Genomic DNA, 60,948 nt, shown 5'->3' with positions numbered 1-60,948 from the left:
AGTGACGCGATAGCTGCATCTGGCCGAGTGTCTCAGTCGAATTGCAAAGTCAGTCTTTCGCCGCTCCGTTCCGCTGGGCGTTCCGTCTTCATCGTCGTCCCACTTGAAACTGCACATGCGCACAGCTGTTACGCACCACGCCGCCGGCAGAAGGAGCTGCTCCGCACCAAGTGACCAACCACGTGACAAGTGGCCGCACCACGTGATCAACCCACGTGACCAACCACGTGCCCAACGGCCCAGGTGCTCAACTGGTGCCACGCTGAAGGGTCGAAGAGGGGGCGTAGTGTAGGTATAGCTACAAAAGTAAGCTTCCAGGGTAGAAATACAAACCCAATGTCATAAAAGGGACAGACGATTGAATACTGTTAAGGGGTACATTCGGAGCTCCGAAGCTTATATTGCTTCTCTGGAACTCTTGCGGCCTACATCCCTTCGATCACGTGCGAAGAGCTTCTAGGCAACCACCGCACTTCTTCGTCCAAACGCTGCCAACTTGCGCTTGCGTTGCGTCCCCGGCGCTTGTCGCCTGCGCGTCCTGCTGTGCCAGGAGAGCGGATTGCGGCATCTGCATCGCGCTTCGCTTTCGGGTTTTCCGTCGCAGGCCAAGGTTTAGTCGTGGCGCTGGAAAACAATGCAGAGCATGGACGCGCCGACCGAAATGTTAGGCTAAGGGCCCGAGTTCCTTTTCAAGACCGTCGGCATGCGTCGTTTGTACGTTGTCCATAAATTAACACTCCTTGTTTTTTTCTCAAACATCGTTTAATAAATTTTTATGCAATTAACAGAGAATACCACCACATATCTGCCGGATCTATATTGCATTTCAGCGTAATCTCTGTCAACGTTAACGGTCTTGCTCGTGCGATGAACGAGGGCATGCATGTCTGCTTTGTGCCAGCTGTTTTCCTTCTGGTGCAGCCGTGCCTTCACGACGCGAGAAAAGAGATGGCGAGTGAAGGCTCTAGTCATATCCTGAAGTCTGGGCAGCGCATCTTTTAGCCGCCCGAAAACAAGAAAATCAGGAGATGCTACCTCAGGACTGTATGGCGGATGAGGCAGCGCAGTCGACCCAAATTTGGCAATCACTTCTTTTGTTTTCAGGCTGGTGTGAGGGCGGGTGCTATCGTGATGGAGAAAAATCTCCCTCGCACCTTTTTTATTTCGGACACGGTGGTAACGCTGCTTTAGCTTCTGCAGGGTTTTTCGTGAATGCCGGTATTTACTGTCTCCCTCTTAGGCAGCGCATCTAGAAGGAATACTGGATCAATGTCCCTCAAAACAGTGACCACGTCTTTACCGAGCCGCCTCAGTAGCCTTGAATATTCCGTATTCTTGGCGAACTTATATGGCACCATTCCATCGATTGCCTTGCAGCGCCACCACAAGGACTGGGGCTTCAAATGAAGGGGAGGTGCCGGACACGCTCACAGTGGTACATTTAAGGCACACGGGCAGAGCGGACGTGTTGTTGGCTGGTCGCCGTCTCTCATCGCGCCTCAAGTCATCTCAATAAATGTGGGGCCACGTCTAGCGCACACAGTGTTTTCGTTTCTGGCTCAAAGTGATTATTAGTGGTTGTTTCGAAACCCACCGCCTAACATCCACCGGTGCAAATGTGTGCAAGCGTCCTCCGGGCCGGTGCCTGGACTCCTCACGGATGTGCGCTTGGAGGAGGCTGCACCCCCGGTGCGCCTTTTTGGGGGAAAACCCAGTTTCGAACACGTCGATCTGCAAAGGTGGTTCGTGTTACCGTGATAGCATGGGGATGCCTCACCAGACGTACACGTTCTCAACAGCGTGTATCAACAGACGTACACGTTCGACTGTCACAACTGCAAGCAATCCTTCGACATTTTGAAGAGAAAACTTCACAATTTCACTCCTGTCTTGGACGAAGCGGGTTCGGCTCCCCACTGGTGACCGGCTACCCACCGGTTCCTTCAAATGGATGCAAGGCTATCCCAGTGCCTGGTGCTCGGTTTTTCAGGGTGGATGGGTTATAGCAAAGGAGCCTGCGCCTTCAAATCTCGTCACTCTGCCGTAGGTTTGAGCCCCTAGAGTGATTTGAGCACCCCCTATGCGGTAGGTGCGGGGTTCGATTCCCTGTGCCGCCGTCTACCCACCGGTGATACAATAGGTAAAACATTTCCTCTCGCCTTGTGCTCGGCTTATTTCGGGCGAAATGTTTGGGAAAGGGGTTTTCGAGCCCACCTTGTGTAAAAAAGGGCCACGGTAGGCTTTACCGCACAAGGATAATTTCGGTCCCTATAGCCTATAGATTTTCCATCGCGAGAGGGCGAAGTGACCAAAGGCCCTTCTCGAAGCATTTCACCCCAGAAGAGTTGATCACTAGGCTGAGGAAAATCTTGTACCCATTATAAAACTGATGGCCACCCGGCAGCTGTGGGGACCTAGCCCAGAATCACCCGAATGCGAGGTGGATGCTCTACCACAAGCACATCGCCTGGGTTTAAGGATTGCCGCCTCTTCCAACAGGGCAATTTGCCAGAACGACTTGGGTCACATTTCCGACCGTTGCGGCCCCATGATGGCCGAGCACCAAGCAGGAAGCGTTCTCATGCCTATTTTCACGGTAGGTACCCGGCGACACCCAAGCTCCCACGAGTGAGAAGGCCTAAGCCGGCCGGCTCATTCGTGAACGCAGTCGGCCCGTGATGCAGCGTGATGCACCCGATGGCATGCAGCTGGAGATTCTACATTTGCGTGGCTCTACGTATCCGCCGCCGCACCCCTTCTGATCAGTGCGCTAGCTTCGTGAAGGCAGTCGCCACCCCAGCGCGACCCGCGCTCCGCCTTAAAGGTATGACGTTATGTCAAATAATTTAATGCCCATATACGCAGAATTGCTGTTTATTTACTTCACATTCAGAGATCCCTGGGAGTCTCGTACCAGTCCTGGTACAGTGGTACAGCAGTTAAGCGGTGCGCCACTGTCCTTGGATGGCAGCTGGTTTTGCCCCCGTTGAATTCGTGCGATCCAAGCTGCTTTTCCCGCGCAACCTCGTGCGACCAATCAGTGATTTAACCGCCACCTGCCAGCGGGTCTATTCTCGATATTCTCGTTCGCCTGTCGGCGCCATGTTGCCTCTCTGATTGGCTGTCAGAAGTGTCAGTCAGCGATAGGGCTGGACAAGGTGGGTGTCAATCATCGTCTATTGTAGAAGCACTTTTCGTGCTGACGTCAAATTGACGTGGCATTGAAAAAACATTTTCAGCAGCGCTATTCTTGGTGCCCGGCTGGTAAATATAAGTGATTGTGAAGGGCAAAAGAAGATACAGGTGATACGTATGAGAGCTCATGCGCTGGACTTACCAATTTGGAGAAAATAGATGCATACCGAAAATGGCCGCTTCCTGAAATCTGATTGGCTGGAACAACGCCAACACGTGATACGCACGTATTATGAAGTGATGTCAAAATGACGTTTCGTCATTTTTACAATGTGCCGCCATTGCTAAAAATGATGGAAATTCGCCGCCATAATTTCGCCCGGCGAAAGGTTCCCGGATTATGCAAATGAGTGAATGCAACGCTGATTTTTACGACGTTAGGTCACCGCAGTTTGACATGTATTTATTTGAAGCCAAAACTAAGCTTATAAAAGTTTTGTTTTGTTTTCACAATGCAATGAAACGGCTTCATAAGGGCACATGTGAAATAAGCAAGGGATTAGAGCGTTATTAGCCAGAGCTTAAATGTGCAGCCGCATAGTGGAGCTAACTGCTCTCCCATTGCAAACCCTTCGCTCGCAGTAAGAAATCATCGGTCCGTGCGCTTAATGTAGCGTGGTGATGGCGGCGCTGGCGGTGCGTTTCGACGTTTTTAATGAGTTTTTCTGATCGTTGCATTTATTCGTCGTTTGTTAAACCCTAGAACTGTGAGAGGTGAGCGACTTTCGATAGCACCACGACGCTTTCGAGTTGTCTCTGACTAGACAGCTCTTCTGTGCAATCATCTGACGAGGCGTGTGATGTGGTGGCTGTGCAAGGAGGCACTGGTGTGAGAGGCAGTGTCGAACTGTCGAGCTCTGAGGTGCGATCGCCAGCAGTGAGCGTCGCTGAACGGGTGGGCTTTGCGCGCGTGATGAGTGGATGACATGATAGGTGTTCGCGCGGCCGAGGAGGAAACTCCAGGAATGTGTCGGGCTTCTCGACGAGACATCCGAGTGCACTGGCGCACTATCTTGATCACAGCTGTGTCAGCAAGACAGCGTAAACGTCTGTCGGGAAAGGTACAACGTGACGCCTCCACCATCATTGAGGTAAGGAAAACTAAAGCTGTAGCGGTGACAGTTTGTCGAGCATCATTCTCATTCCTTTTGCATGCAGGCTGAAAAGGACTTCAAAGCAGGCAGATGAGTATTTGCAGCACACAGTCATTCCCTTAAGCGTGGAAAAAAAATGCGTGAAAGCTTAAAAAAATACTATAACCGGCCTTAAGCATTACTAATGAAGCACATAAAGGTGGTTTCTCTACTCAAGCTTAAATTTTTATGGCAGTGCTACAGCATCAGTTACACAGCAGTCACGTAGGAATGACCGCAGGAGGACGAAAAATTTTCTTTCCCTAACTATTTCTGTAAGGGCTCGCGGAAAACAAAAATATATGAGTCTTGCACATTTTTTTACAGGTGTGCTGTTCCTGACGGGGAAGGTGCCAGCACACAAGAAGCCTGTGTGGGATCCATCCATGACCCATTTGTGTGGAATATCTCTTCATTATCCTGTGCTGCCCGCATGGAAATCGTCAAACTGGTGAGCACGTGCTTAGTGCGTTGTGGCAGGCATGAAGGAATAACATGTTCACCTGTAGTAAGATTGCACACAGCTAGTGATATCTGATTCCATTTATACATAGTTTATTGAGCAAGGAAGGACAGTGTAAATAAAACTGCATATCAAAGTAATGCACATGAATCATGGCTATAGTTTTCAGATGACAGCAGAGATAGGTGTGGGTTATACACACAGTTGTTCTGTGACATTGGATTTCTCTTACTGACCACAACATCACGGCAGCCTCATTTTGATGGGTACAAAATGGAGAAGCTTGCATGTACTAAAAAACTCAAGGTAGTCACACATAACTTAACTTGTGCCTTTCCTTGCAATGTATTTTGTAGTAGTTTCTTTTACTAAGTATAAAAATACTCTAATATGAAATTATTTGTGGCTATCAGTTTGGAAAATCTGCAATCAAGTACCTGTAGCTATTATGGAAACAGTTCAATTTGGTACTAATGATTGGTTTTGCACTGAAACATATTTTACAACGATACGTGAAACAGACTGCAGTTGGACTTGCAGCTTCAACAATTTAAAATATTTGGAAACCCAATGTCTACCTTGTTCGAAGATTTCAGTGTATAACATTAACTTGCAGGTTATGGTGTGCGTCAAATGCAGATGTGGCGGACCGCTATCACCATGGGATCTCAGCTCGAAGGCCCTGATGCCAGATCAATCTTCGCTCACATCTCGGCTTGACTGTTTACCTAGCTGGGTGGCCGTACCAGGCTCCTGAATGATTACATGAGGTGTCTGCAAAGACGTCAACTGCTGCATGGCATGGTCAAGAGTTCTCTTCGAAGATCAGCACAGCTTGCATTGTGTAACAGAAGGCATTCATCCACACTCAGCTGCAGGATCATGACACCACCGGTGAGTGGTGACAATAACAGGAGCATCAACATCTACAACAAGGAGGAGGACACAGCATCATTTGGGTTCTACCTGACAGGCAGGAATTGTGTGATCAGCTGCGTGTGGGAATCGCACTCACTGCCATGGTTTTCACATGTAGCTATGCCACAAGCAATCAATGCGCATTTTCTTTCTTTCAAGTTTGACAGCATACTGCTAAGAAGCTGGTGAAGTGTTCTTCATTTTGGTGCTGTTCTATAAACACGACCATATTTTGGCCTTCAATTTATTAGTGGTATTCATGACTACAGAGAATAATTTCAAGGCGAAAGCCTTTATAGGCTCATGACTCGCCATCGGTGATGTTTGCATAAAAGTGACACCATAGCTAAAATCAAAAGTGGTTGAGGTGCCCACCGAGATTTCGAGAGATGTGAGAGCTACTTAGAAGTAGTGAAAGCTGGGCAAGTTGATTACTACTATCCATGGTAAAACAGCGCGGGAAAACACGAGGACGGAACAAACACGACGACACGAGCGCTGACTTTCAACTGGTGGTTTATTAAGCACATGTGTACATATACAATTCCCGCGAAACACTAATCAGAACAAAAAATATTTAAGAAGCAATGCGTCATCACTGAACATCTTAAATCTACATTTCTACAAATGCATGCTCCAAAAGATGATTTCGCGGTTAGCCAGTGATAATGAGGGCTTGCTAATGCATGCTGCACTCCCCTTGTCAATGTGATATGCCTCTACTAGTTCTCTTACTATCTGATTCTTATGTTTGAAGATGACGAATGTCTGATGAAGCAATGGGGCGCATGTGTGCTTAGGTTGACTGCAGTGCAGCGCCAAATTCGAACCAGCTGCCCTGTCCAAAGAATTGTGATTCTCCCTCAGGCGTTCGTTGAGACATCGCCCAGTCTGGCCAACATACCATCCACCGCATGAAAGGGGGATCTTGTATACACCTTCAACGCACTCTACCCTCCTCTCTACGTGTGCTTTGGTACACCCAACACCAATCCTCCTTCCTAGTAGGGACTCTCGCTTCCGCTGCACAGCTCAGAAAATGTTGCTTAATTTTCTGCGAGACGAAAATACAACATCAATTTGAAATTTTCGCCTAACTTTTTTAGACGGTGTGATAATGCGTGTTTGTTCCATGCTTGTGTTTTTCTGCTCTATTTTACCGTGGATGAGAGCTACTGTGTCCTTCCCTCAAAAACCTTTCCTCAAAACGCATGCTTTCACATTGCTCCTCGTAAGCAGGCTGGTGTCCTCACAGTTAAATAGTAATTAGTTAATTAGCAATAATAGTGCTTAATACCTGCGCTTCAGCCTACTGCGCATGCGTGAGACGTGATTGAGTGGCGCCACCATCGTTAGAGAGGAGCGTTTCCCTGGCAGTCTTGCCAGACGCCTCCTGAATGGCGATCTGGAAGGATGCCGCCTAAACCCTCTCCTGTGTCTCGAGCAACCAAGCGTGCGCGTGCTAATGAGAAGGTGTTGTGAAGCGAATAATTGTGTAGTCTTTAATCAACATCAGCGACACAAGCAGCAACACTGCGCTAAAGGATTTCCCCTCACCGCAGTTTAGGTCAACAAAGTGCCCCCCTGAATTTTTCCCGGGGGGGGGGGGGTGTATTGTTACAAAGTCAGGAAGTTTCCCAAGTGCTTTCCGCCTACCATCGGCCAACTTGCTGAGTGTGTGCTTCAACACATGCGCTGGTGATTTTGAAGATATGCCATTCCTTGTATTGCCTCCTTACGTGTTCTGTTTGTACACAACGCACATTTTATTTGGTGCTTCAGTGATACAGGAAGGCACCAAAATGTTTCCCTTCTAGCATCATAGTGTTGACTGGACATGCTTTCATCAGTGCTTTGCTGTTTATTTTGGCGTTTGTGGAGAGCCAGCAGTTCACAACTTGCTCAACATACAGCATGGTTGCTGCGTCTGCAGTCATTTACAGCATCTCTCCAGGGTGCAACACATCTTGTGTGGCACTGTTTGTATGGTAAGATTGCAACATGCTTTGCTTCATGGCATTTGGTTGCCTCTGTGTGCTTGCTTTCGACTGGCTCTTTCCCATGCTGCATGTGATTATACCGCAATTAACTGTTTTTCTTGACGGAAAAGTCAACCGATTGTTTCATGGTCATTATCTTCGAGATGAAAATGGAAGGCTTGGGCAGAGTTTTGTCAGGCTAGCCATTGCCATCTTCGAACTGAAATTTGTACCCCTGACGAAAAGCTTCAAATTCTACATTAATTCAGTTGAAGGTAACTGTAAGTGTAAATTATGCAGCTCGACGTAATTTCAACAATAAAGCTCCAAATGGCATTTTTCAGCTGGAAGGGCATGATCCAGTTCAGTAATCCAGCTGGAAATTGACAGTAATAGTAGTAGTAGTAAACTTTGTTATTCATCTTTCTGGGTTACTCAGGTGGTCTTCCCAGGTCCAGGATCTTTTTCTTTTTCCGGGATAATTTTGTGCTCTGGGCTATCAACCTCCCAGTCAAACTGTGTTCGATCCCATTTTCATTGACTCAGCCGTTTGCACTTTCGTTCATGTAAATTGGGGATGTTCGGTGGCTTTAAGAAAAATCCCAGACAATCTGTTTACCCTCTACACCCTTATTGTGACTGGACCGTCAGTGTACGTGCTTCCACTTTTTTGTTTAGCAAAGGTGACTTCTGGGTACTCCTCTTTGCAAATTAGGCAACAATAATGTGCGTGTCCACGGTTGAATGTTTATGAAAGGAGGGTCTGTGCAAAAAATCTTTTCTTTTTAACACGAGGCGTATTGTTCAATATGTAATGTTGCGCGAGGTAATGTGTCTGAATTAGGCTGCATAAAGAATTCTAGGATTCATTAAGGACAGTGATGAAAATAAATTATTTTGGCAATACAGGCTTCCACTCACTGTACATGCAAAACACACCTTACTCGGACAAGTTGCAACACCTAAAAGACATAGCAACTTGTTAAGTGTCCTCCAGTACAGTTGGAGGACACTTAAGCTCACCATTTGAGGCATTATGCGACAGTTTTAATGGATCCTTGCAGTGGTTTCTCTTCACACACACAGTCGCTGTTCTCCATTCATGCTCGCACATGTATCACAATTATCTTAACACAGGTTCGACATTCTTGTTTATGAACTCTTGCACACTGCAGTTCGCCTACATGATATTACTATAACTGGTTTCTCACTGACTGGCACATCTCTAGTTAACTGCAGTAATTACATTACTAAGCTTCAAATGAAGCCAACAGCACGCACACATCACGCCCCCCCCCCCCCCATTTTGTACCTCAGTACTGTCAATGTGCCTGCGTGATCTAGTCGGTAGTGTGTGCCTGGCTGGTGACCCGAGCGTCTTTGAAGCCAGACTGAAATTTAATCAAATTTTTTGTATGTAAAATCTATTACTTTATTAAGGCGAAGTAGTTTGAGACATGTGCTGAAATTTGATTTAAATTACAAATGCTGCTTTCAGTGACTTTTGTTCCAGACATGCATGCGTGGTGCAGTTTTTTGACACAATGCCGGTTGGATAACGCTGGGTTTTCCGCTGAATGGCATCTTTAATGATGTTCTGTTATAAACCTCTCCTTGACAGTGGTGTGTGCAGGCTTTCCATACCTTTCTTTTCTGGTGGTACATATTGCCCAATAACATCTTAGCAGTAATTACGATGCCATCGCATTCCACGCAGCAGTAAAGATAATACCTGGTAGTAATCACAAAGAAAAAATTTTTCTGACAGTCCAAAACAAGATAGCAGCCTATTTCCACCTGTCTTGGATTGCTTTCATACTTCTCCTTGAACTTGAAGAGAAAATAGCCAGCAAATCTGTACAAGAAGGTAATTTTTCAGGAAGCCTAAATGTTATGCACGAGCAATGGCTCCAATTTCCTCATTTTGCAACCTGTTGTACCATTATATTCGTGATGAATACTTTCTGTTCATGACTTGCTTACCATGTTTCAAACTGACTTAATCGTGCTGAAAAACACACCCATGTTCACACACCACTGTGCATCTTAAGTGTTCCATTTTTTTTTCTTTCACATAGTCAAGGACTGTAATAGCCTTCTTGCCAAATGCAGTTCACCACGGTAATCTTGCGCACTTCGAGTGTTTCTTTGATCAAATAATCTATGAGCTGTACACGAGCTTTGTTCTAATTACAAGCAGGCCCTTTCTTATTGGAATGTGGTAATGTATTGTTACAGAGCAACTTTGGGGTAATGAATTGTTACAGAGCAACTTCGACTTGTCCTCAGTGTCCTTCCAGACTTTTGCCAACTTTTCAACGCCTACTGATGGTATGGTGGCCTTCATTGAACTGTAGACGTCATGTTTTTAGTGTGCATACAGAGTTTCGGTTGTTTATGTTAACGCACAGTAAAGGAAACTACTTTGAAAGTGAATGCAATTCATTGGAGCATTACTCTGCAGTGCACATTAGTGCCATCACAGGGTCTTCATTGCATCAGTGTATGGTGTAAATGTGGCCTAACCGCATTGTGATACACCTCTTGAAAAGAACCAACAATGGCCCTAATATGTATGTGATGAGAAGTGTACACAGGGAAGGTTATACACTTGCACATCAGGCAACAAACGTTGATGAAGCCTGTTGTACATTCCTCAGGGAGTGCACTGGGCTTGCCAAAATCATTACACATCCAGCGTTATCATGCAGCATTAATGAACCTTTTGCCAGAATACCACTGCCTGCGTGTGATGCTGCCTCCCTGAAAGATTGTTCTGAGGGCCACGTTAGTGTGTCCTTTGTGTGTTATCTTGCTGCTGTCATGCTTGTGCTTTTCTTGTCGTGTTACTGTTCTTCCTTCTTAATTGTGATGCCTGCAACTTCACAGTTGTTTTTATTCTCCTTTGGTTCCTTCGCCTCACTCTGAGACATGTTCATGCTTAATGTTCCACATGCACTAGATAATGCCTGTGTAGGTGCACATTAAGATAACTTGCATGAAGCGAATAAACCAAGTGTTTTGCACACTGCATGAAGCTGTTTGTAATGTGGCATCACCCTCCAGCTCTGTATTCGTCCCGTTCCGGAAGATTGAGTAGCATATGTGAAGTCTTTTTTTCCAGGTTTTATGTTCATCTTTCCAGGCGTTAAACCTTTCTCTCTTACTAGAATGTTGCTGCATTAAAAGGAGCTGTTTGTTGCTGCCGCAGCTGCGTAACGGTTGCCTTATAGCAAATGAATCACTGGGCTCTGAGTGGCAAATTTTGTTTAAACATTGTGGTGTTAACTTCCATCAGACGACCAGTCATCATCATCAACATCAGCCTGACTACGCCCATTGCAGGGCAAAGCCTCTCCCATGTGCTCCCCGCAGGGTGGCGTCTGCAGCTTGCAGGCTTTGGTAAATGGCGACACCACGGGTTCCCGAGCATCCACAGGCACATCCCCGCAAGGGGATGATGGTGAACAGTGCATCACCACGGACTCGCGCACCCGCGCCTAGCCGTGCGTGGCATCGCCGTGTCCGAGGAAAAGGGGATCCTGGTAGTTGAGCCGATGCCGAGCGTTTGGACCCTTAAGGCCCCTCGGCGGAGGCAACACACCACTTTGGCCCCAGCTTCCTGTAGACGGCACCTCCGGCCTCACCCGACCGGGGGGAATCGGCAGTCGCCTTTTCCTATCCTCCCCTCTATCTTTCACTTTCCTGTCTCTGTCTCACAACTCTCCTATATCCTACTCACTTCTTGGTTTTTCCTTTTTTCCTGGCAGCGAGGGTTAACCTTGTCTGACCAACTGCCCTGAGTTGTGTCATATTTGGTTATAGTTGAGATGTACAGCTGGCGGGGGCAGGACTTGCTTTCAAGTTCCTGTCCCGTCCCCTTGTTGGACTGCGTGTTGAGTGGCTGGCACCATGACCAAAAAACTAATTTTTTTTATGGCTCCCCCCTTATCTAAACCTGATCGCTCTCTAAAAAGAGGGCGGAACAAAGCAGCTAATTTTTTTTCAAAAAAGAGACAAACATTTTCAAAGTTCCACGTAATCCACGGTGAAAGTGACGGAATACAGGCAAGAATAATATCCCCATTCTTTGTGTCAAAATGCTTAACCGATACCTTGGGCCCTGGCTACAAGGTCTCAAAAATGGCCAGCGGCGACTTACTTCTTGAACTGCGCGACAGCATCTAGTGTTCCAAACTCTCACACATTGTGTCTATAGGGTACATCTCTGTCTCTTTAACCCTCCGCCGATCTCTAAACACAGCCCGAGGTGTAATCTCTGAATCTGACTTACCCATTTCACAGAAGCCGAAATGCTTGAAGGGCTCACCGACCAGAATGTAATCAACGTTCACCGAATCAAGATCCGCAGGGATAACAAATAGATACCAAACACATGGTCCTCACATTTAACACCAGTACCTTGCGCGAAACAATCGAAGTTGAATACTTGAAAGTCAATGTCAGACATTATATACCCAATCCCCGCCGATGTTTAAACTTTCAAAAGTTTGGCCACGGCTCACAAAGTTGCCGCGGCTGCAAAACCTGCGCGAAATGCCCTTCGAAAGATCACCATTCTGAGGAATGTGACGTAGCACTGCTCTGCGCAAACTCCGAAGGAGACCATGCTCCGTACTCCAGGGCGTGTCCGTCCTGGAAAAAAGAAAAAAGAAATAATAACCATAAAGACAAAAGAAAACATTTCATTCAAAGAAGCAAGGAGGCGTTTTGCTTTTACCAACACATTCTCTTTCACAGCAAAACCCAACTTCGCTGATGTGATGCGCGGGGGCGTAGCACCACACAGCACTACGGCACCTGCCGAGGCCGCTTTCACAGAGCCTATGGCATGCAGGGCCACCCACGCCCCAGGCAGGGACAGCGAAGGCTGCTCTGCCACCCTCAAAGCAGGGAGCGCCGGTACATGGGTCGGCATCCCGCAGGACCTCCCCCCGTCGGGAGAGGCCTGAAACTAACACAACCGCGGCCCTTCCGCGGTCCTCCAGCACCTCGGTTGAGGTTATGGATACAACACCCACTCCGCCTCCATTACAGAGGTGGAACAGCCCTCTTGAGCGGAAAAAAGACAGGCCCCTCATAATGGGCCCACCACATAGGTAAATCCCCCTTCATTTCCTCTCAAAAACATAAACATGGTTTTTTTTTAATTCAGTGGAATTGCAGAGGACTTACGCGGAATTAGTGACATAACACATATTTTAGGGTGAACGTTACCCATAGTTTTGTCTTCAGGAGACGAATCTTGGTTCACAACATGTGCATATCCTAAAACATTATAAAACTTTTATACGCGATCGAGAGCAGGAAAATCGACTCTCGGGAGGCGTCACGATTGTTGTTCAGCGCGGCGTCCCTACTCTAGAAATCAAGCTCAAACCAAAACTTGAAGCGGTAGCAGTGAGCATCGTCAGCTACAAAACACTAACAATCTGTTCCGTGTACATTCCTCCACACTTTGCATTAAGAGTCCATGACCTACAAAAACTGATAGATGAACTTCTAGAGCCATATCCGGTAGTTGGGGATTTTAACGCTCACTCCCCTTTTTGGAGAAGCGAGAGCTGCGACTCTAGGGGGCAAACAATCGAAGATTTTATTCTTACAAACAATATATGTATTTTAAGCACGGAAAAGGCCACATACTGCTCTCCAACCTCGGGCAATATGAGCTGGTTAGATTTGTTTTTTAGTTCTCCATCTGGTTTTAACGATTTTAAATAGGACGTTATCGACAACCCATATGGCAGCGATCACCTTCCTGCAGTAATCAGTTTTATATCTGCGCCAGAAATCATCCCAATTACACCGCGACGTTGGAAGATGCATTTAGCAGACTGGGAAATTGTTAGAGCACAAGCCAATTTAGAAGATATAGTTTTAGAAAACCTCAGCATCGACGAGATAAACGAAATGTTCACGAATTGTATAATTAATGCCGCACACCTATCTATTCCTCTGTCTTCAGGAGTGATGCGGCAAAAAAACAAAGTGTGGTGGACAAGGGAATGCAAGGAAGCAAAAATACAACAAAACAGAGCTTGGGGCAAATTTCGCAGGTACCGTAAACATGAGATCCTCGTACGTTTTAAAAAGGCAAGAGCAAAAGCTCGGTACGTCCGTCGCAGTGCCGAGAAAGCTTCATGGCAGTGTTAAATTTCATCTATAAGTTGTCAAATAACATAAAAGAAAAAGTGGGAACAGGTTCGGAAATTATATGGCAACTTGTCACCGTTCACGATTCCTCTTTTGACAAAACCTAGCATACAAACAAGCATAGGGGAACAGGCAGACATTCTGGGCGAACACTTGGCTGCAGTTTCTAGTCCATATCCCTATACGCAGTCCTTCCTCAAATACAAAAGTATTGCCTAAAAACAAAGACTTCCAACAAGTGGAGGTGCAAACCAACAATACAACAATTTAATGACTCTCCAAGAAATCAATGCTGTACTGTCTGCCGACAAAAAAACTGCTCCAGGACCCGATCAGATGCACTATCAAATGCTTGCCCATCTTTCCCAGCCTGCCATAGAGGCACTCTTGAATTTCTTTAACAAAATATTCACAGAAGGAAAAATACCTAAAGAGTGAAAGAAAGCCATTATAGTACCATTCCTGAAACCTGGAAAACCACCAACTTCCCCAAGTAGCTATAGGCCGACAGCCCTCACAAGCTGTCTCGCGAAATCTTTCGAAAGTGTCCTTAATATAAGATTAACATTTGTTCTTGAATCCCACGAACTTCTTGATGTCCATCAATGCGGTTATAAAAAGGGATGCTCAAAAACAGACCATTTAGTTCACCTCGAAAACAGAATAAGAGAAGCTTTTATACACAAACAGCACTGTCTTGCCGTTTTTTTTTTTTCGATATGGAGAAAGCGTATGATACAACCTGGAGGTTTGGGATACTCCGCGACCTGGGCAACCTAGGTATCCGCGGTAGGATGTTAAACTGCCTCACTGACTTCCTTTTGGACCATTCATTTCAAGTACACCTGGGATCAACCCTGTCCAGGAGCTTTGTTCAAGAGAACGGGGTTCCTCAGGGGTATATTTTAAGCACGACATTGTTTATTATAAAAATGAATTCGACAAGTAAAATAATCCCAAAGTCCATCCTGTATTCAGTGTACGTTGACGATCTTCAAATAGCCTGCACATCCTAAAACGTAGCAACATGCAAGAAACAAACACAGTTGACAATGCTTAAACTAGTGACATGCGCAGATCAGAAAGGTTTCCAGTTCTCCACACAGAAAACAGTAGTCATCCTTTTCTCGCTGAAACGAGGCATACAAACCGACCCATTTATACATATGAACGGAACACATATACCCGTCAAAAATGGGCATAAATTTCTAGGGATAACTTTTGACAAAAAACTCAACTTCCTGCCTCATATAAACGCACTGAAAAATAAAGCCTCCGGATCCCGAAATATACTCAAAGTACTGTCACGTAAACGTTGGGGTGCTGACAGGACATGTCTTTTATAAAATTATCGCTGAGTGGTACGCTCCACCTTGAACTATGGATGTATATTACCTTCCTACCTGAAACGACTAGATCCAATACATAATTTAAGTTTGCGTCTTTTCTCTAGTGCTTACAGAACGTCAGCCATAAATAGCCTATATGTAAAAATCAACGAACCGTCGCTTACTGATAGAAGAACCATGCTCACATGCTCATACATTTAAAAATTTCGTTCACTGCCCAAACACCTATGTTCCCCAATAGTCACAAAGTGCCCATCTAGAACATTGTTTAACAACAAACCGCTCGCTATCAGGCCACTGCTCCTGCGTTTTGAAGAGATGTGCCAAAACCTCGGCGTACTGGATGCATTACCTGACATTGCTCGGAGACGAGATCCACTGCCTGCATTGTGCAATTTTCCTGCAATCTGTGATCTCACTCGTACGCAGTTCCATAAAAAACAAACTCCGCAACAACATATAGTACAAGAATTGCTTTCACTCGAAGAAAAATACAGCAATTTTACGCAGTTTTATACAGATGGTTCAAAAACACACGCTTACGTAGGGAGCGCAGTGGTCCGAGGGAAGTCGGAGAAAACAGTACGACTTCCACAGTGCTCATCCATCTTCACTGCAGAATGTTACGCAGTCTGTGCGGCCGTAGAAAAAATACAAAACGAGAACCTTACCAACAGTATTATTTACACAGACTCCCTCAGTATACTTACAGCTTTGAACTCTAGAAATGTAGTCACTCCGATTCTTGGTGACATCATATACAAGATAGTAACAGCCACAACTCGAGGACAAAACATAAAATTCGGCTGGGTTCCCAGTCATGTCGGAATAAGAGGCAACGAGAGGGCAGATTTCTTCACTGCTAAAGCTCGTGGGAAGAAAATAAAAAAGTAAATATACCTTTTAAGGATTGCATAAACTTAGTACAGCGTTAATTAAAAGAAAAATGGCAGTCGGAATGGAACGGCGAAGTGAGTAATAAACTACACTTGGTAAAGCCAGTTTTAGGTGAATTTAAATCATGCGTGCACCAGGAACGTTTTAAGAAAGTGATTTTATGCCGACTCCGGATAGTCCACACGCACCTTACACACAACTTCCTGCTAACAAAACAAGACAAACCTATTTGCGAATGCGGAGATGATATAACGATTAATCACATTTTATTTTCATGTCTGCAACTCGAAACACTAAGGAAAAACTATATTACTTAATTTTATAATGAATGCAATCCTTTTCATCCAGCACTGCTCTTAAGTAAGTGATAATGCCATTGTTAACATACATTCCGTTTTTAGCTTTCTAAAAGAAGCAGGGGTACTTGAAAAACTGTAAACCTTGAACCACTAGTCTGCTTTAGTACAGGATACACATCAGCCACTTTCTCATTCCTGAGAAGAAGGCTGAGGCTTTTTATTTCATTGGTTGGGAACCTCAGGATCCTTGCTCAGCCAAGGATAGCTGCTGAGGCTACCTGACCTTCTTTGCGGCTTTTACCATTAGCTATTTCCAGATTTCTTCTTCGCTGTTATTACAAGGCAGTTCAATATTTTTAGGCCATCTACACCATCGACGATTTTTCATATTCCTAAACATTCTACAGACATCCAGTTGTATACCTTGAGCTTGGCGCATGATGGCTTTAGCTGCCTATGTGCCATAAAACCGAACACAACACAACACTCTCCCATGTGCCTCCAATTAAAATCCTTTGCCAGCCGCACGCGTAGCGCCCGCCTTTCCTTGGCCGATATACTATCATCGGGCGCGCGGGCCAACGCGCGGTGATTCTGCATAAAATTGAGCAGAGCTTCCAGTCGAATTGCGCCGCAGCGCGGTACCGCTATCGCATTAACTGCTTCCCTCTGCACAGTCCATTTTAAATCTGGCGCGATTGCGTGCTTCGCAGAGCTCTTCCAATTATGTTCCTAGCTGTGAATGGACAAAGGTACAAAATTTTCATTCAAGTTGTTTTCTTTATCTCTTTTTTCATGCGGCGAAAATAAGTTATAAAGCGATAAATTTCGACTATATCATTTTGTTTTGCCTTCATTGTATGGGCGCGCGATGAGTTCCCGCTTAACGCCGCATGTGCCAACGAAGCGGCAGTCAGGGACCGCCAAATAATTCTCACTTATAGTGTTTTTCATGCTCTGCCGCCAAGTTTCGTCGCTTCTTGTGGGTATAGCAGCGGGAGAGTCGGGAAGAACATCGCTTCACGCAGTTACCGCTTAACCGCCTTCACTAATCTTGCGACTATTCGCGCCGCGTTAAGAACCAACGCCAGAGCCATATATTCCTTTGCTGGCCAATGCATATGTATGCACTGATACGCTGAGACCACAACGCATTGCACTGTTTCGCTCAGTGGCTGTAATACGGGACGCGTGCGCACCTACGCGCCGCAAATGCTCGGCTTCAGGCACGCATTAGGGCATCGGTGTTTTTTGAACTTAGCGCCTAGTAGCAGACGACAGTATGTATCGTTGTGATGCTTTTTCCTTTCTTTTCCAATTTTGTCATCCCATTCTGCGTCAACGTACCTTGGCAACGCCTCTATGTGCGCGTCAAGGGTACGCCCCGCTCTGGGCGGTTAGGCGAATATCGAGAATACGGCCCGAGGTTTCATTTAGACGCCATCTTTTATGAGTACCATCGAGAACCCGCCCGCCCTCCTCTTTCCCCCACACGCACGCACACACACACACACGCACGCACGCACACACACACACACGCACGCACGCACACACACGCACACACACGCACGCACACACGGACACGCACACGGATTTTAGTTTAACGGGGCAAGTAAGGCTTCCGCATTAAAAATGAGGGTCATTACTTTTTGGACACCCTACCTAAAATGGCCTCTGGTCAGCTAGGCCGACCGCGAATAGTTGCTTCTCGTTTTGTGTTGAATAATTTTGCAAATATTTCAAACGAGGTTGCAGGCGCACTGAAGAAAGCGAAGCACGGAGCCCGACGTGGTACCGTCAGACTTGGGGAGACCCGTTATCGAGCCCCAGCTGCCGCTGAACTACTCGCGATCCCGGCGTCTCCAACGCCTCCCCGTCCGGCTTCAGGAAGGTGCCTCGCTTGCCTGAACACGTGTGGCTACGATTGGTATGCTGCTGGACTGACTCGCGTCTTTGCCGACATGACCTCCTCTCCCTGGCTGGCGATTGCCCACGTTGTGGCGCCCCTGAGGAGATGCGGAGCAAATATTTGTCAGTGCCTCAACTTCGTTCCACGACGAATTGCATGCAGGTTCCGACGCCTGCGCCTCCAACAGATACCGCGACGTACATTATATTCCTTCTACCAAGGCCTTCTTGGATTTTCTGGCCTTCTTGGATGACATAGACTTCAACGGCCACCCCAAGTCGAGCTTTCTTGGACAACACTTTTATTTGTGAGGCAACTGTGGAGTATTATAAGATACTGTTATGAACATATTGGCGGGAATGGTGAAACGTCCTGAGCCGTAGCAAAATCTTGCTTTTAAAGTTTGTCCTGCGCTGGCGCCGAGTAGTGATTGCCATTGAAATCCAATAAGGGACGCCTTTGACAATAAATAGCAGAAAGTAGGAGCGTCCCAAGTAGTGTTCTGTGGGTGTATTGATTGTCATGGAGCAATTTATGCTATGAGAAAACGTCGGGGCATAAGTGTTTATAACCGAGAAGTTAACTTCCTGTTGGAAAATTGCGCTTGTCCAGAATTTTTTGGTATATGAGGCTAAAAGATTACCGGACGGACTGTTGTCTTTGGCACACAGAGTGTCTGTGGCGCACGAGCCACCTTTCGATGCTCTCCTTCTTTCAACTATATCTCCTATCCTTCTTCTATTTTCCCTACTTCGCTGCCGTCGTTTTTGTGAGCGACGAAGTGAATGATGATGATGATGACCCGCCCCGGTGGCTCAGTGGTTAGGGCGCTCGACTACTGAGCCGGAGTTCCCGGGTTCGAACCCGACCGCGGCGGCTGCGTTTTTATGGAGGAAAAACGCTAAGGCGCCCGTGTGCTGTGCGATGTCAGTGCACGTTAAAGATCCCCAGGTGGTCGAAATTATTCCGGAGCCCTCCACTACGAAGCCTTTTTCTTACTTTCTTCTTTCACTCCCTCCCTTATCCCTTCCCATACGGCGCGGTTCAGGTGTCCAACGATATATGAGACAGATACTGCGCCATTTCCTTTCCCCCAAAACCAATTATTATTATTATTAAGTGAATGACAAAATGCATGCCGCGGTACAATAGCGGAGGCGGCTCGAATCGGGCGCCGTACGAAGTGCATCACGTCACCAGAGTACACTGCTTTTGCACCGAGCTTCCAGCACTCATCATGAGCTACGATTACGATTTCGGGCAAAAAATCACCAGATTTCCTCGCGCTAATGGTTTTGGAGAACGACGTTTTCTTCATTTCAAAAACCAATTTCACATCATCTTCACAGCAGTTGCGACCTTGCTGTTGGCCGTAACGACCAGACTGCGCAAATTAAAAAGTTAATTGAGAAGTGTGTCACTGCTAAAGTGGCTGCACATCGCTCTTCAGAAAAACCTCGCCATCCACGTAAATACGTGCCCTATTTGAAGAGAACTGCATCCTCGCCTCCACCGTGATAATCACCATGATAATACGTACGGAATAGGCGGTAAGAAAAAAAAACAAAAACAGTTTAAATTGCTAAGCTCTATTCTTCGTCATAATGGCGCATTTATTGTTCCCATGTCGTGACAGATGTCGTATACATCTACGCCTCGCTAAGATTTTTGTACCTAAAATCGGAACTCTGAGTTTGGACTAGCGAAAATACACTCGCACACCTTTCTTTTCTTTTTTTGAAACTGTACTAGGACCAGTGATCGACTTGCAGAAATGACCCATTAATTCACATCGATTAGAATACTTATTCTAATCCCCTGTTGACTTTAATTTCTACAGTCGATTTTTAATCACTACAGCAGAGTTAATAGGTCATGCAGCAGCGAACAGGGCCAGGTTCCGTCCAGTTAAGTAAGCAGATGCCTGTCGTGAACAGCTGCTTGGTGACAGTGTATATCATAATGCACCTCTTGGCAAAGAGAACGAGAGAAAAGCTAAAAACAGTGCAGACTATTTGTAGACTTTATCTATAATTCCCAGCGCACGCTGGGAGACTTTTTTATTAAAATGAATAAAAAGAAACCCAGTCTTGGCATCGTCTTTTCTGACCTTAAGTGTTCGGAACGGATCTCTGTCAGCGAGTGAACAACAGTTGACGCAGTGCCACAAGTCACAAGTCAGTCACAAGTCAGTACCACAGGTCAGCTGACCTTACAGAATTCCCATGTTCTAACCGAGGTACAGCTTCTCATACTACGAACTCTTACAACTGGCGTCTCCATTTTTCTAAAACCAAATTTATTGTCACAGGGTATCAATTATGGGTGAATGTGTGACTAAATATGAATCCGTAATTAAATGTATGGAAAAAGGCTAGCTGATTTGATGAAGTCCAGTGGAGAACGATGGTACGGTCCCTACGTCCAGGCAGTGTATGAAACAGGGTTGCTTGGTGAAAGACCCGCTACCTTGAGTTGCCGGATCCTTGTAGGCTTGAGAGCTGGGCAGTCCCACAGTAAGTGATGAATATCGGCTTCAATGTTCTCGTGTTTGCATATCGGACACCCGCGTCTCCATTTCTTCCATGCAGTAGTGGGTGATCTCAAGGTTAATATCAAGGCTGCATGGTGCTATATTGACTGGCCAGTCAAGCTGGACCAACGCCAAACCCTGATTGGGTAAAAAATGAGGAATATGCAAGCCTTCGGACGCCTATTTATTCGTTTATTTATTTATTTATTTATTTGTTTATTTATTTATTTATTTATTTATTTATTTATTTATTTATTTATTTATTTATTTATATTGTAATGGGACCGACCGGCAGCAGTTCAAGCAGCGCAGCGAAGATGTAGACGAAGTGCAGCTGGGATTTCGAGTTATGCCTGTGAGTGTGTCCATCGCGTCGCTGTTCGACCAACACACACTAACCGGCGCTTCTAATAAACACCTCTACACTTCGTGGGTGTGTCTCGGTTCCCGTCCCGCTCCTCATCCTGGAACTTCAATGCGGAACGCTTCTCGTCGGGAAGTCCAAGCGAACCATCGAAGCCCATCCCTACCTCCATCCCCTGTTCCGGCTTGCCGCGCCAGTGTGACCTTTCACTCCTTAGTGGCACCAACGACCAGGACGTCAACGATTGGCTGGCCTCCTAGGAGCGTGTCTGCAGTTACAATCGGTGGGACGATTCCGTTAAACTGATCAACGTCCTCTTCTACCCCACGGACGTTGGCAACCTATGGTTTCGCAACCATGAAGCCGACCTTCCCACCTGGTCGTCCTTTAAGACGAGCTTCGTCGACGTTTTCGGCCGCCTCGCCGTCCGGAAACTTCGCGCCGAGCAACGTCTTCGTGCTCGAGCTCAGCTACCGCCAGAGGCATTCACTAGTTACATCAAGGATGTCGTTGACTTGTGCAAGCGTGTCAACCCGTCCATGACCGAAACTGATAAAGTCATTCGCATCCTTAAAGGGATCGCCGATTACGCTTTTCAGATGCTCCTGGCGAAGAACCCCAGCTCCGTCACTAACGTCATCCAAATTTTGCCAATGCTACGACGAACTACGAAAGCAACGCGGTTCTACGCGCCAGTCCGGCGCGCCGGCGGAGGGTCTTGCTGGCTTGGCCCATAATGTATCGTCTTCTGAACAGTCCCTGTTCATGCAGCACGTCGAAGACTTCGTCCGAGAAGTCGCTCGCCGGCTTTCTCTGCTACATCACATTCTCGACCTCCTCTGCCCTACTCTCCACCAGGCGGCATCCCTCACGCCCACTATGCGCCGTGCTATTCAGGAGCATTTCGCTGCAGTTCTGCTGTCCAGCCGCCCACTTCTGCCTGTGGCAGCACCGCTCACCTATGCTGAAGCAGTCACCAGTACACGTCGCTCTCCCACCCTTGCCGCCTACCTTAGCAGCCCACCCTTTTATGCTCCACCGCCACAAGCCCCGTTTCGTCGGCCCCGGAGGCATTGTTTATTTATTTATTTATTTATTTATTTATTTATTTATTTGTTTATGTAAATGTTTCTCCTTTTGGCAAACACAATCGTGCTTCCTTTTCCTATGTGTGGGTACGTGTATTATTCCATGTGTATGGATTTCCTTTCTCTCCCTCAAATACCGATTGCTTTCAGTTCACTCTTGACTCATTTACTGCGCTGTGATTGAGCGCATTGCTTCCATTATGGCATTTTCGCAGTCTGCCCACGAGCAATCTACTCTAAAAAGTCTCGACCACTAAACCAAGTGTGGTTGGTACTGCAGGCAGCAGCAGTTAGTGAATATGCGAGTGCATTCCTCTCATATCAGTGTGCTTGTCTTCTGGTCAACACCTCGGCAATTACAGCCAAAACGTGCCGGTGCCCACAAGAGCGTTCGGAAGAAGAAAATTACAACAAAGCTTAATTCCTGAGCAGTCTAAGCGCGTAGCCACTAATTGAAGAAATGTGCTCCGCACTTTCTTGCGAGACATGCATCGATGAATGGTTGTGCCTGTACGTAGCGAGGTAATCCAAGTCTTGCGCGCTTTTGGCATTCCAGAAACTTTTGTGGGCCCGTACATATTCTCTCTTGTCACTTGCGTAAACTTTTGTCGACTCAAAATGTTCAGACCCTGTTTTGTTGTCGTTTCTGTTTCGCTTTTGTGCGAATGCGAGTCGTGTAACCAGTTTTTGTAAGTAACTCGCCTCTTAGTGGTTGTGGGCTCTACGAATGTTGCACTGCCCTTACGCACAACCTAAGACACTTCTTTTTTACGCACTTTTTGCAGGTGCATATTTCTGCTGTGGACGGCTTTCATCCTCTTCGGAACTGCATACGACATCTATAGGACGGTGGTGGCGGCAGAAGACAGGTTGACGAAATACAACGCCTTCACAGGTAAGAAAGTTTTTCGGTCGCGTGCCTTCGCTCGAACGAATGGCGCAACAAAAACTGGACTTTGGAATAAGAACACAACATGCGCGGGTGTTTTTCTTCCAACGTTAACTGTTCTTGGCGCGCCATTCCTTCCTGCGGAACTATGTATACATAATAAGCCGAAGTAGCAAGTCTAGTCAAGTTCATTTCTTCGCTCTCCGGTCGCGAGCGCAGTATCTACAAACTCCACGCACGCGCGCACCAATGCACACACACGCACACATAGTGGCTATGTGCTGCGGCGCTCCTTCTCGCCCGAAAGGTATTGTGTAATTCCGATAGCCAGCGCTGCGTCGGCTGCAGTCGCCTGTGTACTCATAGGCACATTCGTCAACTTGAATTATTCCTTCAATGTACAAAGCACAGTTGTACGTACAGCACAATTATTCTGGCAAAAAAGTAAATAAAACAGAGTAAGGCGGACAATAGAGGCATCCTAGCGTACAAACGAAACCTTCGGGGCTAGTGTAAAAGGTTGTATCGTATCCGGCCACAAACAACAGCCTGGGACTCTATCAGAGCGTTGAAGCCTCAAGGAAAGTGCTTTCACAATGTTGGGAGACAAGAATAATCGAACAGCTTCCAGCAAACCTCACGACGCGTTCTGTGATTCGGCAACGCGATGATGTCCGATCGCTTTGTCTCTGTCGCAGCTGTGAACATCGCTGGCGCCATTTCGCAGGCTTCGTGCACGAAGCCGTGTAATCTCTCGCCCTTCGGAGGGCCTTCAAGAAGCTGATGGAGATGCCCAACTGGGGAGACTACTCAAACAAGCTCGGATTCATCCACGGCGTGCGGGTTTTCTCGGCCACGTGGGTGGTGCTGGGACACAGCCACATGCTTCGAGACCTTCACGCCAGCTGTGAGTATCAAGGACGCTCCAGGGTGCTGGCGCGAAACCTAAGCTGGAGAAAAAGTGGAGGGGGCGCCAGAATGCTGGAAGGCAACCCGCCGCGGTGGCTCGGTGGATGTGGCGTCTGGCTGACGAATGGAGCCTCGTGGAACCGAAACGCGGTCTCATTTCGACAAAGGCGAAATGCAAAGTACGCTCGAGTGCTGTGCGCTAAACGCGTATGTAAAAGACCCCCAAGCAGTCGAATTTAATTCGGAGTCCTTTATTATAGCGCTTCTCATAACCCGCGTGGAGCTTCGGGACGTCGAAACTCGTGTAGCACATACAACGATATCACAGCATGAACTTAACACGATAGCTACGATTTAGTTTGGTCGGATGTATACCAGAATTAATGCAAAATCGAGCGCGGGTAGTCCAGTCAGCAGACCTCAGCAATGACTCAGGATGACATTAAATATTTGTATATTTACGATTTTTCCTTTCCGTTCAGCTAACACGATTTGCCTCATGCGTCGGGTACAAGAGGACATCTTGCTTACTGTCCATTTGAACACCTTCATGGCTGTGAAGACATTTCTCGCCATAACGTAAGTATCGCAATGTCGTTGCTTTAGCGGATAACGGTTTAACGGATGAGGGGGCTATAGCAGCGCTTGAACTGGGACTGATGGCGACAGTAGACGGATAACACTTCGACCAGCACTGCAGCAACTCTACCCAAATGGTTCCAGGCTCAGCGTTTGACTGATGAGAGAGGAATCGCGCACGACTGCGAGAGAAAAAAGTTTGTTTATATCGTTAATTCCACGCTTGTTGTAAAACAGGCAGTGAAAATGACCGCGCGGAGACATACCCTTCTACTCCTGCCACTCGAATTTCCCGATTGAAAGCTATCACCGGGAAAAGAGAATCATTAGAGAGCACAGGAATCGAAAGTAGAAAATGTGATTCTCTACTCAACCACTGAATTTTGGGGAAAAAATAAACTCCGTATCATTATTCTCCTCTTGCAGTTCCATGACATATCCAGTTTATTGGTTAAATTGACCTAAAACAGCACTAATATAAAAATAAGCTCCTTACTTAAATTATCATACCCAATCTAAATGCTAACCGGACTTCCCACAGTGACCCTCATATGTTTTTCTCTTCTATCCTAAGTCTGTTTTCTTCATGAGCACCGCTTGAATAAACGAGAGAGGATTCATCTGCACCAAAATCAAACTTTTGCAGCGGATTCCTTTCCGCCTTCCTGGGGAGGGACGTTTCCCCAGTATTGCTCTACATCATGCCGCTCGTGAGACGCTATATCAGGTAAGCCGGAATGGGAAGGAATGCCGCCGTGTATTGTGGCGATACATAGTTTAGAACTGAATTATTTACACTGCACGGCTTCAACTACGAGCTTCGATTTGTGACGTGTTTTACTGAACGAAAAGAAAGGGTATAGATAAGTAGAGTTTTTGACAGAAGATCAATGCGAAGAAAAGACTGCGTACTTAACCTCTCTCCATATCCTTCCTGTGTTTTCTCCCATCACAGGGAATATGTTCACTTATTTATGTTCACGAGGCTCATTGTCCAAGTGACGGCGCATTGTCCAAGTGACGGGGCTGCAAGAAAACTACGACGACTTATTGTTTCTTCCGGCTACACACACAGAGCTATTTACCTCCTTTCTGTTGCAGCGAGCCTGATGCGTATCGAAAGCTTGGGTGAGCACTGCTTACAGAGAAAGGAGCGATAAAAAGGCAACAAACGCACGCGATTTCACGCCAGAAATCGTCTTTGTTATTTTTTTTACGAAATCGTGACTGTGAACAGCCGATGGCCGTTGATGTTCCGAACTAATAACGGCACTGCTGTATGTAGTTACACACCCACAGGTAGTTCGTGTTTCAAAGCTGGTTATTGGCGCTGATAACTCTGTCGGTAGACATCGTGGTACTCGTTTCCTGAGAAGTACACTGTTGATCCTGCAAATGCCACTAGCGCAATCAGCACAGAGGACCTATACACAAGCACTCTTCACTTGCGCCGGCTTTATCCATATCGCCCTAGAGTCATTCTGTAGCAGCCACACTCTTTCTTAGTTGGCCTGTTTCTCAGTTTCCGTTTGAGGCGTTCCTGAGTTTCGGGATAACCTCTGGATAGCTTGCACCGACATCACAGCAGCTGCCATGTTGGCGGATCCAGACCACGGTGAAAGGCTGCGCGCTCTTCTAATCCTCTTAGTGCCAACTACGCCAAAGTGTACTGAGGAAGCATGGTCCACTTTCACGGCGCCTATGAGGTCACGCCCAAGCTATCTCCATAGCTGCTCGCACCTGTACGCGCGCTCGGGTAGGCTATAACGCATGCACCCACTGCATCTGCACAGACTGATGGTGCCGATGGCTGCGTTGCTGGGATTCGTGTACCTCATACCGGCCATCGTGGACGGACCCCCGCTGCATGACTACTGGCCGCTTTTGATGAAGCCCTGCGACAAGAACTGGTGGAAGACATTCACCATGAGCCAGAACTACATGGACGACTACAAGGACCTGGTGAGTCTTCGCGTTGAAGCGCGTTCAGCTGCTTGTGCAGAAGTTCGATTTTCCTACTTGAAACGTTAATTGGGAGGCTGGGACGTGTGTGGCCATTTAACGGGCACGCTGACAGACCCCGTACTGCGCTTTGTTGTGTTCGGGATTTAAGTCTCTTTCTATGGCAGTGTGGGCTGTCGCATTATTATTATTTCCATAAACTTTAGATTCAAAGACCCCACACGTGCAGGCACGTATAAGGATGCACCGAGGTAAACTTACATCACTCTGCTGTCTAATGCGCCTGAAGCCGTTACCTATAGAGCAAGAATAAAAGTGTACGTTGTTCGTTCGTTGACGCACGATTACATTTTTTTTCTCCCATTAAACAATGCAAAAACTTACCTTCAGCCCGCCGCGGTAGCTCAGTGGTTATGGTGCTCGCCTGCTGACCTGAAAGCGTCCGGTTCGATCCCGGCCGCGGTGGTCCACTTTCGATGGATGCGAAATTCTTGAGACCTGGTTACTGTGCGATGTCAGCGCACGTTAAGGAACCCCAGGTGGTCGAAATTTCCCGAGTACTTCACTACGAAGTCTCTCAAAGCCTGAGCCACTTTGGGACGTTAAACCCTCATAAACCATAAACCGTAAATCTTAACTGCAACGTGTAACTGAAACATTTGTATTTTGTGTATCTCGCTTGTCAGAAGGTATTTTATGAGCTGCTCATGGTTTATTCTCTGGATTGCAGTGTATGCCACACTACTGGTACATCACCAGGGAATACCAGATTGCAATTCACAGCACTATAGTCATGGTTGCCATCTTCCCCAGGTGAACAATATTTCTCGCGTTGTCACTGCTATGGGAGACTTTACTTGCATGAGATAAACTGCTATTTACATCTAGTGACTCATTTTCCATCTTTGCCAAAGAGACTTAGTGTAAGCATTAGAGCTGACGTGTTGCTATTTTGATCTATTTCAAATAGCAAACCTATCTTCTTTTGAATCAATGTGAGGTGTATTCCGAAGCTTATAATCTGTTTGAAATTGAAGTGTGCTGTCATGTTTAGTCCTAACAGGCAATGAATAATCGTCTACATAAGCGTAAAGCAAACGGATCCGCTGATTCATACGCAAGAATGTCGTTAATGTGTAGTATCAGCGTGAAAGCCTTTTTGTCGCTCAGTTCCTTCAACATGCCCTAAAAATTGGCATTACCGACGGTCTATGCTGCCAGCCGGCGTAAAAGAAAAACCATAAAGCCTGGCGCATCAACTACATTCAGTTAATCTCTTCTCTTTTTGATCCCTTGGCGTCTTCCGCTGAGTTTGTCTGCGCACGTTCAGTTATGAGTGAAAGAGAAATGTGAAGAAACGTTTCTTTCATGTGCATTTTTCAGGTGGCCTAAGGTAGCTTTGTGGCTTACGGGAGCTTCCGTAGCTGCCGCTTGCCTGACGGCGGGCATCCAAGTCTACGTCAAAAACTACACACAATTCAACATTGTCTTTACTGCAGACGTCCAGTAAGTCATTCTGGCAGTACACGTGCAGGCTTGTTTTGAGAACACGACGTAAGTCTTTGAAAAAGTGGGCGTTTATAAGATTCTTAGTAGTTGCGACAAAGGGTGCGGAGCGAGAATGAGCATGATACTGGTGGGGCTATGGTAACGACGACGCAGAGGAGGAGCAATGCAAGCTCCTTGAGTACAGTGTATGCATGGCAAATGATATGCGTACAGCTTCATATGCGTCTGCCCGTAAGCATGAACAGAAAGCTTCGTCGTCAGATTGGGGCTTGTACAAAGGAGCAGGCGTGAAATGCTGTTGAAACCGTCATGGCCCTGAAGGGCGTGCACGGGGTGTAGCATGAAAACGTCAGGTGCACACAAAAGGTATAAACTCTGCATGATCGGCATAGCTAGAACGGAAACGTCTACAACGTGAAACAAATTCTGAACTTGCCCCCGACTGCAATGAGTATACCTGATCGCATTGGTTGCATTCGTGTGTCGATCATGCCCTTAAAAGAAGAAAAGCACGAGATGTGGGTTGAGGGGCTTCTTTTTCTTCCTAATTTCACATTCTGGAGTAGCGGGAGCTTCACAGAGTCTCGCTCCCTTGGTTTCCGTCTTTCAGTGTACCTGCGTACCTATCATTAGCGGCCTTTAACGTTTGCTAGATTGTCTTTATAGAGGATGAGGGCATGCCATTATACCTTCTACCTCTGTGAAGTGCGCAGGAGTATCATCAACATCTACATCAAGGCGTACACGCATGCGGCTTCCCTGGTCGTCGGCATGACCTTCGGTTGCCTTGCCGTGCGGCAAAACCAGCTGTCAAGGCTCATCCAGGGCGCCGCATGGGCTTTGGCCGCCACCGTATCCCTGGCCGCGCTGATGGGAGTGCGCACCTGGTTCGATGGCCGGCTGCCGGAGAGCGTCGAGTCGGCCTTCTACGCGGGCCTCCACCGCGCCTCCTGGAGCTTGGGCGCCTGCTGGGTCATGTACGCGTGTGCGACGGGCCACGGCGGCTTCGTCAACAAGATCCTGGCCTGGCCCGTCATGTACCCCCTGGGAAGGCTCTCCTTCTCCGTCTACCTCGTGCACGTCACCCTGATGGGCTGCAACGCCATCCTCAGCCGAGAGAATATCAGTCAGCAGCCATTCCTGCAGGTACGTGAATGAAACGCGGCTGACTCGCATGCGTCGCTTGAATTCCGAAACAAGCACAGGCATATCGTCCAACGCCACAAAGATCGGCTAACTTTCACAGACCAAACTGCAATGAAAGGATTCTTTACTAACTTGATTACACGTTAGGGATCTTTAACCAGTGCTGCCTTTGTGTTTGATAACTGGCCTCTTGATCCGGCGTTCAAATGTGGGACAGCCCGTTGTTAGTCGCTGGCGCGGCAGCGGAAACGCAGAGAAACTGCAGCTCGGTGTCTAAACACGCTGCTATCCTCAGCCATTTTTGATGTTTGCAGGCTCAAGCGTATCTGTCCCAGGCCATCATGTCCTATGTAGTGGGTTCCATCGTCTACATCTTCATCGAGTGCCCCGTGGCCTGTCTGGACAATGCATTATTAACCAAAATCATACCCAAGAAATCGATCATGAGTGACAACTCCAAAATTAAGGACGAAAATCAGGAACTGAAAGCCATCCAAGTCTCCAGCGGAGACGCCGCCGGAAAAACATGAGACGTGGCGCTGCCCATGCATGAGTGCATGAACGGCTTCCCTGACGTCACGAAAAACGCTATCAACGGACGTAACCTCAACGGCTACGTCAACAGCGCATGTGAAAGTGAATTTAGCGAAAAGGACACAGCACCTGGTGCCACCGTGATCACAGTGAATTTTTGAGGGCATGTTGTCTGTCTAGGTGCTCAAATGTGTAAATAGTTTGTTTTGCCTTCATTTCGGTTGTTGGTGTGTTTATAGAACTTATGCAGAAACCTATTTGACCTGTTCATACACGGCATATCTAAACGGAGGAAAAAAACAAGGTGATGCAAGGGATATGAAAGATACATAGATAAATACAAAGCGTACAAAAGATGTCACGTGTGCATAGACGCGCAACCAGAATAATGAAATTACAAAAAATTGATGTTCAAAACAAGACATGAAATACTAGATTAAAGAATGTACAGTTGAGTGAAATAATGCCGCACTTTTCTGCGTGAAATATTTTTTTTTTTACACCGATTCCTTATAACAGGACGACTGTGCTTTGAAGATTGCAGCCTGATATCGGTGCGAAATCGAGGAATGATCCACTCCATGTTTTTCTTCTCGCGTAATAATATGGCTCTACAGGGCATGGTCTAAGGATTTCAACTGGCTAAAGCTCCTCTATGCCACTTGTGTACCTAAGTGAGAAAAAGAAGCAGTGGTGAATTCCATTCCGAATACAAAATTTGTTCGTTAAGCAGCACCGAAAGTTCTTCATGTTGCACTTTTTCGGAAATTAAAAAAGAAGTACAACAGAAAATGACTGCACACTCACTGTTTCTTTGCCTACACGGATTCGTGGTAGAAGCTGAGGCGACATCCCAAAGAACTCAATTTCGAACTCAATTACGAGTGTTTATACATGAAGTAACGCGGGCAAGGAAAAAGGCCCACAACAGCCGAAATGCTCAGGAATTTCCCATTCAATGGTATATAGGCACTTTCCCATTCAATGGTATATAGACCCCTTATTCACTGACTAAACTTATTCAATTTTTCATACAAGCGGCCATGCTGGGAAAATTAATGCACGCGAAGAAACAGTATTCCAGTAGCTCAAACGTTCTCCACCTGCCCCCCCCCCCCCCCCTTCCCCCCGTCGCTTTCTATGTAGGAACGTATAGACAGCTTCCACTGGCGCATGCCAGATGGCCATCATGTTGGTGGACAAGGATCACGGCAAAAATTCGCGCGCTTGTCTAAGCGGCTTGTCGCGACCTGAACTGTGGAAACTTCGTATCAGCGAGGCGTGTTGTTTCACTGTGGCACCCTTAAGGTCAGATGCAAGCAATATATACACAAGTGACGAGTTTACAAACATAAAAGAGCACCCGGATTCAAACCTGACCGCGGCGGCCGCGTTTCGATGTAGGCGAAACGCAAAGGCGCCCGTGTTCTGTGCGATGACAGGGCACGTTAAAGATCCCCAGGTGGTCTAAATTATTCCGGAGACCTCCACTACCGCACCTCTTTCTTCCTTTCTTCTCTCCGTCCCTCCTATATCCCTTCCCTTACGGCGCCGTTCAGGTGTCCGCCGAGATGTGCGACAGATATTGCGTCATTTCCTTTCCACAGAAAGCAATTTACAAACACCAAGTGCACTTGCGGATGGAGAGGTTCCCAATCATCGTCTGCCACGGTTTGATTAGCCAATCAAATGCCAGTCGTATACACATAAAATGCTTCGAAGAAGTCTACCTTACTCGATATTCAATTTCACATGCGTCAATATTTGATTTTACATAATCGATTACTTGTAATTAACTACATTGTGTGTAGTTTTGTAACCAATCGATTTCTTTTTCAAACGGTAGCGTTTGGGGGCATTCAGTTAACGTTATGTTACCGTTTACCGGTAATAAATTACTTCTTTGCAAAAAAGGCTACCGGGGCGAAGCGTCCGTGACGATACGATTGCGTTAAATAGTTCGGCGGCTCACAAAAGTGAGCATGGCTGCCTGGCGTGTAGCGTTTTCCGCGGTCTTCCTTCCTAGTGTAGCTGGTGCCATCTATGGATTCTTCATGCAATACGTCGTGCCCGGCTGATTCGTTGTAATAAAAAAACTGCTTTTTCCTTGAACTGTTAGAAACAGCGCCGAGATGGCGTGGAAGATGAGAAGGGATATTTACAAGACGGGCGCCGACTACCAACTGATTTATTTAGTTTCAAAGGGGCATAGGTATGACCACCACCCATGCAAAATATCTATCACACGATCCAGCGATAAACCTTATTGCCCCGTACAGTCTTTGCTTATTAACTGGACATACCACAGTTCTCCGCAGTAAAAAACAAGAAATATGACATAAAATCGGCTTATAATCTGGAATAAAGAAAAATATCCTGTTTTTATCAACGCCGAATTGTATATCTTTTAGCCAGGCTTCGTCGAACTAGAAAAAGGAAAAAGGCGAAAACAAGGAACCAGTGTAGACAAAACAATTCATAGCAATGCAGTGTCAAAAATGAAAAAGGCGACCCCTGTCAAAGGGTCATCAAGACATACGAAAATCGCAGAAAAGATGGCAGTGGAATCTCTAATTTACAGCGGTTATCAGTAAGCGCAGTGAAATTAAACCGGATTTTACTCATGATGACCAGGCCAGAGGCAAAAAATTCCTTGCAGGCAATTCGATATCTCTTAACTGCGTTAAGGTGAAAGCTGTTCGCGACTCATTGCACTGATTTGAATTTGCCGCGCTTGAATTCATTTCACGACAGAGGAGAAGAGCTGCTGGCCGAAGCGTGCAGAAAGATCACGGGACATAACGACGCGCTGCGCCGTGATGTCACGAGATCTTAATGTCACGTGGACCTTAGGTAACATGACCTTGTGATGTCACGTGATCTAAAGGTCATGTGGCCTAAAATGTAACGAACGGATGCCAGTATGAGCCATTGAAGGCCATTGAGCCATTGAAACATGCCTTAATAAAGCATGTTTCCGTGTTGTGACTGTAATGGCGATTGTGCGATCACTGTCGAGTGCGGTCCGGTGGTCCCACGGAGACTGCATCTGCGACATTGTTCCACATGCTCACATTATGCCCCCCCCCCCCCCCCCAACTTCCACTGAAGATCAGCGTGCTCTGCCCGTATCTCTCAGCGCCTATACTTTCCTTAATGTGAAATAACTTGTGGTTGCCTTGCCATGACGGCCACCTACAAAATAACTGATTGGACATCCACCTTCACCCAGCCCTTAATTGTAACTAGTGGGTCTCAGCGTGTGCTTTGCAGATTAGGCCATCAACTGAACCATATCAGCGCAACCTTCACGTGCGCACGATGATGAAGCCTGAGTTTTGCCGACGCTCCTAAAATGCCGGGACATGGTCAGAGTCCCGCATTTTCTTCCTTTAAACAGTTCTCAGTAATCAAACAACGCCCCGAACCAAAGAAGCCGCCGCGGTGGCTTAGTGGTTATGGCGCTCAGCTGCTGGCCCGAAAGACGCAGGTTCGATCCCGGCCGCGGCGGTCGAATTTCGATCGAGGTGAAATTCCAGAGGCCCGTGTACTGCGCGATGTAAGTGCAAGCTAAAGAACCCCAGGTGGTCGAAATTTCCGGAGCCCTTCACTACGGCGTCTCTCATAGCCTGAGTCGCTATGGAACGTTAAAACAGCATAAACCATAAACCAACGAACCAAAGGCCAGTACAGTTGTCAGCAGTTCTAAGATCGGTTACGGAGCGCCTACGAGACGATTGGCCGGGTGGGTTAGGAGGAGATGAGAAATGTTTCTTCGCAGCGGAAGTAACGTTAAAGTAGGCAGTGTGAGGTTTTCAAATTTCGTCGATATATGCACAGACCGGCCCGAGAACCACATAGTTCCGCAGTGTTCCGTCTCTCTCATTGGCTACAGCCTGTGTGCCGAAGCGTGCGCCGATGCTTCCTTCTTCTCACCCACGAAGCGCAGGGGCCACGCTGGGCTACAGCTTTGTTACCCAGTAAAAGACGAGCCTTTTACAGGGTTGAGAACTGCGACGTGGGCAGTAGAAGGTGCGGCGCCCGTGTGTATAACGTGCCTCACCTTGCGTCGATGAAATCGGGCGAACACACGCGCGCATTCAAAGCACAGCTTACAAGCTGCTTGCTTAGGCGCTGTATGTGCGTTGAGCGCTGTTTACGTTCTGCCGTTTGCACTCCACAGTTCGGAATAAGCATCCACGGCTGATGACCGCTCAGGCCGTCCTCTTTCCTCGTGGAGCCATCGGTGAAAGGAGTAAGATAGTGTCCCTCGAAGCATTCCTCCTCCGAAATCTTCTTGGCGCATTTTCCAGCTTCTAACACTTGGGTACGGATTCTTCGAACCACTTTCCTTGAACCACTACTTTGTGCAAAAGAAGGTGTTAAAAGGGCGTTTCGCGTCGCTTGGAACCTTTCTTGAGCTCTGAGAATTAAATAGTCTTGCTTTGATTCACAACTTCAGCGTTTCAAAATTTTTACAAACACAATTTACTTCTAAAACCTTTCGCAATCACTAGAAATATTGTCTTGCTTCTTCTTACCTGGTCTTTTTCGAAATGGCCGTGAACGCGGCAGCACCATAACGTAAACGCAGTAGACTACTTGGTGAAAAATGCCACAACGTCGTGATAAGTGGAGTGCGGACTGGCGGAGAAGAAACACATGTTGGGCAGCGGTGACACTTCACGGAGTGCCATGTTTAGCGCCGCTGACTGTACAAATGGCCTATAGCGGGCGTTTGCTGACAGCGCTTGGATGACTTTACGTTCGTCCACGCCGGGGCTGCGTTCAGCGGCTCCGTGCTGCAAGAAACCTGTGACACGTTACGAAATCTCATCCTGGTAGAGCTACAGCGCGGAGTTCTAGCCGCATCTTTAGAAGGACTTATGTTGTCTACGTACCATTCGCTACGCAATTGGTGCGGTCTAGGAGCGGCGCCCGAGTCTCCGACAGACACAGCTAAAACGGTGTAGTGAGCTCGCAGTTTGGCTGACTTTTCAGCCGAATTCGGAGTACTGTTGAAGGCGACATTTCGCCGGAACCAGTTTCAAACCTATCCGCCAAGGCCAAGAAATTGAGGTCCTCCGCTGGTATGCATTCAAATCTCCATGCGTGCGGTACGGCGAGTTGTGTCTAGTGTTGTTCACATGGCCAACCACGCCGATAGTTATTCGCTCGGCTTCAAGTTGAGCACTGCCTACTTGTGATACACCAGCCTTGTGCATAAATGGAGGTGAGCGTTCAATGCACAATTCCGGTGCAAACTGCACTCTACGTTCGGTGGATCTCCGCGGGAATTTCCTGAAGCGCTTTATTCGCTTCGCGTTAGTGCTGGGGGGCTTAAGTATGGACCGTCTCTCACGATATAGCTTCACAGTGGTTGGCGTGAATGGCACGGAGTTTAGGACTCCATTTCGATGACTGCCACCGGAAGGATTGCTCCCGCAGTAGAAGTCATAAGCACATGGCAGGTCGCACATGAACTTTATGAATGGACTTCCAGGCCTTGTCTCAGCGGCTTAGACAATGGGCTTGCGGAACCGAAGTCAGCATTTCGATTCTTGGCAGTGTGGCCTGCATCTTGAGAGATCTCTTGGGCTTTCAGTTCAGTGTTTTTTTCCAGAGATTTCACCAATGCATTCTTCCGGCAGTTTGTTTGCAGGGCCGGCGTTCGTCGGCTGCTCCCTGCTGGTCGTATTCTTATGCCACGTCGTATTCATCCAGCACGGAAATACCTGAGGAAACTTTCTCGCTAGCTTTCGTCGCTGTTGTAAGCTGGCGTTGGTGGTAGACACTGCTTCATCGCCTAAGTTTACGTGCGTCTTGTGAAACGGTATTATGCTGCGCAGCGTCTTCAGCAGCGGGTATATTGAAGGGTACCGTACGGTGCTGCGGTTGCAGTGACTCTCTGGCCCTGGTGGCGGGATGTAGCCCACGAGCTTCGCGGATCCAATAAGAGCCCCCACGAGTGATACGAAGCCGGCTACGTCCTTCACGGTTGCTTCTTCCGCCGTGGAGATACCGTAGATGGACGGTGCGATCTCGGTCCATAGGGAGTTCGTGGAGCCACTGCGACTTTGTGCTACCTTTCCCAGCCCTACTAAAAGGTGCCGCAGGCAAGAGAGTCGATCTTCGGGGAGCCGCAGCAACCCCAGTAGCACTGCGTCTATGCCGGCCTCCTCCCGGTACCTCACGAGGTACCTGGCGATGGGCAAGGGCAACAGGGCGGTCGGAAGTTGCTGGAGCCACTCCTTCAGCAGAGCTGCCACTGTGTTCGTGGTGGCAGACATGAGCTCCAGGTTAGCAGCTTCAAGGGACTTGCAGTGATTTAGAGAAACCTTGAGGAGCCAAATGCTTTGGCGAGGCGCGTCCCACTGAAGCCGTCCTTCTATAGATGCGCGGAGCACTAGCTCGGATACAGACTGGTTCAAAAACCAGGGATTACGGCGTCCTGGGATAGGCAGCGACTTCGACTGAAGCTGCTGGCTCAATTCCAGCCCGAACACAGGCAACACTTCATACGGTAGCATCTATCACGCTGTAGGTGTCGCCTTGATTTGGGGTGGTTTTAGCCCCAGCTTGAGGAGCCGAGAAGCTGCCAGCTGTCTTTCCTTTCCGCAGGTTTGAGGATATCTGAAGGCTGCGCTGCATGTCTTACGCGACATTCAGTCTTCCGAGTTTGAGGGAGGGCCTGGAAAATTATGGGGCTCCTGCCGACCGCTCGACGAACCATTCGTCATCGTCTTCGCTCTCGTGACACCCATCCAAGTGCAGAAGTAGCCAAAAATGTTGTCCTGTATGAATTCATTCATGTCCCTGAATTTAAACCCGTTTTAAATCAGGTGGTCTCACAGAGTTTTTTTTTGTGAACCCAGAGCAAGATCATGTTCTCTGATGCAGTTGGTAATGACAACGACAGATGATCAGCCTCAATAGATGATTATTGGTCTTCATACCTAGTAATATTGAATCCATTGCTTGAAAACCCTTGTAAACAGCATCTCGGATAAAACTGTCTTACGAATGAACAAAAAACTGTTCCTTATGTCATAAGGTGGAGAATACCAAGCTCGTTTATGAGGTCTACCCTAATAATGGTAGCTCCAAGTAACAATACTTTTATACATCACAAGAAAATGTCAATCAAACGCCTCGAGAATTCTACCGAAGTAAAGGCTCTCTTAAGTAACACAATCTCCAGAGAAGGAAGCACTTGCATGGAACAGCGACGAAGAAAAATAGAGGCACACATTTTTTACTTCGGGCAACAGGAAATAAGAGGGAGCCGAAGAAAACCTAGGTCGCTAAAAATTCGATTCTTAAGCACGTTGGCCGCTTCATATATTTTAAAGCTGATGACGCGGTTTTTGGAGACGCCGTGGCGTGTAGAGGAATTAAAGACATAAAAGTATTCAATTATGTTACCCAGAGGAGAAGCACTGACGCCCTTTCGGAGAGAGATAGAGAAAGCAAATTTTATTAAAATTGTTTTTTCGCCTTTGAGGGTGAGACTACAAATTCATAAGCCCAGCACTGGCTGCAATCTCCAGCAGAAGCTGATGGCCTGCCAAGAAGAGGGACAGCCAGTGTTCACACAAGGCTCGTGTGGCGTGGTGGGTGGGCGGTTGGGGTGCCCGCGCATGATGATACCAAGTGGTAGAGGGTCGGAGGGCCAGTGCAAAAGCTACAAGTAGGAGGTGTGTCGGTGGGGTGACTTGCATGTTGGTTTTGGGGCGAGAGAAAGGTGTTGGCCTGCAGCTGCCGATACAGGAATAGCCTCGTATGAACTGGTTGAGTGTGTTCGGGTAGAGACTAGGAATAGGGGGCGTCTCAGCGAACACTTTCGGAAATGCCGTAAAACAAAGGAGCTCGAAAACGAAACAATATCTTTTCAGGAATAAACCGTCAGACGTGGTGGGCATCAGTAATTTTGACAAGAATACTAATTACTTAGGGAATTAAGTCACTTTCAAAAATTAAATTTTTAATCAGCGCAGTCTGGTCATTACGGCAAACGGCGAGGTCGCAACAGCTGTGAAGATGATGTCAAATTGGTTTTTCAAATGAAGAAAACGTCGTTCTCCAAAGCCATGTAGCGCGAGGAAATCTGATGATTTTTGGCCGAAAACGTAATCGTAGCCTAGGACGAGTGCCGGAAGTTCAGTGCAAAGCAGTGTACTCTGGTGACGTGATGCAATTCGTACGGCGCCAGATTCGAGCCGCCTCCGCCATTGTACCGCGGCATGCATTTTGTCTTTCACTTCGTCGCTCACAAAAACGACGGCAGCGAAGTAGGGAAAATAGAAGAAGAAAAGAGAGAGATAGATGAAAGAAGGAGAGCATAGAAAGGTGGCTCGGGCGCCACAGACAGTCTGTTTGCCAAAGACAACAGTCTGTCCGGTAGTAGACCGCAGCGGTTCCCAAGTGGTTGAGCATCCGCCTCGTATGCGGGAGGTGCGGGGCTCGATCCCCAGTGCCACCGGGTACCCACCGGTGATACAATGGGTACAAGCTTTTCCCTGGTCTGGTGCTCGGCTTATTTAGGGTGAAATGCTTGGGAAATGGGTCTTTGACCCCACCTTGAGAAAAAGAAAATACCTTGTGACATGGCGCTCTTTGGCCATAGCTGCCCTTGCGCCATAAAAATTCATAATCATCATCATCAGTCCGTCCGGTAGTCTGTTAGTCTCATATACCAAGAAATTCTAGACAAGTGCAATTTTTCAGCAGAAAGTTAAGTTCTTGGTTCTAAACAATTATGACCGCAACGTTTTCGCATATCATAAATTGCGCCATGACAATCAATACATCCACAGACCACTACTTGGGACGCTCGTACTTTTCGGCTATTTATTGTAAAATGCGCCTCTCATTGGTTTTCAATGACAATCACTACTCGGGGCGAGCGCAGGACTATTTCTAAAGCAAGATTTTGCTACGGATCGGGACGTTTCATCATTCCGTTATAATACTCCAGATTTGCCTCAAAATAAGAGTGTTGTCCAAGAAAGCTTGACTTGGGGTGGCCGTTGAAATCCATGTCCTCCAAGAAGGCCAGAAAATCCGAGAAGGCCTTAGTAGAAAGAATGCAACCTTTGTCTGTAAAGTTCCGAGACTGAGTGCATTAAACAAATGCGTTTAACATTGAAATCATTTCTGCAGCACCCCTTCGAAATATTCTCCCGTGCAGTCTATACACAGCTTCCAACGCTTCTTGAGCTCTTGAAAACAGTTAGAAAACGCTTATTTTGTCAGGGCTGTCAGCTCCTTTGTCGGGGAGTCTTGAATGGCGTCCACGCTCCCCATCCAGCGACCTTTATTTTTTATGGCATTCTCCAAGCGAGGAAACAGGAAAAAATGGCATAGGGAGAGTGGTTTGGCTTATGGGTGTTTAACGTCCCAAAGCGACTCAGGCTATGAGGGACGCCGTAGTGAAGGTCTCCGGAAATTTCGACCACCTGGGGTTCTTCAACATGCATTGACATCGCACAGTACACGGGCCTCTATAATTTCGCCTCCATCGAAATTCGACCGCCGCGGCCGGGATCGAACCCGCGTCTTTCAGGTCAGCAGTCGAGCTACGTAACCGCTGAGCCACCGCGGCGGTGCATGGGAAGAGGTCAGGAGAGTATGGCGGATGGGGAAGTACAGTAATGCTGTGCTTGGCGAGAAATTTTGTCACGTTGAGAGCAGTGTGCAGCCTTGCGCTATGGTGGAGAAAGCTCCAGTGCCCAGATGTCCATAAGTCAGGATGACGGCGTCGCAATACATCATGCTTGTGTTGAATTCCGCAGATATAAATTCACCGTCGGCCTTTGTGGGACGAACTCGTGGTGTATGACACCTTTGGCATCGAAAAAAACTATCAGCATCTTCTTTGTTTTTGTCTTTTGTCGCCGCACCTTTCCCGGCGCCGGAGAGCTTGTGGACCGCCATCCGCTGCTCTGCCTCTTTTTTGAGGATAGCATTGAAACCACCATGTTTCGTCTTCAACAATGATGCTGTCGATGAATGCAGCATCCCTGTATGCCTTGGAGAGCAAAATCAGCGCTCAATGATGGCCGCGTGTCCTTCTGATCCTTTGTGAGGGAGTACAGCGCAAGTCTGGCATTCAGCTTTCGTTTCCCCAAGTTCTCACGCAAATTTTGGTTGCATGTTGTCTTACTAATGTCGAGATCATCTTATAGCATGCGGACTGTAATGGTGTGGTCTTGCTGTACGATTTCCCTGATCCGAGCCACGTTCTTTTCATTCCGTGAGGTTGAAGGGCGCCCCTGCCTTGTGTCGTCTTCCACCAACGTTCTCCCCGAAACAAACATTTTGAGCCACTCGAAAACGTACGCCCGCTAAATGTCTCCCTGCCGTAAATGTCACGAAGGAGCTTATTCAATTCAATTCAATTCAATTCAATTCCTTTATTTTACCACATACATGGCAGGAGCTCTTGGGCAAAAAGCTGCTCGAGGCAGCTTGACTGGGCCCAAGAGACCACAACAAGGAAGGCAGCGTGAAGTTCACTCAATGTACATTGCAAATACAGGAGAGACACTACTTGAAATTTCAGTATGGGGCGCAGAATACGTCTGTGTGGCTACGTCTGTGTGGCTACGTGCAGAATACGTCTTTTACGTCTATGTGGCTGTCTTGCCAAATTTCACAGAGAATTTTATGTTTCCACGCTGTTCGAGGTGGACGCCCATCTCTGTACATTCACTCACAGTAGAATGTGCAAACGGCTAGGAACAACGTGTTTTCTACATGTAGCGCCATCTAGCGGCTGCCACATCAATTAACATAAATAGATCAGGTTAACCCGAAAAAAATGGCGCTATATATACGTACCAACGTTTGTTTTGGGGAATCATTTCTTGAGAATAAAATAAATCAGTCTCGAAACTTTACTGACAAAGGTTTGGAATGTACGTCGGGGTATCTGCTGGAGGCCCAGGCGTCGGAACTGGCAAGCAATTCGTCGTGGAACGAAGTTGAGGCACTGACAAATATTTGCTCCGCATCTCCTCAGGGGCGCCACAACGTGGGCAATCGCCAGCCAGGGAGAGGAGGTCATGTCGGCCAAAACGTTAGCCAGTCCAGCAGCATACCAATCGTAGCCCCACCTATTCAGGCAAGTGAGGCACCCGCCTACAGCTAGGTGGGGAGGCGTTGGAGACTCCGGGATCGCGAGGAGGTATACAGCCGCTGGTGCTTGATAACGGCTCTTCCCAAGTCGGACGGTACCACAGCAGGCTCCTCAGGCTCCTTGCCCCGCTTTCTTCAGTGCGCCTGCAGCTTCGTTTGAAGGCACCCCGACGTGACCCGGAACCCAAAAGACGCAGAGGTTGTCGCCCTAGCGTCAAAGCGCATCAAGCCTGGCTACCAGTTCTCGCGTGCAGAGGGTGGATCGGCTGGGTTGTTGCAATAGCTGCGAGGCATTCCTTGAGTCCTAATAAGCTGCTGTGCGCACATCGGAATCGTCGATAAGGGTGCGGGCGACCGAGTGAAATGCTGCCAGTTCTTCAGTGGTGTTGATGAGAGAAAGGGTAGCCTAGCTTGCCTGCACATCCCATGTGACGGTGCGACACAGGCAGCCGATGTGAACGGGTAGCTGTAGGGACGGAACAAGCTGTCTGTTAGAAGTGTGCGTGGTTGGCCACTGCTCGTGCAGTAACGCCGCCATCTTGTTCCACAATACCGCCTTGGATTTTTCTCATGTCCTCTGGTATAGTGAGATATATCTGGAACAGGTGACCGATATCAAGTAGGAGAGAAAGAGAGGTCCTCGAGACTGTGCACCAGCCAGGTGCTCGAAGTCGAGGGCAGCCTTTCTTAGCATGGAGCGTACCACGGAGGCAATGCGGGAAAAAAAACAGTCGTCTGGCCCTCTATACATGGTGGAAAGTGGCGCGTTACGCCCTAAATTTCATTAGCCGTGTGCCTGATTCAGTCAAATTCGGCCTGGGAGCTTGGAGGGAGGCCGTGGCGGATAGCAGATCGCTGCTTCCGCTCGATGAAAACCTATTGTGCAATCGTGAGCTGTACCAGCGGAAAAATGTACAGCAACTAGGATATCACCATGATGCTCTATAACGTTGCTACAGATGTGCTGTGACCCTGCAGCCACCTGCCAGAAGCTTCCGAGCTGCCCCCAAGCTATAGACAGTGGCCAGCCAGGTGAGGCGGCGGTCGATGCGGAGCACAGAATGACTGACTTGCCGCTTCTTGGTAACTGGTTGACCAGTTATGGTTAGACTGGACAGTGATAGAGGTAACTTCTTGTCTAACTTGTCCGCTCGAGCGCCGCAGATACAAGAAACCGATAATGGACGAACTCAGTCCCCCGATGCGTCGCAGGCCATGGCCCCCTTCGACTCGCAAGGCACAGTATAGCGCCCAAACAGCTCCGTGAATGGACGGTCGGCCGTAGGAAACCACAACGTGGAATTCACGCGTCTTCACCCATTGCCTTCCTCCAAGGTGTTAGTCCGCATTGCCCCGCCCCTGTGCCCGCTGCTCTCCCAACCCAAGCACGTGTAAACTGGTGCCGTCGTGTATATCTGGTGGCAGTCCGCTCACCAGTTTGTTGAAGCGTCTCGTTTGCGTTCTGCCTATTCTCTGCTGTGGAACCTGCACCGCAGCTACGGTCGATCGGAGACCTCACCTCGATTTCGTCGAACTCTCATGTACTCTCAGCTCCTTTTGTGCAAGATCTCGGGGATCTCGCCTAGGATCCATTCTGCTTGCCTGCTGTGAGGCGATTTGACACGCGACGATTCCCGCCCCTTCACACCTGTCACCTTGTAATGACGTCCCTCGAAGGTCCCTCCTTCGGTGCGCTGGACTACCCAAAAGTATTGAGCGCCCCGTTCCTGTAGAGATAGCGCCAGTAAATACATCTTATTTTGTTCTTCTAGGACAACATTACGCTCTGAATCGACGAAAAAGGTGATGCGCTGATCGACTTTACGGAAGTTTTCATTTTGCGTACACATATTTGCAAAATTATTGAACATAAGACGAGAAGCAACTATTCGCGGTCGACCTAGCTGATCCGAGGTCATTTTTAGTAGGTTGTCAAAAAAATAATGACCCTCATTTTTGATGCGCAAGCCTTACTTGCCCCATTTTACTAAAATCCGTGTGTGTGTGTGCGTGCGTGGGTGCGTATGCGTGCATGTGTGTGCGTGCGTGTGTGCGTGTGCGTGCGTGTGTGTGTGTGCGTGTGTGTGTGTGTGCGTGTCTGTGTGCGTGTGTGCGCGTGTGTGTGTGCGTGTTTGTGTGTGCGTGCGTGTGTGTGTGTGTGCATGTGTGCGTGCGTGTGTGTGCATGTGTGTTGCGTGCATGTGTGTGTGCGTGCGTGTGTGCGTGCGTGCGTGTGTGTGTGTGTGTGCGTGTGTACATGCGTGTGTGCGTGTGCGTGCATGTGTGTGCGTGCATGTGTGTGTGTGCGTGCGTGCGTGCGTATGTGCGTGCGTGCGTGTGTGCGTGCGTGCGTGCGTGTGTTTGTGCGTGTGTGTTTGTGTGCGCGCGCGCGCGCGCGTGTGTGTGTGTGTGTGTGTGTGTGTGTGTGTGTGTGTGTGTGTGTGTGTGTGTGTGTGTGTGTGTGTGTGTGTGTGTGTGTGTGTGTGTGTGTGTGTGTGTGTGTGTGTGTGTGTGTGTGTGTGTGTGTGTGTGTGTGTGTGTGTGTGTGTGTGTGTGTGTGTGTGTGTGTGTGTGTGTGTGTGTGTGTGTGTGTGTGTGTGTGTGTGTGTGTGTGTGTGTGTGTGTGTGTGTGTGTGTGTGTGTGTGTGTGTGTGTGTGTGTGTGTGTGTGTGTGTGTGTGTGTGTGTGTGTGTGTGTGTGTGTGTGTGTGTGTGTGTGTGTGTGTGTGTGTGTGTGTGTGTGTGTGTGTGTGTGTGTGTGTGTGTGTGTGTGTGTGTGTGTGTGTGTGTGTGTGTGTGTGTGTGTGTGTGTGTGTGTGTGTGTGTGTGTGTGTGTGTGTGTGTGTGTGTGTGTGTGTGTGTGTGTGTGTGTGTGTGTGTGTGTGTGTGTGTGTGTGTGTGTGTGTGTGTGTGTGTGTGTGTGGTTGCGGGCATGCGGGTGGGCACTCGATGGTACCCATAAAAGATGGCGTCCAAACGAAACCTGGCAGGTGGCGGTTATATCAATGATTGGTCGCATGAGGTTGCGCGGGAAAAGCAGCTTAGATCGCACGAATTCCACCGGGAGCAACTTCAGCTGCCATCCCAGGACAGTAGCGCACCGCTTAACCGCTACACCAGGAGTGGTACAGGACTCCCAGGGATCTTTGAATGTTAAGTAAATAAACAGCAATTCTGCGCATATGGGCATTAAATTATTTGATATCCCGTCATGCCCTTAAAAGAGAGCGCGGGTCGAGCTTGTGTGGCGACTGCCTGCACAAAGTTAGCCCACTAATCACAAGGGGTGCGGCGGCGGATACATAGAGCCACGCAAATGTAGAATCTCCAGCTGCATGCCATCGGGTGCATCACGCTGCACCACGGGCCGACTGCGTTCACGAATGAGCCGGCCGGCTTACGCCTTCTCACTCGTGGGAGCTTCGGTGTCGCCGGGTACCTACCGTTAAAATAGGCACGAGGACGCTTCCCGCTTGGTGGTCGGCCATCATGGGACCGCAACGGTCGGAAATATGATCCAAGTCGTGCTGTCAAATTGAACTGTTGGTAGAGGCCGCCATCTTTTAATCGAAGCGATGTGCCTGTGGTAGAGCATCCAACTGGCATTCGCGTGGTGCTGGACCAGGCGCCCACTGCTGCCGAGTGGCCATCGGTTTTATAATGAGTACAAGATTTCCCTCGGCCTAGTGATCGACTCTTCTGGGGTGAAATGCTTCGAGAAGGGCCTTTGGTCACTTCGCCCTCTCGCGATGGAAAATCTATAGGCTACGGACCGAAATACTTCTTGTGCGGTAAAGCCTACCGTGGCCCTTTTTTACACAAGGTGGGTTCGAAGACCCCTTTTCCAAGCATTTCGCCCGAAATAAGCTGAGCACAAAACGAGAGGAAATGTTTTACCTATTGTATCACCGGTGGGTAGACGGCGGCACAGGGAATCGAACCCCGCGCCTACCGCATGCGGGGTGCTCAAATCACTATAGGGGCTCAAACCTACGGAGAGTGACGAGATTTGAAGGCGCAGGCTCCTTTGCTATAACCCATCCACCCCGAAAAGCCGAGCACCAGGCACTGGCATAGCCTTACATCCATTTGAAGGAACCGGTGGGTAGCCGGTCGCCAGTGGGGAGCCGAACCCGCTTCGTCCAAGACAGGAGTACAGGAGTGAAATTGTGAAATTTTCTCTTTGAAATGTCGAAGGATTGCTTGCACTTGTGACAGTCGAACGTGTACGTCTGTTGAGACACGCTGTTGAGAACGTGTACGTCTGGTGAGGCATCCCCATGCAATCCCGGTAACACGAACCACCTTTGCAGGTCGACGTGTTCGAAATTGGGTTTTCCCCAAAAAAGGCGCACCGGGGGTCCAGCCTCCTTCAAGCGCACATCCGCGAGGAGTCCAGGTACCGGCCCGGAGGACGCTTGCACACATTTGCACCGGTGGGTGTCAGGCGGTGGGTTTCGAAACAACCACTAATAATCACTTTGAGCGAGAAACGAAAACACTGTGCGCTAGACGTGGTCCCACATTTATTCAGATGGCTTGATGCGCGATGAGAGACGGTGACCAGCCAACAACACGTCCGCTCTGCCCGTGTGCCTTAAATGTTCCACTGTGAGCGTGTCCGGCACCTCCCCTTCATTTGAAGCCCCAGTCCATGTGGTGGCGCTGCAAGGCAATCGATGGAATGGTGCCATATAAGTTCGCCAAGAATACGAAATTTCAAGGCTACTGAGTCGGCCCGGTAAAGACGTGGTCACTATTTTGAGGGACATTGATCCAGTATTCCTTGTAGATGCGCTGCCTAAGAGGGAGACAGTAAATACTGGCATTCACGAAAAACCCTGCAGAAGCTAAACCAGAGTTGCCACCGTGTATGAAATAACAGAGGTGTGAGGGAGATTCTTCTCCATCACGATAACACCCGCCCTCACACCAGCCTGAAAACAAAAGTGATTGAAAAATTTGGGTGGACTGCATTGCCTCATCCGCCATACAGTCCTGACGTAGCATCGCCTGATTTTCATTATTTTCGAGCGGCTAAAAGATGAGCTTCTCAGATTCAGACTTCAGGATATGACTAGAGCCTTTACTCGCCATCACTTTTCTCGCGTCGTGTAGACACGGCTGCACCAGAAGGAAAATAGCTGGTACAAAGCAGGCATGCATGCCCTTGTTCACCGCACGAGCAAGGCCATTATCGTTGACGGAGATTAGTGTAAACAAACCGGCTTTCAACTCGGAGTCCGTGCTGGCGGGATGCGTTGCTGTAGCCGTCGGGCGCTCAGCGCGACGCATTTGGCGATGCCTAAGACATGTGGTGCATACGGCTGTAATGCCCAATATGTAAATAAAAGCAAACTCGGATTTTTTCGCTTTCCGAACGCTTCCCGGGACCGCCTTCGACACGAAGCGGGGATAAAAGCAGTTCGCCGGCTCGACGATTATGGCCGCCCTAGGGCACCGTCAAGCACGTCAAGACTGCGGGAATCACTTTGTGACAGGTACGGACAAGGAAATTTCGACCGGAAATTTCGACCACCTGGTTTTTTTTTAACGTGCATTGACATCGCACAGTACAAGGGCCTTCAGAATTTTGCCTCCATCGAAATTCGACAGCCATGGCCCGGATCGAACCTGTGTCTTTCGGGTCAGCAGCCGAGCACCATAACCACTGAGCCACCGCGGCGGCTTTTAGCACTATTTCATTGCCGCGTATTGTTGGCCATGTCGTACACAGCAGCTACAAGCCATTCGCCTTATGCATCCAGCAACAACGACAGTAAGCAGCATAGTCAGCCCATGTCAATGGCAGCTATTATTACAGAGCCTTAACTCTTTGTTTAAAAACTACGCGCTTGCTCTCATTCAAAAGAGCCGTCCATTGCTACCTAGCCTCCCCTGGAATCTGCTCAATGCAAGTAATCATCCAAGGTTTTGCATCTATTTTTTTCCGGGCCATTTCTTGTTGCTGACCTGAGAAAATATGGCTCGTGCACTACGATTTCTTGCTCTGCGCCGGCCCCGCTGGGAGCGATATGAAAAACATAAACGCAGTAAACCGGAAAGCACCCATATTGAAGGGCACTGTGGGGCTCGCAGCAAACAATAACATGCTAATGCTTTGGGGAGGGGGGGGGGGGTAAAGAAAACAAAACGAATGTGTGCTGTCACCATGTTTAAGATACACTGCTGTATCTGGGGAATCAATCACTCTTCAGGCGATAACACGTCACAGACATGGTACGTACCTGTAGCCGCACCGTTCTTGCCTATATCTTTTTGCTCATGCACTGAAGACAGGCAAGGTGCTCACGAATCACGTTTTTGGTACTCTGACTGCCAAGAGCCGGTCGCAGTTCTCTGAAAAACTAGTATAACTGAACTTGCTTTTTCGAGGTTCTGCATTACAGGGTCCCAGGCCGCTGACTTCCACTTTTTTAGTAACTTATCATAAACCACCTTATTAATTCATGCAGGCAAGAACGCCTGCTAGAGACTTCTAACCTGTTCCTTGGAGCTACAAGTCATCGCATAAACACATGATTGTGGCACAGCCGACGAAAGACACAAAAGGACAGGGAAGGACCGGACTGAAGACTCCCGGAGAAAAAAAGTGCACTGCCAAGCACACGTGCTGCTTGAAGAATATTCGGAGCGAGTTGTTAACAGACGGCCGCTATCGTGTGGCAAAGTGTACATAAGCAAAACGGGGCGGGATGCAAACACACGCCTAAGAGAAAACAGAAATTCAATGCGGTCGAACACGAATGTGCACTTGGCTCCCCATAGCAAAACGTTTCTGTCATCGCGAGTTTGGAAAAAATGGTATTCCTTTCAAGCTTGCTGATCAGATTCCAAAAGTGAGACCCTGAAACTGTCCACACAAAAAGGCGTGATGGGAAGTGTGTAAGCATTCCTTCTTTGAACTTGCATGATAATGCGATTGCCTTTATGGTTGCCTCGTGCAAGGTCTCGTTTCTTTGTTGGTTTATGTTTTGTTCGTGTGTCAAGGATGACTTCTCCTTTTACGGTGTTCTTCCTCCAATAAATATCCGTTTGAGAGTTGGCGAGTGACCTGTGTGTTCTTCTCTGCATATAGTACCGATCCAGTCTCTATATTACACCAATACATGCCGCGTCGTCGTTTGTATACGCAGCTTCTGAGTAAACGTTGCCGCCAACGTGTTGCCAGCAGGCAGCGCGTCTATATACAAACACCTGGCATCCCTGCGAGGCAAGGGCACAGGTATACTACTGCAAGTCAGCCTTCAAAGACTCCTTTCACTTTTCGCAGGAACTTTTACCGGGAGAAATCTGGGGCCAAAAAGACATTTAAATCGTTGCGCCTTTGAAGATTCCCTGTTGCGTTACAAGACTACTGAATCGCACGTTTTTAGGCAAATAACGCGTGGATTTTTGATTTAGAGTGAATTCGTGACTCTGAGTCCACGTCTGAGAGATTGCTGTGAAATTTCTGTATCGAAATACATTCCGTTTTTCGCAACAGACAATGAATACTACAAGCTCTCACTGGTTCAATTTGCATATGAAACTTGTTTCGCCAGAAAAAAAGGCTCACATAGCTAGCACAGCAAATACTAAAACAAGTCTAATAGCTTCCAGATTGACAACACAGGTGACCACTTGGAATGCAACGTGCGCTCCGTAGTCAGATACAACTGAAGTTCTCCCACATACCGGACCGACAGCCAGAATTTCTCTGTGATAAAAAACAGACTCATAAGACGAAATCATAGCTCAAGTAATTTAATGCCTAAGGATTGTTTGATACAGTAAAACATTAAAAAGTTGATTTTGTTTCCTTTTGTCATTGGTCAGAGGAATACAGGACGCCGTGGACCGTGGCCCATTGTTGCAAACTGCTGTTTTTTTATAGTATCCTACTATAAAGAAAGCTCAGTCGCCTAATACAAACAATGACCGCCGCAGTCATTAGGGAGGAAACAGTGACACAAAGAGTGGTCTTGGTTTTTTTCCGCAGTATGTGGAAAAGGAGGAGTGAAGCAGACGGGAACAAACTGCTCCGAATAACATAATTCCTATTGCAACGTGGCGCCAGAAAAACATGACTCCTCTCAGTTCAAATGCAATGCGCACATCTGTCTGAGCCAGAACAACTACATTTTGGGCTACTTCTCTCAACAATACAGCCCTCCTGGTTGGTATTACAAAACTCGCGCTTTCGTTTATTTATTCATAAAAACATATATGACACAAAAGTTGAATTGAAGGAGCAATACAGCAAGAGGTCCCGAGACTGTAGAGGGGACCTCTTATGAGAAAGTAATAACTTGAGAAAGTGAGAAAGTAGACTAGTTTGGTTGTCCACTGTCCCGAATTTGCGGAATTTGTAGCAGAGCTGAGTCACTCTGACGTCACCCTGACAGTACCCTAGCATCGTGACCTATTACGTCACTCTCCTGTATCTTTATAAACCCCTTTCCTATCGGCAGTAAAGGATGTTCTTCACTGACTGCAGGCCTGCACACATGGTGGCAGCGGTCCCTAGTCTGCATGCCAACGCCAGCGTCCCTTCCAGCGACCCTTCTTCCGCCACCGAAGCCCTTGGACACATCAGGCAACGCTTGGCTAGGATAGCAAACGTGGAAGAGTGAGTTCACGTGGTTTTCTATTGCTACCCACCTGAACAAGCAGAACAAAGAAGTGCAGGCAGCCACACTGAGAGTGAGGGTTGGTGAAGAAGCAATAAGGCGTACAGCACGTTCAAGTTTGAAGCAGGAGAAGACAAAAACGACGTCGGCGTCCTGCTAAAAAAGTTTGAGGATTTCTATAAGCCCGAAACCAACCTAACCTTTCACGAATTCCGCGTCGGCTCAAGAAACCAAAAGGAAGGCGAAGCTTCGGTGAATGACTCACAGAACTACGAATACTGGCAAAAAAACTGCGAATTCGAAGAGCTAGAAGACCGTATGCTGCGTAGCCGCATTATTTTGAGCATTCGAGACAGAAACTTGCAGCAAAAGTTGGTCGCTGAGAACCCGTCCTATCAGAAGACGGTTGAAATCTACCGAGCCCTAGAATAAGGGAAAGAACAGTTCCGCGAGATAAACGAAGCGGCAGGAACGACCCATGAAACGACAGTTTGTGCAGTAGCTGCTAAAAAAGACGTCTGCAATAGATGTGGTTATCAGACGCACCGCAGCGGAATATGTCCCGCGAATGGTAAGACTTGCAAGAAATGCGGCAGGCGCAACCACTTCGCACAAGTCTGCAAATCGTTGCCGCATTCACGCGGCGCGATTCAGAGAAGAAAAGATTTGCGGGAGCTGCAGGTAGAAGAGGACGAGGATTACTTCTTGGAAACTTTGACAGTGCACACCCTGACGGCAGACAACTGGAGTGCGATTGTGGACATTGAAGGCACACCAATGGAGTGCAAATTAGACATGGGGGCAAACTGCTGCGTGATTTCAAGTAAGGACATTAGAAAGCTACCAGATAAGCCAGAACTGACCTGCCTGGTCCCACTTACGGCATTTCTTGGGCACAAAACCACTTCCCGTGGGAAAAAACGGCTGTTGCTTACTGCAAACGACAAAGATCACGAAGCAACGTTTTTCAATGTGGACCAGGACGTGCCGGTAACACTGAGTGGTACAGCAGCCCAACGTTTGGGGTTTATCAGCCGCTTGCAGAGCATTCAGCATGACAAACTCTACCCACAAGCACAGCCTTTTGCAGAAGTCTTCAAAGGGCTCTGCCAGCTAAAAGACTTCGAGTACAACATGAAGCTGGAGACTGGTGCCGCGGGTGTCGTCGTGCCAGCTAGAAGAATTCCGGTAGCCCTTCAAGACAAGGTGAAAGCGGAATTACAGCGCATGGAAGAGCAAGCCGTCATAAAAAAGGTAACAGCCTACTGACTGGTCTAGTCCCATGATCACAGTAGTGAAAAAGGATAAAGTACGCATTTGTCTCGATCCAACAGAGCTAAACAAGTCGCTTTTGCGAGAAGACTATACGATGCCGACAATAGAGGACGTAGTTCCGCGACTTTCCGGGGCTGTGTTTTTTTTCTACTTTAGATGCCACATCAGGATTTTGGCAGAATAAATTGTACAAGGCAAGCTCAAAACTCTTAAGAATGAGCACTCCATACGGCCGCTACCTGTTTCTTCGCATGCCGTTCGGAATCGCCTCTGCTCCAGAGATTTTCCAAGCAGCAATGCACCGCTTGTTAGAAGGGTTACCATGCGAGGCGGTAGTTATGGACGACATATTGCTCTGGGGAAGAACTAAAGAGGAACATGACTACCACTTGACACTCCTGTTGACACGCTGTCACAAGAAAAATCTTAGGCTGAACCTGAAGAAATTCGCGTTTTTGCAGCCCCAAGTGCGTTACCTGGGCCACATCTTCATTGCAGAAGGCCTGCGAGTAGACTCCCAAAGAGTTCAAGATGTACTACAAATGCCAGCGCCCAAGAACTGTAAGGAGCTACAAGTATTTCTTCGCATGATTAATTTTGTGCAGCGGTTCATTCCCAGCATGTCGGATGCGACTGCCCCACCCCGAACATTGCTGCGCAGAAATATTGCATGGGTGTGGACCGAAGAGCAGGAAAGAAGTTTTAAGAGGTTGCGGCAGTTCTTGGTAGAAGCACCTGTGCTATCGTACTTCAACCCAAGTAAATCTATCATCCTCTCAGTAGATGCCAGCCAATTGGGAGTTGGCGCGGTTCTTATTCAAGAAGGCCGCCCTGTCGCTTTTTCGTCTCGGTCGCTCGAAGGCGCACAACAGCGGTATGCGCAAATTGAAAAAGAGACTCTCGCTATTGCGCACGGTTGCACAAAATTCCACGATTACGTTTATGGTCAGCCAGTAGTAACCGTTGGGACCGATCACCGCCCTTTGGTGCCGATATTCAAGAAACAGTTGCATGAGTGTCCTCTTCGATTGCAACGCATGAGACTGACCCTGCAGCGCTATCCTATCAATGTTATCTACAAACCGGGCAAAGAACTATTTCTCGCAGATGCTTTGTCGCGGTTTCCCAGCAAAGAATGCATGGCTGAAGAGACAGTAGCGTGACGTAATAGGTCACGATGCTAGGGTAGTGTCAGGGTGACGTCAGAGTGACTCAGCTCTGCTACATCTTTCTTTTCATAAACAATTAGTTTAAAGTCTCTCCAGAAGTGGGTAGCGGCAGAGCTGGAGACGTTGTCGTGTGCTTTGCCGTATCTCTGGGGGGTCGTGCGTGACGTCTGGGTTGTCAGACGCCGGAGGGTCGTCTGCAAAAGCTATTACTTCCCGTATGTGCTCCCTGGTCCTCCTGATCTCCCAGCCGTGGCCAGGAGATCAGGAGGACTCAGGAATAACGGATTTACACCGGCTTTTTCAATGTTGGTGCATTAGCTCGCGTAGTGCAGCAGGTATTATTTCTTCACTCCGTTCTCCCATAATTTTGGCGTTAAAGATCAAAATGTATGGAGATATTAAACGGTACGAACTGCTAGCTTTTTCAAGCAAGTTCACAAAAGAACGGAAAACAGTGTTAAGGCAACGTTGTCGTCAGCGGTGGAGAAAGGAAAGGAGAGGATTAAGGGAACGAAGTCAAGCTTTAGACGCGGCAGTCCCAGCCGCACTGCACAACCTAATATGGAGGCAATAAACATAATAATCAGCGCGAAGTAGACTTCAAAGGCCCGTCAGAAGCTGAACAGTCAGTGGAGTTAATGACGGACGGCTAGAACGGATGACGTAGTTAGAATTTGTCAAGCTGTGCGCCCATGCTGTTCCCCACGCATAGTGCCGCCATCAGTCGGCGCGCGGGTGAACTGCATCCGCTCGGCGCCGCAGGACTCGGGGAAGGGATGGTGCTGGCGTACCGTTGTGGTTAGGGGTGCTCTAATGGAGCTGACAACTTGGCACCGTAGTTGTGATTGTGATCTAACGTGCACCGAACGACACTGCTGCCAGACATCGGCGTCTTTTCAGGCAGGAACTTGGCAGCTTCGTGTCCACACCACGCCTTACGCAGGCGTCACGTACCAGCTGGTTTTTAACAGCAGTTAAAAGTGCGCCGCTCTGTGCTATACCACTGTGCAATGCGCCATCCATACCGCCGTCATCGCATTCAGTCAAATAAAAGCTGTGTTTATTAATACGAAATCTCCCTTGCATAAACAACCGTCACACACGCGCACAAGCACACCACCGACGACCATTAAGACTCTACACAAGTGTCTGCACAGGCCTTAAGCCAGGCTGCTGCCACTCGCGACATGATTGAAACCTTTAGCACTATGTGAAAAACAGTTCAGGACGCAGGAAACCACAACCGCCGTTCCATTTCGATACATACGGCTGCGCTTCCGAAGTTGGTGCAGCATCGATGGCGGCGCCAATGCTGGTGATAGCTCGCTCAAACTGCGAGCAGATCAAGCTGATAGATCACGAGGCACCGAACGAATCCACTTTTCGATTGGCGCACGTCGTGTCGCATGCCGCAGTCGCTTCCCATCGATGTACGAGTGACATTTGTGCTCGCTACGCATGACCGGGTGCGCAAGCACCGGTTCGCGGCATTTGTGGGAGCGCTGGGATGTGCTTAACTACGTCTCGACATCGGCAACCTGCAATTCAGTTTGCCGCTACTCGTATCGCCCCCTTGTTGGCACGAACATCAACGCTGAGGCGGCCAAGCAGTGCTCAGGATATTAATTGTTGCCTCCGTTCGCTTAGAAATTGGGCATTTGCATCAAGCTGGACTAAACTGACTCATCGTAATTGGTCTCGTTGGGCTCCTCTAACGCTTCGACTGCTACGGACCTCAAGTGGAAGAAAGAAAAGCTCCAGTGCAGCTGCGCAACAGACTGCCACTGCATCACGCCACAGTCGTGAAGGAGACCCAGGCGACAACAGACCTCTTCCCGTCGCGACCGTGGGAAAAATTCACCGCTCGTTTACCGTTGTGCGAACGCGACTCTCAGCAACGGGTGGCTTTGAGCGAAGTACTTACAACAGTTGGAGTGTCATGTGACTCGATGCAAGGGTGTATACCTCCGTTGTGTTTGTGCCGCTACACTCGCAGTCGCGCACGCTCAAGCTAGAGAATGCGCTTTGCTTAACGTTATAAAATACAAGGGTGCAGTAACCAGTGCTGGGGTGCGGGGGGTGAGCGGTCATAAAAACCGACGATGAGGCCCCGATTTCAACGAAGGTGCCGGCGACAGATGTGGATTGGGACTATGCCTCCCTTTCCTGGTGAGCAACATTTTCTCTTGCCTTGTGTTTGAGCACAGCTATGAAGGGAGCCTAACACCCTCACAACGGCTTAGCGCGTGGCGCGATGGGAATTCCTCCCTTTGTCTTCTGTCTACGAAAGGCATTGTTCTCTTCTAAAGCCACGAAGGAGACGATAACAACTGGGCATTAGGCAACGATGCATAAATTGGTATGTTATCTTTCTTGGAACTGAGCGTCCTGCATCGTTTTTATAGAGAACTTAAGTTGTGCATAGTTTCGCAAGCAGGTACGCTGAGGGCAATAGAGGTCATATATTCAGCGAGTGGTCAGGGACTACTTAGATTTGATAAAAAGCCAAAAATTAGCACCATATAAATAGGCGAAGTCATGCAATGAGAAAACGCAGCACAGATTCGGCACGTGGCGTTGTCACAGCAGGTGTAATTCTAGAATGCCTCGCTATACACGGTAGCGCATCGGTACGGTAACACCAGTTCATGATATCTGCAGTAGCTCCCTGATTAACGTTTGTCTCTGAGCGCTTACTTATCCACCGGCTTCCCCCGCAGTTGATTCACGCTGATTCAAGGTGCCTAGCTGCTCGGGAACATCAACGAATGTCGTTAATCCCGAGCAGTGATTTTAATGGGGAAAACAGTCGTGGCGGCAGCTGCACTTGCCTGCCTCTGAGTTTCGTGGCGTTGTCACAAGCTGCAAAAGGCAAACTAAAATTTAAAGCATGGTGTGACATTACAGGGCGAAATTACAAGTAAACATATATGTTGGGGCAGAAAAGACAACGATAGGCAACTGGTATGCTTTCTATCTCGTTAGGTTGAGTCTGCAGACATAAAGTGTGCGTAAAGGTAAGCGTAACTAAGTGGTTACTTTGGTAAGCGTAACGGCGCACGCATGCTCAGGCGCCTCGGCATGAGGTTCTTGCCACTCTCCTCTTTCACGCTTTATACGTGGCCGTTTTTAAACAGGCGCCCTCCTCGAGGCAATATCGCTGGCTGAAAATAGCCGAAACGGCCCTCGAAGGCTTTAAAACCGTGAAAAACGGCCACCGCTGCCTTATAAAATGCCTTGCTCAACTGCCCGACTGCAGCCTCAAGGCTACTCGGCGCCGGTGTTGCTAGCGCGTTGAACGCTGTGCTCCAGTGGCGCCGCCTGGCCATTTAAGGTTGCCTAAAATCGTCTGTTTACGATCGCGGATTTTGCATAGCTGTATGCGGAAGCGTCGCCTAACGAGATAACGAACTTGATGTTCCGCAGTCCCCGCATCGACAGAGCTAGGTACAGCTGGAGACGTACAAAACTGGCGGGCTAATCTTTGGCGTTCCTTGAAAGTCGCGAACGTGGTGTGTAACTTTTATACGCTACGTGGGGAAAAGAGTGCGTAGAAGAAACATGACGTGGATATTCTGGACTACAATTTAGCCATGACCCAACAAGGACGTCCGCCATACGTTCATTGAGAACCAACTGGGAACGTTGGACGTATCTTTAGATACTTTGTAATAATATTTATTAACAAAGATGACGTCCAAGACCTGAAAGCCTGTACACCCTTTAGTCTGTTCGTCGTGCACAAGACATCGAAGGGCTTAATACAACACGGCGTGTAGCGACAGTAACTTTAACTTGCCCGTTCTCAACTACTACCCCCATAAACTTTTTTATGCTCTTTACATGCTGTGAATACCTCTTCATCTTAAAGTTTTACCAAGTACGTTACCAGGAGGTTCATTTGGCAAAGTTTTAATGTTTGTACGTTTTAGCCAATACTTCAACCTATTTTAGTGATTATTGGTTTATAGCGTGTGCACAAATCTGGTATTAGAACTTTACATATCGTGTTTGGTGGATTATATCCTTCATGGCTGCTGTACCATAACGACCGAAATGATTAGCGCGGCTAGCAGCAGGCGCTACCATACCTTAATACGCCGGCAGCTGCTCATGCAGACGTGGCAGTAGTTGATGAACAAATTGCTCGTCTTTTGGGAGAGGTCATCAAGGTCCACCAATACCACTAACATCTAGCTTCCGAATCGATTGACTCCACCACCGTCAATTAGTGCTCGTCACCAGTGTCTTTCAATGACTGGATTCACGTGTATTGTCTATGCTACCAAACATGTTTGCTACATCTCGGCCATGTTTTATAACCAACCGGTTGTGCAATCAGACACCGGTGCTTTTACGAACCTTGGAATCGTATCCAACCATGCCCTATGCTTGCATTTCTGGCGTGGTTCAGTATAATTAGACTCCCGAAGTGGGAGTGTTCAAGACTCATCTCCTTAGAGACAAGCGTAAGGAGCCCTACGCCTTGCCCACTCCGTCCGTACGGACAACCGTCGTTCGCACCCCGCATTTCATCCCGTCCCCACCAGCAAACGCGACAGTGCTTTAGGTCACTCGCCAGTAGAGGTGGGCAACGTCATGAGGTGACGTCAACCTCAAAATGATCTCAGCCTCACGTCATGAGGTGGTGCTGAGGTGAGGTCGGCGATGGCGCGAAATGTTGTGAGTGAGGTCCGCAAATCAGACCTCAGCCTCACTCGTGAGTTTGAGGTTGAGTGAGGTCGTCATTGAGTGAGGTCGAAATTTTGAGGTCGAGGCTTTTTGCAGTTGACACGTCTTACTCCGACGAGTGCCGCTTCCGAAGCGGAGTTGCAGCGCATCACCGCAGTGTTCATGCAATGACGCTTGGTGTTCGGTTTCCCCTGTTTGGACAACCGGATGCCACAGTTCCCTCTTAGCTGTCAATGCTGCGCTGTAATGTCCGTTCAGCCCGAGTCAACACGAAGACGCACCCCTCTGGTCTTCCCGGAAGGAGTGTTACTTTCGAGAAGGTTTCGCTGCGGGGAAATTTGAGTGGAGAGCCATGGTGCTCTTGACAGAGAGAGCGGTTCCCGCTGCCCACTCAAGGCCAGTTGTTTTGACCCGTGCGATTTTAGTAGTTGGCACAGTGTTCGAAGAGCCGCCGCGGTGGCTGAGTGGTTACGGCTCTCGGCTGCTGGCCCGAAAGACGCGGGGTCGATCCCGGCCGCGGCGGTCGAATTTCGATGGAGGCGAAATTCTAGAGGCCCGTGTACTGTGTGGTGTCAGTGCACGTTAAAGAGCCACAGGTGGTCGAAATTTCCGGAGACCTTCACTACGGCGTCCGTCATAGCCTGAGTCGCTTTGGGACGTTAAACCCCTATAAACTAAACCAAACCAGTGTTCGAAGACGTAATCTAGCCTCTTCTTTCAAAACGCCGCGGGTTCACCGAGTCATCGGAGAATTCCCAGGATTTCCAAAACCATTACCATCGCCACCTCGAGGGAAGTGGCAGAAACGGGGGAGGGCCTTGACCACCCCGGAGCTTCAGCATCATCATCCTTAATTATTAGCGGCAGGTATTCCTATTTTCCCGCACAATAATTGTCTCCGGTTGCTGGGTAATGTACAATATTTAATCAATATTCTGGCAACATTTAATTTGGTAGCATTATGTCAGACTTCCCCGGGCTCATAAGGGTACACTGTTAGCATCATCATCATCGCCATCATCTCGAGAGTCAAAGGCATGTGTCTTTGCATCATCGTTGCAGTATGCCATACATGAAAACTGGCGCGTTTACCTGCTGGACAATCCGAATGTCATTAATGTGGACAGGGTTGTGGGCACTCTTTGTAATGCGTCATGCGCGCATGGGTAGTAACGTGGGATCCATATGAATCTAGAAATGAGGGTGGAAAGGTAGTGGATGGGGGCCTGGTATGACGAGAAATTACATCGTTGTCACGTGAGCAGATATGACGTCATATTACAGCGTCGTCACGTGCATAGGTTTGATGGCACATTGCATAGGTTTGATGGCACATTACATCGCTGGCACGTGACCTGGTATAACGTCACAATCGCTTGATGCCATCACTAATTATACTAATTAGTATTAGCGTTATCTAAGTAAATTATTTAGCATTAATTATGTGACGTCATTATCTTCGCCGCGTGACTCGTCGGCTCGTGACGTCGCATGGCGCCGTTTCTGACAGACACTTTACTGAGAATATGACCTTGAAAGTGAGTTATCTAATGCTCTCGAATTAATAAAGAAGCCGCTCGCCTTTACACAGACATAAATATAACGTGCCGCTGTTGGTGCACTACAGTCGCAGCTTGTTCATTGTTTTCGAAGGAAACATAGAGTACTGAAAGAGCATTCTCGCTATGCCGGATAGAGCTAGAAAATCGAATATACTCATAAGCGTCTGCATAACCGTCGCATTTAAAGTACATCAGCGACAAGTTTCTTTATATTGGGTAACTATTCTCAAACCTGAAAAGGGTATGGTGAATACCTACCCCCTCCTCCGAATTTCTGGTAGATGGTGTAGAAAGGCTGTGTTTGTCAATTGTCGGTTCGTGCCTGAATTATCGAGAGGATTCCAATATGAACAAGTATACCCGAAGCAGGTTGCCAAATACTGACACGTATAAAGTACTCACCGATGTACTGGTGATAACCGCGTATGGGACACCCCTGCCTGCAGGCCATATCCTCTCTGAGGGTTCACCCCAGATTATAAGCTTATCCTATTGCGTGTACATGAATAGTGTCTGTACACACCTTATTAAACAATACCATCATCATTTTTGGCTTCCCTGTCTCAGATTATTCTCACAATAGTTTTGACTGCAAAACTTCTTAATCGTTTTTTTTTTTTCGTTTGCTCTCTTAGGTTCAGCAGCCGACCTCAACCTCACAATTTCAGGTTGAGGTGAGGTTTAGTGAGGTCAGCAGTGGCATCACGAAAAGTGAGGTGAGATCGTCTAAGGAGACCTCAACCTCAACTGATGAGGTTGAGGTTAAGTGAGGTCGGCGAATTCTTTTGGAGGTTGAGGTGGGGCCCAGAATTTTGAGGTCATATGCCCACTTCTACCCGCCAGTACTCCCTCTCGAGTTATGGCTGCTTATTGTTTTTTCATTGGCATGCTCTTGGCGATTCAGGTTTTAGTACACAGGGACTTTATCACGCCGCATTGTACTGTGGTTACTTTTCTTGCAATCGCCGTGGCTGGCATGTGCGGGATGCCTTCGCGAATATGTTTCTTGTTCTGCTCGTTTAGCTCATTTCAGCCACGTTTGCAATTCGACATACTTGTGGTGCGCCGTACTTATGGGCCGGATCTACATGCAACCTGGGCTTTGATTCCGGAAGTAGTGATCACGACACTGCAACAATACGCCTCCCCTCTTCAGGAGGCGTCAAAAGCACAGCGCCTTGAGATTGGACAACTTCTCCTCAGCCCTTGATGCTCTCTTTCTGGGATGCCGCACTATACTTCGTTTCATGCATTAGGTGCTACACTATCAAAGCTAGCGCACTTGTTTGCGCTGCCCGCATCCGCTACCAGAGAGTAGTGCGTTCCTTGTGGTGAGCAAAACATAGTGAATCCTTTGTCTGCAGGCTTACGACATGACACATTTCTCATGAACTTGATCAAATGGACACTTACTGCTGACGTCACGCTGTACCTCTCTCGTGTCTTTGACCACTCTGGCACAGAGCAAGCGCGGAGTAACACGCCTCCCTTTATTTTCCCGTCCGGACTGCTTCCATACCTTTCACAGCGTTGCACATGATGTATGAAACGGAGTATAGACTTCCTTGACCATCTGCAAAGCGCACTCACCTGTGCGACTGCCACTATCTGCTAAGCATAGATAGGCCAAGGCCGGATATTGGGCGGGTGAACTTGGCGGCACGCCAAGATGCAGAGCCAGCAGCTGGTCAAGATCGTGCTTCCCCACACAAACTTGCTCGCCCAAATGATCTTACTCCATCATGAACTTGACCTATCGCAATGTCATCTGCATACATGGCGTGAGCGGTGTTTAGTAAACATCTTGAGCGCATATTGCGACCGTCCTGCCTGGGAACGTCATATCGGCAGAATTCAATGCGTCCTTTGCTGCTAACTTGTCAACCAATGCTTCAATTCTTTTCGAGGGGCTACTCCCTTAGAAAGCTATCGTGTTCTGCTTAGGAGGTCTTCTGGCACAAGTCGATTAACTACCTTTGGTAGCCAACGTTTGTGGCATCGCTAGGTTTTTTACCACACAACAGCTATTTCAAACAATATACGGTGCAATCAAGAGCTGAGGTTAGAGGGACTCGGGTGCGGGGGTACGGGAGGGGGGAGGGGGGCAGAGATAGAGGATGGAGGGGGGAAGGATTAGAATTGGCGACCGCCACTGGAGCGGTTTATATTCCATTTTTATGTTCCAAGTGATTTTCCACAGGAAAATCACTTTTGTCTTGAGGTTTACGACAAAGAAATTTTACGAAATAAATACACTGAGCACGTAGAACCGCCCACTACCCAAGGACGCCTCCAAGGGTTGCCCACTCAGGTACGCCTGACAAATTGTTGGAATTTGTTTCTTTTTTATTTTTGGTCAGACAACATTAATTGCCAAAAGATTTAGTATAAGGGTACATTTATTTCTCCTTAGCCTGCCAGCAAGCTTCGAAAATTTTTATGACACATGCGTGCTGTTGCCATCTCTTGTGCTACACAATTTCTTTTCAATCATATAAAGTGAAAAACTAATGATGATACTTCTATGTGGACACGCTTGTGCATAACTAAAACAATTATACAAAACAGGAAATATTCAATACACCCCCGTTAGCTTTCCTATCAGAAACGACTCATTGAGCTTGCTTAGTAAAGGTACTTATTGTTT

General features: G+C 48.0%; 1 long non-coding RNA gene and 1 pseudogene across 1 annotated transcript; both read left to right on the top strand.

The window, feature by feature from the left end:
• Positions 1 to 3,878: 3,878 nt before the first annotated feature.
• On the top strand, positions 3,879 to 10,719 carry LOC144099330 (uncharacterized). The gene is made up of 3 exons (XR_013307384.1): positions 3,879 to 4,286; positions 4,656 to 4,779; positions 5,408 to 10,719. It is a non-coding gene; the product is annotated as an uncharacterized LOC144099330 (long non-coding RNA).
• Positions 10,720 to 19,845: 9,126 nt separating this feature from the next.
• LOC144120880 (nose resistant to fluoxetine protein 6-like) lies at positions 19,846 to 29,993 on the top strand (annotated as a pseudogene).
• Positions 29,994 to 60,948: the final 30,955 nt, after the last annotated feature.

The sequence above is a fragment of the Amblyomma americanum genome, chromosome 1 (genome assembly GCF_052857255.1).
Source record: "Amblyomma americanum isolate KBUSLIRL-KWMA chromosome 1, ASM5285725v1, whole genome shotgun sequence".
Taxonomy (NCBI): Eukaryota; Metazoa; Arthropoda; class Arachnida; order Ixodida; family Ixodidae; genus Amblyomma; species Amblyomma americanum.
The sequence above is the reverse complement of the archived record's forward strand: the minus strand, read 5'-3'. Positions and strand labels throughout refer to the sequence as shown.